At 46.9% G+C, this 62,492-nt stretch overlaps 5 protein-coding genes and 1 non-coding gene across 10 annotated transcripts; 5 read left to right on the top strand and 1 right to left on the bottom strand.

The window, feature by feature from the left end:
• Nucleotides 1–25,718: 25,718 nt before the first annotated feature.
• LOC119300935 (bifunctional epoxide hydrolase 2-like) lies at nt 25,719–28,327 on the top strand. The gene is made up of 6 exons (XM_037577842.1): nt 25,719–25,955; nt 26,176–26,647; nt 26,751–27,084; nt 27,238–27,336; nt 27,417–27,537; nt 27,748–28,327. Exons 1-6 carry the CDS (start codon nt 25,802–25,804, stop codon nt 27,960–27,962), a joined length of 1,395 nt encoding a protein of 464 aa, XP_037433739.1. The 5' UTR covers nt 25,719–25,801; the 3' UTR covers nt 27,963–28,327.
• A 173-nt stretch (nt 28,328–28,500) lies between these two features.
• Nucleotides 28,501–30,632, bottom strand: LOC119300936 (acetyltransferase NSI-like). The gene is made up of 4 exons (XM_037577843.1): nt 30,053–30,632; nt 29,884–29,942; nt 29,111–29,167; nt 28,501–28,938 (listed from the first exon to the last, which is right to left on the bottom strand). Exons 1-4 carry the CDS (start codon nt 30,518–30,520, stop codon nt 28,857–28,859), a joined length of 666 nt encoding a protein of 221 aa, XP_037433740.1. The 5' UTR covers nt 30,521–30,632; the 3' UTR covers nt 28,501–28,856.
• LOC119300934 lies at nt 28,953–33,791 on the top strand. Of its 3 annotated transcripts, XM_037577841.1 has the most exons (3): nt 30,784–30,937; nt 31,489–33,066; nt 33,519–33,791. In XM_037577841.1, the coding sequence occupies exons 2-3, from the start codon at nt 31,672–31,674 to the stop codon at nt 33,570–33,572; spliced, it is 1,449 nt and encodes a 482-aa protein (XP_037433738.1). In that variant the 5' UTR covers nt 30,784–30,937; nt 31,489–31,671; the 3' UTR covers nt 33,573–33,791. The 3 variants fall into 3 exon arrangements, with proteins under 3 accessions (XP_037433737.1, XP_037433738.1, XP_037433736.1); XM_037577840.1 differs by lacking the exons at nt 30,784–30,937; nt 33,519–33,791 and adding an exon at nt 28,953–29,095 and having other exon boundaries at nt 31,489–33,402; XM_037577839.1 differs by lacking the exon at nt 33,519–33,791 and having other exon boundaries at nt 30,785–30,937; nt 31,489–33,402.
• LOC119300932 (cytochrome P450 714C3-like) lies at nt 33,471–42,672 on the top strand. 3 transcript variants are annotated; one of them, XM_037577837.1, is made up of 7 exons: nt 33,471–33,589; nt 36,747–36,941; nt 37,386–37,604; nt 40,882–41,108; nt 41,187–41,434; nt 41,590–41,965; nt 42,055–42,672. In XM_037577837.1, exons 2-7 carry the CDS (start codon nt 36,779–36,781, stop codon nt 42,478–42,480), a joined length of 1,659 nt encoding a protein of 552 aa, XP_037433734.1. In that variant the 5' UTR covers nt 33,471–33,589; nt 36,747–36,778; the 3' UTR covers nt 42,481–42,672. The 3 variants fall into 3 exon arrangements, with proteins under 3 accessions (XP_037433734.1, XP_037433735.1, XP_037433733.1); XM_037577838.1 differs by lacking the exon at nt 33,471–33,589 and having other exon boundaries at nt 33,974–36,941; nt 40,906–41,108; XM_037577836.1 differs by lacking the exon at nt 33,471–33,589 and having other exon boundaries at nt 33,975–36,941.
• A 13,563-nt stretch (nt 42,673–56,235) lies between these two features.
• Nucleotides 56,236–60,141, top strand: LOC119300931 (cytochrome P450 714C2-like). The gene is made up of 7 exons (XM_037577835.1): nt 56,236–56,503; nt 56,849–56,994; nt 57,133–57,506; nt 58,063–58,289; nt 58,454–58,701; nt 59,016–59,379; nt 59,575–60,141. Exons 3-7 carry the CDS (start codon nt 57,200–57,202, stop codon nt 59,998–60,000), a joined length of 1,572 nt encoding a protein of 523 aa, XP_037433732.1. The 5' UTR covers nt 56,236–56,503; nt 56,849–56,994; nt 57,133–57,199; the 3' UTR covers nt 60,001–60,141.
• A 110-nt stretch (nt 60,142–60,251) lies between these two features.
• Nucleotides 60,252–60,335, top strand: TRNAL-CAA. Its single transcript has one exon. It is a non-coding gene; the product is annotated as a tRNA-Leu (tRNA).
• Nucleotides 60,336–62,492: the final 2,157 nt, after the last annotated feature.

Genomic DNA, 62,492 nt, shown 5'->3' with positions numbered 1-62,492 from the left:
AAATCTCTATGTCTCCCACCTGGACTAGATCCCGGATGGAATTGAAGCGTCTCTTGATGTGCTTGGTTCTCTTGTGAAATCTGGATTCCTTTGCCAAGGCAATTGCACCAGTATTGTCACAAAAGATTTTCATTGGACCCGATGCACTAGGTATGACACCTAGATCGGATATGAACTCCTTCATCCAGACTCCTTCGTTTGCTGCTTCCGAGGTGCGTAGTGCCGTAGTTCATGGTTACCCTCCTAGCTCATAGTACTTCACCAAATCTTTGCTAGAATAGCAAGACCAAAAAAAATAAGAACCACAATTATGCATTTTAGAAGATATTCAACTTTCATAACTGCTCCCACTAGTTGGACCAATATCTTCTCCATGCGTTTGTTGTTGATCTGTGGATTCTTGATTTTGCATTCTTCATTCTTCTTCTTTGGTTCTAAAGAAGTAGACGTTGCTTCCCCTCTACTTTCTTCTCTAATTGCACATACAGCCGCATCATTAGCTTCAATTCTACTAAGGAGTGTACGAACATCTATTAAGTTTCTTTCCATCATGTCAATCATATCATTCTCCTAATGATGTGATCTCGTTAATCAAATAACAACACATGTCTATGGTTAGGAAACATAACCATCTTTGATTAACCAGCTAGTCAAGTAGAGGCATACTAGTGACTTTTAGTTTGTCTATGTATTCACACAAGTATTATGTTTCCGGATAATACAATTCTAGCATGAATAATAAACATTTATCATGATATAAGGAAATAAAATAATAACATTATTATTGCCTCTAGGGCATATTTCCTTCAGTCTCCCACTTGCACTAGAGTTAATAATCTAGATTACACAGTAATGATTCTAACACCCATGGAGCTTTGGTGTTGATCATGTTTCCCACCTGGACTAGATCCCGAATGGAATTGAAGCGTCTCTTGATGTGCTTGGTTCTCTTGTGAAATCTGGATTCCTTTGCCAAGGCAATTGCACCAGTATTGTCACAAAAGATTTTCATTGGACCCGATGCACTAGGTATGACACCTAGATCGGATATGAACTCCTTCATCCAGACTCCTTCATTTGCTGCTTCCGAAGCAACTATGTACTCTGCTTCACATGTAGATCCCGCCACAACGCTTTGTTTAGAACTGCACCAACTAACAGCTCCACCGTTTAATGTAAACACGTATCCGGTTTGCGATTTAGAATCGTCCGGATCAGTGTCAAAGCTTGCATCAACATAACCATTTATGATGAGCTCTTTGTCACCTCCATATATGAGAAACATATCCTTAGTCCTTTTCAGGTATTTCAGGATGTTCTTGACTGTTGTCCAGTGATCCACTCCTGGATTACTTTGGTACCTCCCTGCTAGACTTATAGCAAGACACACATCAGGTCTGGTACACAGCATTGCATACATGATAGAGCCTATGGCTGAAGCATAGGGAACATCTTTCATTTTCTCTCTATTTTTGCATTGGTCGGACTTTGAGTCTTACTCAATTTCACACCTTGTAACACAGGCAAGAATCCTTTCTTTGCTTGATCCATTTTGAACTTTTTCAAAACTTTGTCAAGGTATGTGCTTTGTGAAAGTCCAATTAAGCGTCTCGATCTGTCTCTATAGATCTTGATGCCCAATATGTAGGCAGCTTCACCGAGGTCTTTCATTGAAAAACTTTTATTCAAGTATCCTTTTATGCTATCCAGAAATTCTATATCATTTCCGATTAGTAATATGTCATCTACATATAATATCAGAAATGCTACAGAGCTCCCACTCACTTTCTTGTAAATACAGGCTTCTCCAAAAGTCTGTATAAAACCAAATGCTTTGATCACACTATCAAAGCATTTATTCCAACTCCGAGAGGCTTGCACCAGTCCATAAATGGATCGCTGGAGCTTGCACACTTTGTTAGCTCCCTTTGGATTGACAAAACCTTCCGGCTGCATCATATACAACTCTTCTTGCAGAAATCCATTCAGGAATGCAGTTTTGACATCCATTTGCCAAATTTCATAATCATAAAATGCGGCAATTGCTAACATGATTCGGACAGACTTAAGAATCGCTACGGGTGAGAAGGTCTCATCGTAGTCAATCCCTTGAACTTGCCGAAAACCTTTTGCGACAAGTCGAGCTTTGTAGACAGTAATATTACCGTCAGTGTCAGTCTTCTTCTTGAAGATCCATTTATTCTCAATTGCTTGCCGATCATTGGGCAAGTCAACCAAAGTCCATACTTTGTTCTCATACATGGATCCCATCTCAGATTTCATGGCTTCAAGCCATTTTGCGGAATCTGGGCTCACCATCGCTTCTTCATAGTTCGTAGGTTCATCATGATCTAGTAGCATGACTTCCAGAACAGGATTACCGTACCACTCTGGCGCGGATCTTACTCTGGTTGATCTACGAGGTTCAGTAGTATCTTGTTCTGAAGTTTCATGATCATTATCATTAGCTTCCTCACTAATTGGTGTAGGTGTCACAGAAATAGGTTTCTGTGATGTACTACTTTCCAATAAGGGAGCAGGTACAGTTACCTCGTCAAGTTCTACTTTCCTCCCACTCACTTCTTTCAAGAGAAACTCCTTCTTCAGAAAGTTTCCGAATTTAGCGACAAAAGTCTTGCCTTCGGATCTGTGATAGAAGGTGTATCCAATAGTTTCCTTTGGATATCCTATGAAGACACATTTCTCCGATTTAGGTTCGAGCTTATCAGGTTGAAGCTTTTTCACATAAGCATCGCAGCCCCAAACTTTCAGAAACGACAACTTTGGTTTCTTGCCAAACCACAGTTCATAAGGCGTCGTCTCAACGAATTTTGATGGTGCCCTATTTAACGTGAATGCGGCCGTCTCTAGAGCATATCCCCAAAATGATAGCGGTAAATCAGTAAGAGACATCATAGATCGCACCATATCTAGTAAAGTACGATTACGACGTTCGGACACACCATTACGCTGTGGTGTTCCGGGTGGCGTGAGTTGTGAAACTATTCCACATTGTTTCAAATGTACACCAAACTCGTAACTCAAATATTCTCCTCCACGATCAGATTGTAGGAATTTTATTTTCTTGTTACAATGATTTTCAACTTCACTCTGAAATTCTTTGAACCTTTCAAACGTTTCAGACTTATGTTTCATTAAGTAGATATACCCATATCTGCTTAAGTCATCTGTGAAGGTGAGAAAATAACGATATCCGCCATGAGCCTCAACATTCATCGGACCACATACATCTGTATGTATGATTTCCAACAAATCTGTTGCTCTCTCCATAGTACCGGAGAACGGTGTTTTTGTCATCTTACCCATAAGGCACGGTTCGCAAGTACCAAGTGATTCATAATCAAGTGGTTCCAAAAGCCCATCGGTATGGAGTTTCTTCACGTGCTTTACACTGATATGACCCAAATGGCAGTGCCACAAATAAGTTGTACTATCATTATCAACTCTGCATCTTTTGGCTTCAACACTATGAATATGTGTGTCACTACTATCGAGATTTAATAAGAATAGACCACTCTTTAAGGGTGCATGACCATAAAAGATATTACTCATATAAATAGAACAACCATTACTCTCTAATTTAAATGAATAACCGTCTCGCATCAAACAAGATCCAGATATAATGTTCATGCTTAACGCTGGCACCAAATAACAATTATTTAGGTCTAATACTAATCCCGAAGGTAGATGTAGAGGTAGCATGCCGACTGCGATCACATCGACTTTGGAACCATTTCCCACGCGCATCGTCACCTCGTCCTTAGCCAATCTTCGCTTAATCCGTAGTCCCTGTTTCGAGTTGCAAATATTAGCAACAGAAACAGTATCAAATACCCAGGTGCTACTGCGAGCATTAGTAAGGTACACATCAATAACATGTATATCACATATACCTTTGTTCACCTTGCCATCCTTCTTATCCGCCAAATACTTGGGGCAGTTCCGCTTCTAGTGACCAGTCTGCTTGCAATAGAAGCACTCTGTTTTAGGCTTAGGTCCAGGATTGGGTTTCTTCTCTTGAGTAGCAACTTGCTTGCTGTTCTTTTTGAAGTTCCCCTTCTTCTTCCCTTTGCCCTCTTTCTTGAAACTAGTGGTCTTGTTGACCATCAACACTTGATGCTCCTTCTTGATTTCTACCTCCGCAGCTTTCAGCATTGCGAAGAGCTCGGGAATAGTCTTATTCATCCCTTGCATATTACAGTTCATCACGAAGCTCTTGTAGCTTGGTGGTAGTGATTGGAGAATTCTGTCAATGACGCAATCATCTGGAAGATTAACTCCCAATTGAATCAAGTGATTATTATACCCAGACATTTTGAGTATATGCTCACTGACAGTCCTCCATCTTGCAGCTGTAGAACTTATTGGAGACTTCATATCTCTCAATCCGGGCATTTGCTTGAAATATTAACTTCAACTCCTGGAACATCTCATATGCTCCATGATGTTCAAAACGTCGTTGAAGTCCTGATTCTAAGCCATAAAGCATGGCACATTGAACTATCGAGTAGTCATCAACTTTGCTCTGCCAGACATTCATAACATCTGGTGTTGCTCCAGCAGCAGGCCTGGCACCCAGCGGTGCTTCTAGGACGTAATTCTTCTGTGCAGCAATGAGGACAATCCTCAAGTTACGGACCCAGTCCGTGTAATTGCTACCATCATCTTTCAACTTTGCTTTCTCAAGGAACGCATTAAAATTCAACGGAACAACAGCACGGGCCATCTATCTACAATCAAACATAAACAAGCAAGATACTATCAGGTACTAAGTTCATGATAAATTTAGGTTCAATTAATCATATTACTAAAGAACTCCCACTTAGATAGACATCCCTCTAATCCTCTAAGTGATTACGTGATCCAAATCAACTAAACCATGTCCGATCATCACGTGAGATGGAGCAGTTTCATTGGTGAACATCGCTATGTTGATCATATCTACTATATGATTCACGCTCGACCTTTCGGTCTCTGTGTTCCGAGGCCATATCTGTATATGCTTGGCTCGTCAAGTATAACCTGAGTATTCTGCGTGTGCAACTGTTTTGCACCCGTTGTATTTGAACGTAGAGCCTATCACACCCGATCATCACGTGGTGTCTCAGCACGAAGAACTTTCGTAACGGTGCATACTCAGGGAGAACACTTCTTGATAATTAGTGAGAGATCATCTTAAAATGCTACCGTCAACCAAAGCAAGATAAGATGCATAAAAGATCAACATCACATGCAATCAATATAAGTGATATGATATGGCCATCATCATCTTGTGCTTGTGATCTCCATCTTCGAAGCACCGTCGTGATCACCATCGTCACCGACGCGACACCTTGATCACCATCATAGCATCGTTGTCGTCTCGCCAATTTTATGCTTCCACGACTATCGCTACCGTTTAGTGATAAAATAAAGCATTACAGCGCAATTTCATTGCATACAATAAAGCGACAACCATATGGCTCCTGCCATTTGCCGATAACTTGGTTACAAAACATGATCATCTCATACAATAAAATTCAGCATCATGTCTTGACCATATCACATCACAACATGCCCTGCAAAAACAAGTTAGACGTCCTCTACTTTGTTGTTGCAAGTTTTACGTGGCTGCTATGGGCTTAAGCAAGAACCAATCTTACCTACGCATCAAAACCACAACGATAGTTTGACAAGTTGGTGCTGTTTTAACCTTCGCAAGGACCGGGCGTAGCCACACTCGGTTCAACTAAAGTTGGAGAAACTGTCACCCGCTAGCCACCTTTGTGCAAAGCACGTCGGGAGAACCGGTCTCGCGTAAGCGTACGCGTAATGTCGGTCCGGGCCGCTTCGTCCAACAATACCGCCGAACTAAAATATGACATGCTGGTAAGCAGTATGACTTATATCACCCACAACTCACTTGTGTTCTACTCGTGCATATAACATCAACACATAAAACCTAGGCCCGGATGCCACTGTTGGGGAACGTAGTAATTTCAAAAAAATTCCTACGCACACGCAAGATCATGGTGATGCATAGCAACGAGGGAAGAGTGTGATCTACGTACCCTTGTAGACCGGCAGCGGAAGCATTAGCACAACGCGGTTGATGTAGTCGTATGTCTTCACGGCCCGACCGATCAAGCACCGAAACTACGGCACCTCCGAGTTCTAGCACACGTTCAGCTCGATGACGATCCCCGGACTCTGATCCAGCAAAGTGTCGGGGTAGAGTTCCGTCAGCATGACGGCATGGTGACGATCTTGATGTACTACCGTCGCAGGGCTTCGCCTAAGCACCGCTACAATATTATCGAGGATTATGGTGGAAGGGGGCACCGCACACGGCTAAGAATATGATCACGTGGATCAACTTGTGTGTCTAGGGGTGCCCCCTGCCCCCGTATATAAAGGATCAAGGGGAGGAGCCCGGCCGGCCCCTATGGCGCGCCAAGGAGGAGTCCTCCTCCTAGTAGGAGTAGGACCCCTACTAGGAGGGGGAAAGAAGTGGGGAGGGAGAAGGAAAGGGGGGCGCCGCCCCCTCTCCTAGTCCAATTCGGACCAGGGGGAGGAGGCGTGCGGCCCACCTTTGGCTGCCCCTCTCTCTCTCCACTAAGGCCCATATGGCCCATTACTTCTCCCGGGGGGGTTCCGGTAACCCTCCGGCTCTCCGGTTTTCTCCGAAATCACCCGGAACACTTCCGGTGTCCGAATATAGCCGTCCAATATATCAATCTTTATGTCTCGACCATTTCGAGACTCCTCGTCATGTCCGTGATCACATCCGGGACTCCGAACTAACTTCGGTACATCAAAATTCATAAACTCATAATATAACTGTCATCGAAACCTTAAGCGTGCGGACCCTACGGGTTCGAGAACAATGTAGACATGACCGAGACACGTCTCCGGTCAATAACCAATAGCGGAACCTGGATGCTCATATTGGCTCCTACATATTCTACGAAGATCTTTATCGGTCAGACCGCATAACAACATACGTTGTTCCCTTTGTCATTGGTATGTTACTTGCCCGAGATTCGATCGTCGGTATCTCAATACCTAGTTCAATCTCGTTACCGACAAGTCTCTTTACTCATTTCGTAATACATCATCTTGCAACTAACTCATTAGTTGTAATGCTTGCAAGGCTTATGTGATGTGCATTACCGAGAGGGCCCAGAGATACCTCTCCGACAATCGGAGTGACAAATCCTAATCTCAAAATACGCCAACCCAACATTTACCTTTGGATACACCTGTAGAGCTCCTTTATAATCACCCAGTTACGTTGTGACGTTTGGTAGCACACAAAGTGTTCCTCCGGTAAACGGGAGTTGCATAATCTCATAGTCATAGGAACATGTATAAGTCATGAAGAAAGCAATAACAACATACTAAACGATCGGGTGCTAAGCTAATGGAATGGGTCATGTCAATCACATCATTCTCCTAATGATGTGATCCCATTAATCAAATGACAACACATGTCTATGGTCAGGAAACATAACCATCTTCGATTAACGAGCTAGTCAAGTAGAGGCATACTAGTGACGTTTGGTTTGTCTATGTATTCACACAAGTATTATGTTTCCGGATAATACAATTCTAGCATGAATAATAAACATTTATCATGATATAAGGAAATAAAATAATAACATTATTATTGCCTCTAGGGCATATTTCCTTCAGTCTCCCACTTGCACTAGAGTCAATAATCTAGATTACACAGTAATGATTCTAACACCCATGGAGCTTTGGTGCTGATCATGTTTTGCTCGTGGAAGAGGCTTAGTCAACGGGTCTGCTACATTCAGATCCGTATGTATCTTGTAAATCTCTATGTCTCCCACCTGGACTAGATCCCGGATGGAATTGAAGCGTCTCTTGATGTGCTTGGTTCTCTTGTGAAATCTGGATTCCTTTGCCAAGGCAATTGCACCAGTATTGTCACAAAAGATTTTCATTGGACCCGATGCACTAGGTATGACACCTAGATCGGATATGAACTCCTTCATCCAGACTCCTTCGTTTGCTGCTTCCGAGGTGCGTAGTGCCGTAGTTCATGGTTACCCTCCTAGCTCATAGTACTTCACCAAATCTTTGCTAGAATAGCAAGACCAAAAAAAATAAGAACCACAATTATGCATTTTAGAAGATATTCAACTTTCATAACTGCTCCCACTAGTTGGACCAATATCTTCTCCATGCGTTTGTTGTTGATCTGTGGATTCTTGATTTTGCATTCTTCATTCTTCTTCTTTGGTTCTAAAGAAGTAGACGTTGCTTCCCCTCTACTTTCTTCTCTAATTGCACATACAGCCGCATCATTAGCTTCAATTCTACTAAGGAGTGTACGAACATCTATTAAGTTTCTTTCCATCAATAAATCAATGTATTCTTCTTTCCAAAACCAAAATGAGCATCCATCTTCCTACACATATGACGATGTTCAAAATGAGCTATTGCAATTGAACCGAAGAATACGGTGACAAAATCGAATGAAAACAACACATACCCCGTCGTTTTCGCATTTGAAGAACACCCATCCGGGGTGCTTCGGTGTGCCCGAAGTTAGCCACGGCATTGTCTGCATGCAGTCATTGCACTGTATGAGCGGCATCGGCGAGCCGCAGAGCCGTTGCGCGAGCGCCGAGCCCGGCGGACGGCCGACCGAATCCCTGTCGGCAAACTGTCGGCGGCGGGTACAGGACGAACCCGTACCTGTATGCGGTGATGGGGCTTTGTCGGGGCTGCGCGGGGTGCTCCCCGACCATTCCATCGCTTGGCGCAGCCATCGGTGGCCGGAAAAGGCAAATCCGGCCGCCTCGTTGAACGGTCGCCGATCTGCAACTTTTCGGCCCGCCGACGTAGGAGGGGGTGGCGGAGGGCAAACCTCGGGCTTGTGGCGGCCTTGTGGCGTGATCCGCCGGCTACTTTCGCTGGAATCGTGGGTGGCCGCCTGGCGGCTGGGCGAGGGGAAGAGGGGCGGTGGTAGGTGGGGAAAAGCGCGGGATGAAATGTCCTCCCCACCAACCGCTCCCGCTATATACAGGGCGCCGACGGGCCGGGGGGGGGGGGCGCGTTTTCGCGGGTTGGGACGGGAATTATGCCGCGCCCCGCAAAAACTTTAACGGGTCGGATGCGTTTGCGGGGACTGTTCGTGCATGATTTTCTGCGTTGACCCGTATTTTGGCGGTTATTTTGCGGATCGCGGCTTTTCACAGAGTCTGTTGGAGATGCTCTTAGCAGCCTATTTTAAGTATGCGGGTCCAACATACAGTAAAGGTTCCTCTTTCTCTTGTGGTAGGGCCACTGGCTACACGGTTGAATCATGAATTTGAAATGCAATCTAGGTAGATTAAATTTGTCATGCATTCATGTATGTAACAGGGAAGGAGCATCGTCCATGCATCTTTGGTCCTCCGTTTGTGCATGGGACGCTCTTAAATATAGATACATCACGAGCCGACTATCACAACAGGAATATGCCATTAATTCCTTGAAAATAACTATACATTTGTACATGTAATATACATATAAAGTGAGAACATTGCCGTGCAAATGTTTGTCATATTCTGCTCATCTACTACCTCTACTAGTTAAATGACCATGTGGTTATCCTAAAAAGAATGACCATGTGGTTGCCACCGAATAATAAATATTAATTACCATGGTTTTCTGTCTTATGGACATGTCATTAGAGAGCAATGTGTATGTGATGTCTGACACGTCACAGTAAAAATCTTGATTTTCTTTTGATTTCTTGATGTGGAGGGTCATCAACATGCACATGTTCTTCTTTCTCCTAGCCGCATGTGATGAAGCTATGTACCTAGGATAGGGGTATGGACCTGTCCTAAGTACCCTACCCAAGGACATCCCTAGAAGAAGTCATCTTTCAATCGACTTGGAGGTATCCCACTCAACAGATTCAAGACACTCGACCACGAAGCAATCACTCGACCAAATTCCAACCACTCGACTGCCAGGAGATCTAAAGTCACCCTGCACGCAAACGGTCGGTCATTAAGTAGCTTTTATGATCGTCATATCACTTTATTAGGGGCGTTACCAGTAACCCCAGTCTTAATATACTTTAAACCTTGCATTACTGAGGGCTGGAGGGGCCTGGCGAACTCTATATAAGCCACCCCCTCCTCAGTATCGTGGGTTCGCACCTATGTAACTCATACACACATAATTCAGTCGACCCCCTCCGGGCTCCGAGACGTAGGGCTTTTACTTCTTCCGAGAAGGGCCTGAACTCGTAAACCTTGCGTCCTTACAACCTCTCCATAGCTAAGACCTCGCCTCTCCATACTTACCCCCGTACATCACTGTCAGAGTTAGAACCACGACAGTTGGCGCCCACCGTGGGGCTAGGAGTCTTAGCGCCTAGTTTGAGAAGTTGTGATTTTTTCCCATCTCCTTGATCATGGTTTCGAGCGGAGCTTTGGTGGAGGGCCGCGAGATCCATCTCGGCGCGCTCACGTTCATCGCCGACGACTCCGCTTGGCTTCAACAGGCTCCACTCGATGTCGACGTGCTCCCCGTCCGCGGGGCGATGCACTTTCGCGCATGCGTCCGTGGTGTCCTCCTGCGGCAACCGTCGACCCAGTATCGGTCAGCTCCCGTGGCATCTCCCCGCCCTGTTTCTCGCCGGCGCAAGCGCTCCGGTCGGTCGAGGCTTCAGAGGTGGGTGAGGCATGCGGTGGCCCGCCAGTCGGCCACCCCACAAGTCGCGGCAATCGAGCCCAACGAATCCCTCTATGGCCTGTTCGACCTGTCGACTGGCTCCGCAGAGACCGCATCCGAATGCGACAGCAGTGACCCAGCTGCAGAGGTTCTGGTGATCAATGGGCCACACAGTCCTCCCGGTTTCCCCCGCGCTGACGGAGGTGCGGATGGGGGCGACCCGTCGCGTCCTCACAAGGAGTATCTCCCCGAGCCTCTCACGTCGTTGCAGCGGGAGGAACTTCGCCGCCAGAACATGGATGCACTCCACACTCCTATCGTTGGAGAAACCCCCGAGGCCCGAGCCTTAGAGGACGCGCGCTTGGCTAACTTGGCCGAGCACACTCGACTGGAGAATCTCCAGCGAATACTCAACGGGCGAGCGCGTCAACGGGCTCCAGAATCCAGTCGACGTCAACTCTCTCCGCACCCGCAGGTATATCGTACTCCGATTCAGAATTTGGCGGCAGCGGCCCGTATAGCAGAGTCGATTCAGCCCTCCCAGTCAGAGGCTGGCAGAGGCTTGTTGCAAATCAGAGCGTTGCTCCGGGCAGCGGGAGACCAGAATTCCGCTGTTTCTCAGTCGCGAAACAGGATCCACAGTCGATCCGTTGCAGTGGATACAGTCTAGTCGGCTCACAGCCCAAGATCTCCTCCGAGGCGTGAGGGACGTGGAGACCGGCGTGATCAGTACAGAAGGAATGAGCAGTATGATCACCGATTCGATCGTGATGATCGACGTCGAGTGCCAACCCCTCCCCTGAGGAGTGGATCATATGTGCCTCGACAGCAGGTGGACAGACGCCCTCATAGTGTTGGGCGGAGAATTCCAGTCGACCCCAGGGAACCAGGCTTTGATGCGAGATCCATTCTCGTTCAAGGTTTGGTCGACAGGAATAGAGCTCACCGAGAAGTCCACGACAGAGATGCGCCTACCAGTAGCAGAGTACATGTTTCAGGGCCGGAGTGTTTCAGTCGAGCCATCAGAGCCACTGAAATTCCTCCCAACTTCAGGTTGGCGACTGGAGTTAGTAAGTTCACCGGTGAGTCCAAGCCCGATACTTGGCTCGAAGATTACCGAGTGGCTGTCCAGATTGGCGGTGGGAATGATGAGGTAGCCATGAAGCACCTGCCTCTCATGTTAGAAGGCTCGGCCAGAGCGTGGCTGAATCAGTTAGCACCCAGCAGCATTTACACTTGGGAGGATCTCTCCCGAGTGTTTGTCACCACATTCGAAGGAACATGCAAGCGACCTGCAGGCCTTACGGAATTGCGGTCTTGCGTGCAGAAACCGAATAAAACTCGGAGGGATTACATCCAGAGGTGGATCACATTGCATCACACAGTTGAAAATGTACTAGATCATCAAGCAGTTTGTGCCTTTAAAGAAGGCGTTAAGTACAGAGAATTGAATCTGAAGTTCGGTCGAACCGGAGAGATGTCTCTGAATCGGATGATGGAGATTGCCACCAAATACGCTAATGGTGAAGATGAGGATCGACTCCGGAGTGGCAAGCATAAAGCAGTCGCCCAGGAAACCGGAGGAAATTTCAGTCGGAAACAGAAGCGGAAAGCCGAGCCAGCCGCTCCTGGGGAGGCCCTGGCCGTAACCCAGGGAAAATTTAAAGGAAAACCCAAAGGACCTTGGAACCCCAAGAAAGTTAAAGACCAAGATGGAAATGATGTTTTGGATCTACCATGTCACATCCACACCAAGAAAGATGAAGAGGGTAAACTCATTTACCCAAAGCATACCACTCGACAGTGTCGGCTTCTGATCCAGCAGTTTCAGGGCAAGCAGTCCAAAGATAAGGAAAAGGAGTCGGACAAAGTTGAGGACAAGGAAGATAGTGACGATGGGTACCCCCAGGTCAATTCCACCCTGATGATTTTTGCTGATGTTGAGAGCAAAAGTCGATTGAAGGTTATTAACCGTGAGGTAAATATGGTTGCTCCGGCAACACCCAATTATCTGAAGTGGTCCCAGACTACCATCACATTCGACCAGTCTGATCACCCTACGCACATTGCCACCCCTGGGAGGCAAGCTCTGGTGGTCGACCCAGTTGTCGAAGACACTCGACTGACCAAAGTCCTGATGGATGGAGGCAGCGGTTTGAACATACTGTATGCAGAAACATTGAAAGGGATGGGCATTCCGATGTCCAGGCTCAGCACCAGTAACATGAGTTTCCATGGAGTCATTCCTGGGAAGAAAGCCGAGTCACTCGGCCAAATTGCTCTTGATGTGGTTTTCGGTGATTCCAAGAATTACCGCAAGGAAAAGTTGACATTCGAAGTTGTGGATTTCCAAAGTGCTTATCACGCTATTTTGGGAAGGCCAGCTTATGCACGCTTCATGGCTCGACCATGTTATGTGTATCTCAAATTAAAGATGCCTGGTCCCAAAGGTGTGATCACTGTTATAGGCAATCAGAAGAAAGCAGAAGAGTGTTTTCAGAAAGGCTCAAAGATTGTTGACGCTCAGATGGCGGTGGTCGAGCTGCAAGAGTATCAGAAGACTGCAGATCTGAGTGAGTTGCTACGAGCTAAGAAGCCTGCTTCAGAATCAGCTTTTCAGTCGTCCGGTGAAACGAAGGCAGTTCACATTCACCCGACTGATCCAAACGCTGCTCCGACTCACATCTCAATGACGGTCGACTCCAAATAGGAAGAAGCGCTCATCCAGTTCCTCCGTGAGAACTGGGACATCTTCGCATGGAAGCCTGCTGACATGCCTGGAGTTCCCAGGGGGCTGGCTGAGCACCGTCTACGAGTCGACCCAAAATTTAAACCTGTGAAAGAAGATCTTCGACGGTCCGCCGTCCAGAAGAGGAAGGCCATTGGCGAGGAGGTGGCTCGGCTCTTAGCAGCGGAGTTCATCCGAGAAATTTACCACTCCGAGTGGCTCGCCAATGTTGTCATGATCCCCAAGAAGGACAAGTCACTTCGCATGTGCATTGATTTCAAGCATATCAATCGGGCCTGCCCGAAAGATCATTTTCCTCTCCCCCGCATCGACCAGATAGTCGACTCGACTGCGGGATGTGAGCGTTTGTCTTTCCTAGACGCCTATTCCGGGTACCATCAGATCCGTCTGTACGGGCCCGACGAGATCAAAACAGCTTTCATCACTCCGTTCGGGTGCTTCTGTTATGTCACCATGCCGTTTGGCCTCAAGAATGCCGGAGCCACGTTCATGAGGATGATTCAGAAGTGTTTGCTCACTCAAATCAGTCGGAATGTGGAGGCATACATAGATGATATTGTGGTCAAGTCACGGAAGGGTTCCGACCTGCTGACTGACCTTGCTGAAACCTTTGCCAACCTCAGAAGGTATGATATCAAGCTCAATCCGTCAAAGTGCATGTTCGGAGTTCCAGGTGGGAAGTTACTCGGTTTTCTCATTTCCGAACGGGGAATCGACGCCAATCCTGAAAAAATTGGTACTATACTCCGGATGAAATGTCATGTGCGTGTGCATGACGTCCAGAAGCTTACAGGATGCTTGGCCGCTTTAAGTCGATTCATCTCTCGCCTCGGTGAAAAGGCATTGCCTCTTTACCGACTGATGAAGAAGTCCGACAAGTTCGAGTGGACTCCAGAAGCTGATGCAGCATTTACAGAGCTCAAAGCTCTGCTCTCCACCCAGCTGGTGCTTGCTGCCCCAATCAGCAAGGAGCCTTTGCTGATTTACATTGCAGCCACAGGACAAGTTGTGAGTACAGTACTTACGATCGAGCGGGAAGAAGAAGGAAAGGCCTTCAAAGTTCAGCGCCCAGTATATTATGTTTCTGAAGTTTTGACTCCTTCAAAGCAAAGATATCCTCATTACCAGAAGCTTGTATACGGGATTTATATGACCACGAAGAAGGTTGCACATTACTTCTCTGATCATTCCATTACAGTCGTCAGCGATGCTCCACTATCAGAGATTTTGCACAAAAGAGATGCAACTGGTCGAGTGGCCAAATGGGTGATTGAACTTCTTCCCCTAGATATCAAGTTTGAGGCAAATAAAGCTATCAAGTCCCAAGCAATTGCAGATTTCGTCACCGAGTGGATCGAACAGCAACTTCCGACTCAAATTCACTCGGAGCACTGGACCATGTTCTTCGATGGATCTAAGATGCTGAATGGTTCCGGTGCTGGGGTAGTATTGGTTTCCCCCTGAGGAGATAAGCTCAGATATGTTCTCCAGATTCACTTCGATTCCTCCAATAACGAAGCTGAATATGAAGCACTTTTGTATGGGTTGCGCATGGCCATTTCACTCGGCGTCCGTCGCCTCATGGTCTATGGCGACTCAGATTTGGTGGTTAATCAGGTGATGAAAGAATGGGACGTCAGAAGTCCAGCTATGACTGGTTATTGCAATGCAGTGAGAAAGTTAGAGAAGAAATTCGAGGGGTTAGAGCTTCATCACATCCCCCGACTAAAAAATCAAGCGGCTGATGATTTGGCGAAGATAGGCTCCAAGAGAGAAGCCATCCCCAGCAATGTGTTTTTGGAACACATCCACTCGCCATTAGTCCAAGAAGATCCTTTTACAGATGAAGCCCCGCAGCCAAAGAGTGCCACAGATCCGACTGAAGTTGCAATTCCGGCAGTGGTCGACCTAATCATGGAAGTTTTGGCAATCATCCCTGACTGGACGATACCGTACATCGCGTATATCCTGAGAAAGGAACTCCCGGAGGACGAAGAAGAGGCTCGACAGATCGTCCGTCGATCCAAGGCCTTTACAGTCGTAAAGGGACAGTTGTATAGAGAAAGCGCGACTAGAGTCGCTCAGAAGTGTATAACACCATAAAAAGGTCAGATAATCCTTGATGATATCCACTCGGGGACCTGTGGTTATCATGCGTCCTCTCGGACCATTGTGGCTAAAGCATACCGAGCGGGATTTTACTGGCCAAGAGCGAATGAAATGGCAAAAGAGATAGTCGACAAGTGTGAAGGGTGCCAGTTCTACTCCAACATGTCGCACAAGCCTGCATCAGCCCTGAAGACCATTCCACTCGTCTGGCCCTTCGCTGTTTGGGGACTGGACATGGTTGGCCCATTGAGAACAGGCAGGAGCGGTTTCACACATGTGCTTGTGGCAGTCGACAAGTATACCAAATGGATTCAAGCTAAGCCTATCAAGAATCTTGATGCTTGCACTGCTATCAGTTTTGTCAGAGAGTTAACATTTAGATATGGAGTCCCGCATAGCATCATCACCGACAATGGGTCAAACTTTGATTCAGACAGGTTCAGAGCTTTTTGCGCCTCTCAAGGCACACGAGTCGACTACGCATCGGTCGCCCACCCCTAGTCGAATGGACAAGCAGAAAGGGCAAATGGTCTGATTCTCAAAGGACTAAAGCCTCGGCTGATGCGTGATCTCAAGCGCGCAGCGGGCGCTTGGGTCGATGAGCTTCCGTCGGTTCTGTGGGGATTGAGGACTACCCCGAATCGGTCGACTGGAAGAACTCCGTTCTTTCTGGTTTACGGAGCGGAAGCAGTCCTGCCGAGTGATCTACTTCACAATGCACCCCGAGTCGAGCTTTATACCAAAGATGAAGCAGAACAAGCCCGGCAAGACGCAGTCGACCTCCTGGAAGAAGAAAGAGAAATGGCTATGATCCGATCGATCATTTATCAGCAAGACTTACGTCGATTCCATGCCAGAAATGTGAAGAGTCGAGCCTTCCAAGAAGGAGATTTGGTCCTCCGAGTGGATCAACAGAAACCACACAAGCTCGCTCCTACTTGGGAAGGTCCCTTCATCGTCACCAGAGTCCTCCACAATGGAGTGTATCACCTTTACAATGTCGATCGCCAGATCAATGACCCACGAGCTTGGAATGCAGAACTGCTCCGCCCCTTTCACACTTGAATTCTCACTCGGATGATATGTAATAAGAAAAACTTTTTTAGTCTATTTATCAAAGACAAGAGTGTTACAAATTTTCCTATAATTGTTGTTGCTTTTGTTTGCGTGTGAAATCCCCCAGTGGGTGGCTTAGCTGCGAATCCGTTTCGCCTAAGTTTGTAAAAAAAATCCTACCGAGTGGCGAGCCAGACTCCAACTCGGAGGCTTAGCTGCAGCTCAGTGCTCGCCTAAGTGTTTAAAAATCCTACCGAGTGGCGAGCCAGACTCCCACTCGGAGGCTTAACTGCAGCCCAGTGCTCGCCTAAGTGTTTAAAAATTCTACCGAGTGGTGAGCCAGACTCCCACTCGGAGGCTTAGCTGTAGCCCAGTGCTCGCCTAAGTGTTTAAAAATCCTACCGAGTGGTGAGCCAGACTCCCACTCGGAGGGCTTAGCTGCAGTCCAGTACTCGCCTAAGTTTGAAAAAATCCTACTGAGTGGTGAGCAGACCTCCCACTCGGAGGGCTTAGCTGCAGTCCAGTACTCGCCTAAGTTTGAAAAAATCCTACCGAGTGGAGAGCAGACCTCCCACTTGGAGGGCTTAACTGCAGTCCAGCATTCGCCTAAGTTTGAAAAAATCCTATCGAGTGGAGAGCAGACCTCCCACTCGGGGGCTTAGCTGCAGTCCAGTACTCGCCTAAGTTTTTAAAATCCTACCGAGTGGAGAGCAGACCTTCCACTCGGAGGCTTAGCTGCAGCCCAGTGCTCGCCTAAGTACGGAACACATCCCAATCCGCAAGGACGACGAGGTGCAAATCGACTGCTACCTTCTCCTTCGGAGTTGCACCACAAATACAAAGTTATTTGGAGTGAAGAACAAGTTCCACTCGACAGATAATTCATGAAGATATTCAACGATAAATCAAGTTCAGATAAGATCCAAAGGTTCTAGACCGCAGATCAAAGTACTCGAGCCTCCAGCTCGACAGAGTTTAACGGTTACAAAATCCACTCGGCATTCCGAGGCAAATTTAAAGTGAAGCATAAAAGTTTTTATTCCTCATGCGGAGGACTGGAAGGGGCGACGAACTCGTCCAAGTCGATCCCGTCTGCAATGCGAGTGGCAGCAGCAATGAAAGTCTCCATGAAGTCTTGAAAGTTGTGCTTCCTAGTATTGGCAACTTGGATGGCGGCCAACTTTTCTTCTCGCGCCTCCTTGCAGTGGACGCGGACCAGAGACAGAGCGACGTCAGCGCCACATCTAGCAGAAGATTTCTTCCATTCCGCCACTCGATCTGGGACTTCATTCAGTCAAGTCATCAGGGACTCGAGGTCATTCTGAAGCGTCGTCCTAGGCCAGAGCGACGTGTCGATCCGTGACATCGCAACCTTCAACCGAGCAAGATAGTCAACAACACCGGCAACACGAGATTCCAGTCGGAGCACGTTCATAGCAGCCTCGTCCTTCACTGGAGAATTGGTGGGGTCCAAGTCTGTCTCCACTCGACTGGTCTCCTCTTTGAAGTTCTGGCAGAATTCTGTAAACACAATTCAAGGATAAGTCAGTGGCTCTACACAGATTTGGTAACTGCAAGTCAGTCGGGCCGGAGTAATTACCCTCGAGCATGATGAACAGCTTCTTGGCGAGTCCACCGAGATAAGCCTCCAGATCGTTCCTCTTCCCCGCCAGTTCACTTGCCTTGTCATTCAGAGCTATATTGCCATTCTTCAGACGGCTGGCTTCTCGATTAGCCGCATCGAGAGCAGTTTTTAGCCTGGAGTTTTCCTTTTCAAGAGTATCGACTAAAGCCAGTTTTTCTTCAGCAAGCTTCGTTTTGTTCAGGGCCTCCTTCTGTGCTTCGGCAAGGTCTTGATCCTTCTTCTTCAGAGCCTCCTCCATTTTGTCTGCAAAACAGCAAGTGAGATCAACATCGAGGACAGCCAGAAAGAAAGGACAGTTGACAAAAGCTCACCAGCCATACCTTTTGCTTCGTCCCTCGCCTTCTGCAAGTTCTCCTGAGCAAGCTTCAAGGCAAGGTTCGGCTGGATCTGTTTGTTCTCCAACTCAGTGTAGCGAGCCACAAGTTCGCAGGATTTCTGCAAAAAATCAGTCGACAGACATCCAAGATAAGTTGCTTCCGAGTAACCAAGAGACAATGATGGCGTTTCTAAGACTACAGCCGAATCAAAAACATTCGACAGTAGTCTCGGGGACTACACCCAGTGGGTGCACTCAGCATGCCCCCACTGGTTTGACCAAAAAAAATCGACTGCCCGCAGCCGACTGTGAACAGTTCCATTCGACATGGCCTGACCAGACCGAGTGAAGAAGTTCAGCTAAAACAACACAATATAAAGACTACAGTCGACTGCCAGCAGTCCACCGTAGTCTCGAGGACTACACCCAGTGGGTGCACTTAGCGTGCCCCCACTCGTCAAAAAGATTAATAGACACACCCAGTGGGCGTACAGATATAAAGATCTTCGGAAAAGAGATTCTTCAGATAGCATATCCTAACAGAACAAGCGGTGAATCGACTGACCTGGACGTTGCTCTGAAGAGCTGAACTCGCGTCATAAGCTGCTTGGCTGGCTTCCCGAACCACCTTCACTTGCTCCATCATGATCCCCGCCTGGCGTATAGCCTCTTTAGCGGCACCCACATGGTCCTCAGGGACGTGGTGTGTGGCAAAAAGCGAAGGCGGATTTGCAGTCGACGTCGAAGGTCGGACACTCGTCAGTGGTTCAGCGAAGGTCACAGAAACCCGAGTGGTATCACCACCCTCCCGGACTGCGGCCTCAGGCGCCGGAGTAGTTTGTGGGGTCTTGCCAGCCGGCGCCCTCCTGTTCCTTCGCGCACTCAGCGGCACTTCGTCGTCATCATCAGGGAGGTCAATGACATGAGGAGGAGCTACAAGAAAAATCCAATTGACCGGAATTATAAGAAATCGTCAGTCGACTAAAAGCAGAGCATCAATAATCGTACCGGGGTTGGAGGTAACAGCGTCTTCCATCTCTTGATCATCGTCCTTGGCGGAGATCTCCGAGGTGGCAGCACTGCAAATTTTGAAAGTCAGTCAGCTTATTCAATGAGTCGACCAAGAGTCCGTCACGTTCGACAAAGGGAAACAAATTCTACTATTACCCAGAAATGATGGAGACAGTCATCCTCATCTTGGGCAGAGCCTTGGGCGGCTTGGACGGCGTTGCGCGTGGGTGCTTGGGAGCTTTTTCTGTCGGCGCTGGAGATGAGGTCCGAGGGTGCTTCGACGACTGCCCAACAGGGACAGTCGCCTTACCATGTTCCCGCGTAGGGTCGTGTGTAAGCTTGGATCGCCGTTCCAAGCGGGGAGGTTCGACTTCTTCCTCCTCCTCTTCACTGGAGTCATCGTCGTCATCCCCCTCTCCTTCGCCGTCAGATTCCCACTCTTCTCCCTCATCTCCACTTTCGCCTCCACTCGCCTCTCCTTCCTCGGCCTGCTCCTGTGCTCCATTGGGTGTCGAGTACATCTCAGTAGTGGCCTAGAGGACAACAAACGAGACAAAAGTCAATCGACTGATCCAAAAAGAACAAATAAAGAAAGCAAGATCACAGTCGGAAACGCAAGGTCGGACCTTGTCCACTTCGTATGTTTGGTCGAGTGGAGGAATCCTCCTGGCTCCTCGGGGGTTGTCCTTGTTCCCTATGATACTCGACAGCCACCCTTCCAACATCTTGTCAGTGACCTCCTATGGGTGAATCCTAGTGGTGTCTTCGAGACCCGAGTACAGCCACATCGGGTGGTCACGAGCCTGAAGCGGTTGGATGCGCCTCCGAAGGAAGACTTCCAACAAGTCCATGCCAGTCACACCCTCGCAGACAAGCTGAACCACTCGACCGACCAGCACCTTGACTTGCGCCTTTTCCTCCGGCGTCACTTTCAGAGAGGCAGGTTTTTGTGCTCGATTAAGAGAAAAAGGGGGGAGCCCAGTCGACTGTCCTGGGGTCACCTGGTCTTTACAGTAAAACCAAGTCGACTGCCACCCACAGACTGACTCGGGAAAAGTGATAGACGGAAAGGAACTTTTTCCCCTCATCTGGATCGCCAGACCCCCGCACAGCTGGATCACCTGCGTCCATTCATCACTCGACTTGGCCTTCTTGACCGACTGAGAGCGGCAAGTGAAGATGTGCTTGAAGAGTCCCCAATGGGGGCGGCAACCCAAGAAGTTTTCACACAAGGAAACGAAAGCAGCAAGATACACAATAGAATTGGGAATAAAGTGATGGAGCTACGCTCCGAAGAAGTTCAAGAAGCTCCAGAGAAAAGGATGAGGAGGCAGAGAGAATCCACGATCGATATGGGTGGCGAGGAGGACACACTCACCATCAAGAGGCTGGGGTTCGACTTGTTTCCCCGGGAAGCACGCAGATTCGTGGGGAATGAATCCCCCCTCGACCAGATCATCGAGATCATCCTGCCGAATCACCGACGGCATCCAGTCGCCCTGGATCCAATCCTTGGGCAGAGCAGTCCTCGAGGAAGATCCACCCCGAGCGGACTTCTTCCCCTTCCCCTGCACCGCCGCCTTCTTCGCGCGCTCCAGAGCCGACGTCTTCTCCTTCACCATCGTCGCCGGCGAAGATCGAACAGACCTACGGCACCAAGGTGGGAGCGGAGGTGGTGGAGGATCTTGTGAAGGAAGGGGGAAAAGTGAAGGCGCACTATTCGGGGGTCCCGAGCCGGCAGCTTATAAGAGGTCACTTCCGAGTGGCTGACTGGTAGGCCCAGGCAATCCCGTTAAATCCCGTAACGGGCGCGCGCGGTACGTGGCAAAAAAGGTGGCGCGGGGATCAAGGAGCTTCCGCCCTATCCTATCCGATTACTGCGGCCGCCCCCGTCCCGCGCGCTTCCCGAAATTCAAATCCCGCAAAATCCGCGGGCCGCAGAACAACTCGTCAAACAGAAGATCCCTTTCACACCGTCACTCGGAACTTCACAAGTAAAGAAATTCACTCAACAAGAGGCCAAGAATGGATCAAGGCGACTGAAAGAAGTTGACGACGTCATCCGTGACAATTGATCCAAAACAAGACGTTCATATAACATGAAGAACCAGTCGGAAAGATCCCCAACTCCTTCCCCACTCGAACCTCGATCCGTTCGGGGGCTAATGATGAAGCTATATACCTAGGATAGGGGCATGGACCTGTCCTAAGTACCCTACCCAAGGACATCCCTAGAAGAAGTCACCTTTCAATCGACTTGGAGGTATCCCACTCAACAGATTCAAGACACTCGACCATGAAGCAATCACTCGACCAAATTCCAACCACTCGACTGTCAGGAGATCTAAAGTCACCCTGCACACAAACGGTCGATCATTAAGTAGCTTTTATGGTCGTCATAGCACTTTATTAGGGGCGTTACCAGTAACCCCCAGTCTTAATGTACTTTAAACCTTGCATTACTGAGGGCTGGAGGGGCCTGGCGAACTCTATATAAGCCACCCCCCTCCTCAGTATCGTGGGTTCGCACCTCTGTAACTCATACACACATAATCCAGTCGACCCCCTCCGGGCTCCGAGATGTAGGGCTTTTACTTCTTCCAAGAAGGGCCTGAACTCGTAAACCTTGCGTCCTTACAACCTCTCCATAGCTAAGACCTCGCCTCTCCATACTTACCCCCCTACATCACTGTCAGAGTTAGAACCACGACAGCATGTCTCTTACATCTTCAACTCTCAAGCACAAAAATTTCTCATCCTCCCTTCATCTTCTTCCGCCATGTTCTCCGTCATCATGTGCATCTCTTCTCCTAACTAAATGTACATGTGTTGCCACTAACTAAATGTAATGTGTTGCCATGAGATAATAAATAAAATATTTATTAACATGGTATCCTGTTTTATGGACATGTCATTAGAGAGCAATATGTGTGTGATGTCTGACTTGTGACAATAAAAATCTTGATTTTCTCTTCATTTCTTGGTATAGATGGTGACCAACCTGCATCTTCATGTTCTTTGTTCTAGCCGCATGTCTCCTACACCCCCAACCCCCAAGAACAAAATTTTCTCGCCCTCCTTCCTTCACCTTCTCCCATCATGTTCTCCGTTTTCATGTGCACACCTTCTCCCGTCAATGTACCAGATGAAGCTGAGCTTGGACACTTTTGGCTACAACGATGTTGCCTAAAGTTTGATCTTTCAAGAATATGAGCTATGACATGTGCATTTATGGTCATGGCCACTTTGCATCGGTTGCTGCCTGCATTCATGGCTTCATTTGTCCACTCAAAGGACATGTAATGTCTTTCAGTTTCAACTTCTTGGTACGACAATGTCCTAACTTGTGACATATATGGGTTGTGATCCTTGGCAATGCTCCTTCTCAGTGTCTCCAGTGTATCGCGATGTCTACTTTCACTAGATGACACGTTGCGCCATTGACGCAAAACCCAAATGCAATCGAAAAGTTAGGTGACCTATTTGAATGATGTTTTCCTGAATTATCTGTGAATGACTAAGTTCATATTGTGTTTGGCCCATGTCTTTCTTTGGTGACCCATAGCTCATTTTCTTGAGTAGGTGAATGGACTCTAAGATTCTCCTTTTCATGCTCTAGCCTTTCTTCATTTCGTAATTGTGAAAACGACGTTGAGGTTGACAGGGACTATTACTCCCTAAACATCCATATCCATAATTCCGATCTGTTATACCCTTGGCACAAAAACAAAGATGGACGGAAGGTTAAGCGAAATATTCAAACTATACTTTAGTCTCATTATCGCCCTTGGCACAAAAAAATATGTAGCCAAGAAGTCTAGTCTGAGTTTTTTTTTTTTTTTTTGCAGTTGAGTTGTCTAGCAAGAAGCGCAGTATTTTTAGTTTCTTGCCTACTCGAGTAGCCACAAAATCCGGGTAAAACTATATGCAACAACCCTTCATCATTGAAGGAAACAAAAACATCACCATTTGCAGTGTTGTTCGTCCATGAGTCCACTTCTCCATCCACAGAGTATTATCTAATTCCGTTGTGTCCATGGCGTGAAGAACAAGCACAACTGATAAGTGAGGCGTCATTGGACATTCCTAAAGACACACACATATCATATGTAAACCACAAATATTTATACATGAGTATCGCAAATTATTAGCTTTTTATACATATATATGGCACGATGCACTCTTGACGCAAAACCAAATACAACCTAGAAGTCAGCTTAACTATTTGAAAGATTTCTCTCTCGAACTATCTATAAAATACATTGTGAGTGGTTATAAGGAAGGCATGATAAGGTCATCAAATATGAATAGGGTGAATGGAAAATGGAACACATTGTCGCACGCAACCACACGCATGTGTTATGCATCTGCTCGACCTAAAATCATAGATGCAGGTGATCAGAACTTGGTCACCCTAAACCCATACGAGCAAATTAGAAGGCGTGCATTCCTTGCGACTGTTTGTTTTCTTTGAGAAACTATCTTTTATTGAAAAAGATTTTCGCCCCGCTTTATATATAAAGCAACGATCAAAAGTATAAATCCGGAAACAACATGCAACCACCCACACACCACACATACCCAAGGCAAGATACAAGAGTGCTGATGCACCACAACACTACCCAATCGACCACCAAACACACTACCAAACACTTGGGGCCGACGAGGACCTTCCGAGACCTAGCCACCGAGAAGAAGTGAAGCTGGACAATAGCGAAGCATGGACTCCAAGGCGGTGTCTTCAAGAAGGGCACGACACCGAAAGTTGCCACCGCCCTATCTCGGAGATCAAGATCAAGTTTTCACCCGGAGCAACATGGAAAGAAGAGAACACCACGACGGAGCCTTCATGAAGGAAACGACGCCCGCGGCCGCCGCCACCGTCGGCCGGAGAAGACCGGGCAAGTTATGTACTCCGGTGTTAACCCTCTACCAAACCACCATGCTTCGCCAAACATCACCAACCATGCCACCCATGTGGCCATGGCTGCCCGACCGCACCCAAGACGCGCGCTCCGCCCACGAACACCGCGTCACCCGCCGCCAGGGCCGCCGCCCAGCATCCAAGCAACTCTGTGAACACCCAAAGGCCTTGGCTTTGGCCTGACTGGCAGCCCCCGCCTATGAAGATGCCAGCAACCGCCCTGCCTCGAACATCGCCAGAACCCCAACAAAGAGCACACAGCCAAGGAAAGGGGGAGGAGGAGCGGACGCATCCGAACCGGTGCACCCCTGCACCGGCGACGGGTGGCCATCGGGGCCTCCCGTCCCTCCTGAGAGCTCCCCACCGGACACACCCCCGTGTCGCCTCACCATGGCGCCCGCCGCAGCTCGACGCGAGGCCACCAACGGCAGCCGGCCCAACCATCGACAAGGAGCGCGAAGCCAACCCACACCCGCAGCCAAGAGCACTCGCCGGGAGAGCCCCCGCGCCGCTCGCTGCCATCTAGGGGCCGGAACAGGGGAGCCCTGACTGGAGGTCGGCCAGCACGCGCCACCAGCGCACGCGCCCGCCGCGAGCCCGACCACCGCGCTGCACGCAGCAGCAGAAGCTCCCGCGCCCGCCGGTGAGGCGCCGCACGTCGCCCGCACCCGCCGGACCACCAGATCTGGCCGAGCCCAGATCTGGCCGCCACCGCAGCCACGAGCGCGAGCCGCCCCATGCAGCCCACCGCGCCGCCACCAAGCCCTTGCTACCCCGCTGCCAGGGCCCGCCTCCGCGCCCTGCACCAGCGCGAAGCACCGCCGTCCACCGCCGCCCCGCGCCAACAGCCTCCGAGCGGGATGAAGAAGAGCCCCGCCGCCACCGACGCTGGTGGGCTTTGCCGGGCAGCGTGGTCCGGCGGCGGCAAGGGAAGGAAGGGACAAGGGGAGGCCCGAAGCCGGCGGCTAGGGTCGAGGAGGGGAGGGGAAACTATCTTTTCACGTGTGAAAACTTAGGAACAGCGCACTGGAAACAGCGTTGCGATGCTGTTGAAGATGCTTTTAGGCTATCGGATTTGTGACCATGCTAAGCTGGTCGGCACAAGATCCAAATTTTGAAATAGGGGCAACGTACAATAGCACTGACACATCGCTAGCTCACGGATTACAGCCTCAGGCCGTCGTGCCACTGCCGGCGGCCCCCACGCAATCCACGCTAAGCTTCCGCCGAATCCTTCCAGCCAACGACCATCCGCTCGTCGGCTTCCCGCGCCGGCTGGGGCCTGATCAGATGCTGACGCTCCTCTCCCTCCGACCCCCGCCGCCCGCCGTCGCAAACATTCTCCCCTCCGCCGCCGCCGCGCAGAGCCGTCCTCCACTGCTCCGCGCTCGCCGCACGGCCGGTCCTCCCCCGCCTTCAGCCGCCGCCGCCGAGTTCCCTGCCGGTAACTTTCTTTTCTTGCATTGGGGGTGAAAGATTTTACATTTCGATAGGATAGGAGATGCTTCAAATTGGTGTTCCGAAAAAAGGAGGTTGCGGTGTTCTTCTTCCTGGAGCGAAAAATTGGGATCGTTGCGCTAGAAAGTGGTTCATAATTGCGAATATCTTTTTTCACTTTCCCCAAACACAAGCACGCACTAAACTAAACCCCGAAGCAAACGCAGGATCGGTTCCGGGCAGCGGTACGCAGATGCCGCCGCGCCGCCGCCGGCTCGTGGCCGGCATCGACCAGGACGAGCTCCTCGACCCGGACGCGCTCGCGGATCCTGACAGCAGCTTCTACGAGTTCAACGGCGTCAGGGTCCACCACAAGGTATGCGCCCATGGCGAGGACGAGGATTCGGGCGGCCAGTCCTCGGGCTCCGCCGTCGCCAGGAGTCAGGCCGGGCTGCCCATAGTGCTGCTTCACGGCTTCGGCGCGTCGGTGTTCTCCTGGAGCCGCGTCATGCGGCCACTCGCCCGCATCGCCGGCGCCAAGGTCCTCGCCTTCGACCGGCCGGCGTTTGGCCTGACTTCCCGGACCAGACGGTCCGGCGATGACACCAAGCCTCTCAACCCTTACTCCATGGCCTTCTCGGCCATGGCCACACTGGCATTCATAGACCAATTCGGCCCCGGGAAGGCCGTCCTTGTTGGGTACAGATGCACACCCTGCACTGCATTTCTCTGTGTCACTGCATCGCTAGTTTTTTTTTTATCAAGGACATTGAGATTAATTTTCCGGTTTGGGTCATCCCAGGCACTCTGCCGGCTGCCTCGTTGCAGTGGAGGCGTACTTCGAGGCGCCTGAGCGGGTGGTGGCGCTAGTGCTGGTTGCACCGGCGATTTTCGCGCCGAGGAAGGGTGAGAAAGAGAACAGCGTAGGGGAGCAGGAAGGGGCAGACAAGAAGGATTCTGATGATAACAATGCAGCACCAAATCCATTTGCTAGGATATGGAGAGGGTTTCTTGGCATGTGTATGTGGCTTGCAGGGCTTGTTCTGAAGTTGGTCATGGCAGTGCAGGATACGGTCAGAGCTTTGTCTTCTAAGCTTCTTGTGGCTTTTCTACGCTCTTCATTGGCGGCGAGTCTGGTACGTTGCTCTTTCCTGATTCACTACTGGCTAAAACACAAGCAAAATTTAGGGCCCTAAAAAATCCACAAAATTTAGAACTTACTGATCAAATAGTCAAAATACAGACACTTCTAGTTCCTGCAACTTTTGTGGTTCCATTCCTTTTCATAGGTGAGATTGATCATGGATAAATTCGGCGTAACGGGCGTTCGTAATGCATGGTATGACCCAAGCAAAGTAACTGATCATGTTATTCAAGGCTACACCAAGGTGAGTTCTCTCTAGGAAAATATCACCAAGTGAGAAAGACCTACTCATACTCATATTGTTGTTCATGGAGTTTCTTTCAGCCACTAAGATCCAAGGGATGGGAGACGGCTCTCTTGGAGTACACTATATCCATGATTACAGATTCTTCACCAAAGTCAAGAGTGCCAGTCTCGAAGAGGCTCTCTGAGATCTCATGCCCAGGTTCAACTATATGCTTCTTCTAATGAGCATCTTATCCTTACCTGTGTATAATTCAGTGCTACTACTGGACTGAATATGTGCTGATGTCCCTAGAAATTTCAGATGAAGTTTTGAATGCTCTAATACACGATACATAAAACAATCTTCTCTTTACAGAAGATCGGTAAACAATGTTATTTCTGAATAGTTTTGATTGTCTTATCATTGCAGTGCTAGTGGTGACTGGCGACACAGACCGCCTTGTTCCAGCTTCGAATGCTGAACGCCTAGCACGTGCGATTCCTGGCGCGGCATTTGAGGTGATCAAGAATTGTGGGCACTTGCCCCAGGAGGAACGAGCTGAAGAATTCCTTTCAGTCGTCGAACGGTTCCTACAGAGAGCATTTGGAACTCCAGATGAGCATGTGTTCCAAGCAGCTGTATGATGACACATGCTGGTAAATGCATATGCAGAACAGATGGACCTACACTTGTCTCGACAGGGATAACGAGGAAAATGATATGCAGTTTAACGATTGGAGATCTATCATTTAATAGCCTTGGATGTTTATATACAACGAAGCAAGCATTATTGTGCAAAGTTGGATAAGAGAATCTTACTACACAAAATCCAGAGGCTAAGAAGAATTCATTGGATTGGTTGGTCCAGTCGAATCATCACCCTGAAGTAACCGTTTCCTGTAACTAAAACTTTCGGTTTTGTAAAGTGGTAGATCAAAGTGTGTTTTCAGAATGTCATAGCTATATCAACTACTGTTTAATCTTTTGTATATAGTTGAAATCCTGCACACATCTCCCTTGATTTATTCATGTTGTCGTCAACCCTGCAACATTACTTGATGAAGAAAAAAATCCCAATAAAATTTCAACAGCACTAACTGTCCATAAATCCACAGTTTTTGTGTATTGTATCAAGGTTCTCTTTCTGTGATTCACTCTTTGTTCAAGTGCTGACATACATGAGGACTAAAACAATGTGTACAAACATTTATCTCTGCAAACACAACAAGCCCTTTTACCATCAGTGGTAAATTCACAAATGCTGGTCCGGATTCTGAACATGCTAGATAATGCCATCTTCCACACATGATAATAAGTTGTACTACCATGTCCACAAGTTTCTCTAATTTATTCGGGTGGTTTCCTCGAAGACAGAAAAGGCTGGGGCACCATGGATACTGGATCCAGTTAGAGGGTAAAATCACTGCTGGATCTCAGAACTCTCTTTACAGTCGGCATTCTCAGGTGGCAACAGATAACCAGCAAAAAAGGAGCCGTGGTAATACCATTGTGCAGATTGCCAACCATCCATAGGAATGCTATTTGTACAAGTTTCTAGTGTACATCATCGTTGTGGCACCCATTGCATCATCACCGAATCCACATGCTTGAAAAAATGGCCTGCAAACAGTACCAAAAGATGTGTAAACATCATCATATACTGTCATAAGATTCTATTGCAGGTGATATGTGGAGGTAGAAGTAGATCACCGCTTCCTCCTTTACAGATAACACGAAAGATAGCACGTAAGGACATTCATGAAGTCCACCAAATTAGGTAAGAAAGACATACCTCTCCTTTCCTGTGCATAATGCAGAAATGTCATAAATACCTCTGCTATGGAGTACCCTGGAGAGATTGTTCCAGAAACAAGCAAATTAGATGAAGCTTAAACTTTGGACAGCAAATAAATCAGCACCTTTTAAATATACTCCCTCTTTAAGTTAATATAAGACGTTTTTTGACACTATGATTATCTCTGCTCAAGTACTTTGTATTGTGCATAAGCATGTTGTTCCAATCTCTGAGTTTAGTCGATCCAGAGATACATTCATTGTTCATGTTTCAATATGCAGTCAAAGTAATACAAGAAAACTGTGAAGTCTGTACCCCAAGAAAAACATAACATAAATCACTTTATAGTCTGTCGGTCAAGTAAGCTTTGCTACCGACAAACAGCCGTGGTAATGTTATCTGTCCAAGTAAGTACGATATATGCGTGATGACTGGGATGCTATGTTTAACAGAGAAACACAATACCCTGAAGATAGTTTTATCAAGCAAGAAACATATTTCAAACGCAGGATATTATCTTCTGTTTGCTTATCACTCGGTCGCTTCTTTCCAATGGTGCAGGAGATTTGTATGTTTCGGTGCAAGAGGCCTCTATCTCTATTCCTTGAATCCATGAAAAGAACATCATGTTTTTTTTTTTTTTTGCTTCGTCATTGCTAACTTGCACGGTTTACATAAGAAAACATGAATGTTATTTTTCCTCTATTAGGTCAACTCAGAAGTTAGCCCCTTTCAGACTTCACCAGAAAAACCCAATGTCAGCAACCTACCTTGTAATTTTTTCAAGTATTTTGCGCCCAATTCCTCTCCTCTGCACTGATGGATGAACCTGCAACAAGTCACTGAAGATAGTTCCATAAACACATGCGCTCCAGCGATAACCATTGGTTTCGCGCAGTTCACTACTGACCACTTGTATAATCAAGAGGAGAAGATCACCACGACGTCATGGACGGAGGCGGTGAGCCCCATGTCGGAGACGGCCCGTCCGAACCCGACGAGCCGCTGCTCCCCCCGCCGCCCGAGCCCGAGGTCGAGCTCCAGGCCCATGAAGCGCCGGTCGTCTCCTCCGTCGTCCTCCTCCAGGAACCTGGTCCCGCAGAAGACGGACACGACCAGGAAGCTGTGCGCCACGGCGGTGCGGAGCTTGCGGATGTCGACGGGCTCCGGCCGCGCGGCGGCTTCCGGCGGGGAGAGGCGGATGGCGCAGGAGTGCGCGCAGGCGAGCATGAGCGCCTGGAGGTGGGCCGGGTCGACGAGGGCCGGGTCCATGGAGATGGAGATCGGCGGGGGCCTGAGCCTGGGCCTGGCGACGCGCTTGTTGGGGCCGAAGGGGCTCGGTGTCGGCGAGGAGAAGACCGCAAGCGTGGTGAGACGGGGCGGAAGCCTGTTCACGCCGGCGGCCATGGGGAGGGTGACGAGTGAGTGGTCGTGGTCTCGTGGAAGTGGAGCTCTGCGGGTGGGCGCCAATGGAGGTTGGTGATGGCGACGAATCGAACGGGAAAGACGCTACTGCCCCTGGGACATCGGCGCGCGCGTGTGTGTGGTTCTAAATGGGCCTAGCGCCGAGCTTTAATGGGCCTACTCGAACAAGCCCGCCACGGTTGTTATCTCTTTTCTCCCGCAGAAAAAAATCGAAATAAATCCTGCAACTGTTCAAGAAAAAGAAAAAACTCCAACCTTTCCCTTTCCTCCGCGATCCGCCGATCCCCAACCCCCAATTCCGACGTCGTCCCGCGGCCGAGCCCCAGCATCGCGAGATCGCTGTTCCCGCCGGCGGAGTTCTCTCTCGCCGCATCACGCCCTAGATTTTTCGAGGCGAAGGTGATTTTCTTCGAACCCTTGGACCTTGCCGTCAACTGATCTGATTGTTTGCTGTCGCATCGCAAATGGCTGCGGCTCTTCTCCAAATCCGCGCAAAATATTTTTCCCTCGCGTTTGATTTTAGCGTCCCGTCGTAGTGGAAATTGGGGAGTCGGCTGCTGATTTTGTGATGCGTGTACGATCTCGGTACCTCTCCTGCATAGCTACTGCTGCTTTTCATTATTGTTTAGTTTGTCTGCGTGGATCTCCTGCGGCAGGCTGTTCCGTGATAAAAGAGGGTGGCGATTAAATTGATAAGATCGTATGTTAGAGGAAATTAATGAAGGAAAACACGGGGGGACTCTGCAAATGAGTTGGTTGGTGTGGTTGCTGGTCCTCAGTAGTAAAAGTATCCAGTTTGGTCATGTGAATACTTTGTTTGGTAGCTATTGCATTCTATTTGCAGATATGCTTAATCGCTTATCCAATTTGATCATAGTCATCTGGTTTAATGTACGCTGCATATTTCTTCTCCGTCATAACTGGAGCAATCGCTTGCTTTTCTTTGTCAGGTTGACATCTGGGAAGAACTTTTGTGACGTGCTCAACAATGTATCTGATAAACACCTGACCCAGGACTTAAGCAGGACATACCTCTGTTTCCATTTAGATCATTTGTTATCTGCAATAGCGCCCCTTGTTCTTTTCACCAGCGCATTGCTTACACATCTCAGCGTCAGATTTACTAGTACAAGATGCCCATGTCTGGCAGTCAGACACAATCTAGCGACTATGAGCTTCTTGCCAGCCAACCCGATGCTCAATGCCTAGTTTGCACGAGACCTTTTACTTTGGATACTGAGGTGACCAATAGCTTTGAAGCTTTAGCTATATGCAGGGAATGCAAGGCTACTGTGCTTAATGATAGTCAAAGAGATGTAACAACCAGCACTAGTCAGCAAAGACGACAAAGAAGGCGGAGATCTAGGACTGCAAGTCTTGAATCTAATGAGGATGCATTCTCACAGCAGTTTTCCCAACTGATCAACTTAGCTAGACAGGGCCATGAAGCAGATATTGATTCTCCGACCGTTGTGCGACAGCTGGCATCTTATAATTCTACACCGAACCAGTCCCAAAGGTGGCATGCTTCAGATGATGAGAGTGACGGTCTCAGTTATGCTGATTCTGTGTTTGACGAGCTTGAATCAAACATCAGTTTTGGGGACTATGGCGGGGAGTCAGATGCTTCTCTAGGTCAACATAGCATGATGGGAAGGGAGATTACCATTCAACTTGACAACGAGAGTTACATGAATACCGATACAGATATTGATCCCATGAATGCTGGAATGGACCTGTGGGATTCAGATGACCAAGAGGATGAAGATGTGCAGTTGGAAGAATCTGATTTTGATGAAGCAGTTGATGCCATGCAGCAGCACCAGCAGCAATCACGTGGCATTGGCCCCAGTCAATTGACTGGGTGGGAGTCTGAAGACGGGGTATGGACTTGGAGAAGTCAAAGAGCAAATATGACCAACTTGATGGCAGACATGGAAGGGCCAGATGTCAGGACACCTTTTGTTGGGAATCCTGGTGATTATGCTGATGCAAGACAGTTTGAGATGATTCTTGAACAATTTGCTGAGGACGACAGTTCCAGAAGAGGAGCTCCACCTGCAGCGACCTCTTTCATTGGAAATCTTCCCTCTCTGGTTATCTCCACAAGCCATGAGGCAGATGGCGCTGTGATCTGTCCAGTCTGCAAAGACCCGATGCCTCTCAGAACTAGAGCAAAACAGCTACCATGCATGCATCTATATCATTCGTCATGCATCTTGCCGTGGCTTAGTTCCAGGAATACATGCCCAGTTTGCCGATATGAACTTCCTACAGATGATCCAGAATCCGAGAGGTCCGAGCGAGCTGCAACAAATGAAAGAGATGTCCTTGGGGTGGAGGAACACACCCATCTGCAGGAAATTGGTGAAGAAGGTTCTGATGAACCTGAGGCTGAAGAAACTCAGGACATGTTTAATGATGCAGTGGAAGTGACTAATACAAGTGAACATGGTGTTCATGTTGCTGAGCAGTCAAACAGAGCATGTGCCCACCGTCGATGGCTGTTTATTGCAGTTGCCCCAGCAGTAAGCTTTGTCGGTTTAGCTCTGGTTTTGTGCTTTGCAAATCCTACTAGTAGTGGTAGAAGGCGACTGTGTCGTGGATCCCAGAGTGCCTCTGCAGCACTTGTAGACACAAAAAGAAGTTGGTGGTCCATGTTCTAGATATCCAGTACATGTGTACTGATCCCGAATTTACTGTGTGGTGGAACTCGATTGTTGGCAGTGCTTTCTCTGTAAAAAGTTTGATTTGAAGTTTTGGTCAATGTGATAAGTGAGGAGATCCATTGAGTTGTTCCTGTAACCGAGTTCAAAACTATATATTTTCCACCACTTTGCTCAGTTCAGCAAAGTGTGTATTGATGCCTGCTGTTGTTATTCAACTGCTACTTGTGATTGGATGTCCTCTGCTTCATATTGCTGTAACCGCAATTAATCTCTGCTTCAAAGTTCAATCCATGTCTTAATATAATCTGCAGTCTGAAGACTCAAGATGCCTCCAGACTCCAGTTCACCTTATGTTAGAAATTTAACCAGCGCTGGCTGTGAGGTATTTCTCTATTTGTTGATGCTCATGTATAGGTTTGTCTTGTCCCTTTTGCTTTTCCATAAGTAGCTCTTGCCTAGCTAAACTAGCTGCTTGCAGCATGAGTGCATGACTGCTGCAGAGGTATTCAGGTATAGGCCTCCTTTGGTCCATAGGATAGGAATATCATTGTAAATAGGAAAATCATAGGAAGTGAGATGACATGCACCTCAATTCCTATAGGGAAAGAGATGTCATTTGATGCATAGTATCTCTGTTTTTAAGGCGTCCCGCCTTGGACGCTTAGGCGACGCTTAGGCGATAAGGCGCCCCGCCAGCGCCTTACAAATATGCCCGCCTTAGGCGCTTAGGCGTCCGCCTTAGGCGCTTAGGCGTCGCCTAGGCGATAAGGCGCCCCCCCAGCGCCTTAGATCGCCTTACCGCCTTAAAAACATAGCATAGTATAGGAATTTTTCCATTGAGTCTAGGCCTCATTCAGTTTGGAGGATTTTTATAGAAAAACGCAGGAACAAGGATTTCATAGGAAAATTTCCTATAGATGCATTCGGTTTGTAGGAAACGCGTACGGGAATTTCGTAGGAATACTATTCATTTCCTGTGTTTTTGGAGGAATCTACACATCCACTCAAAGCTCATTTTGTGCGTAGGAATGAGGCAAGACAATTCCTTAGGATGGCAAGTGCCATCCTATCAAATTCCTATACTACTACTCCTAATTCCTACATTTTGGTTTCCTCCAAACCGAATGAATGTGTCTTTTCCTTTGAAATGTGAAGGATTGATTCATATCCTATGTAGGAATAGGAATCCATTCCTACAAACCAAAGGGCTCCAAAGAAAGTTTTCCTTTAAACATCTTATCCTACAGAATTCCTACAAACCAAACGAGGCCATATATTTTGTGGTAGCTTGTATGTTTTCATGAGGTAAAACAGGGCAGGGAATAGTACGCAAGCAGAAGGCAGAAACCAGTTTGCTACCATCCTACTGATGAATAGACACCACCATGCAGTGAAGATCAATGAAGGCTGTCTACTGTTGCCTTGTGATCTGAAAACAATGTTTTAACAGTGAGAAATGAATAAATTAGGAAAATAAGAAGTGACATTCATTTCAGAAGAGTAGGCGTATGAAGGAGCTGAGCACTAATTACCTCCCATCTCAAACTCTTGTTGACTTATATGAACTGTATGGTAAGTCTAGAGAGTAGATGTGTAGTAAGGGAAGGAATAAATGGTCCCAAGCCTATGTAACTCTATGGCAACACCCAGCAGATGAAGAGGATCCACATGAGGCCATTCCAGATACATTCTATTACCTTACCTCATTTCCTTCTCTAGAGGAAGACTCGATGCATGCATTTGCTCTTGTATGTGTATGTATGCCTATACTTAGAGTCTCAGATTCACAAGGCCGCAACACATCTGCAACGCCACCCAACTGGGTCAGTTCATTGACCTTTGGTTGCTTCTCAGAAATATTCAGCTTTCAGATGTGGCCGACAAAATTTCTTGGAAGTGGACTCCTGACTTGAAGTACTCGGCTAGCTCGGCTTATCTGCAGCAGTTCACTGGTTCTTTTGCAGCCACCAATGTCTAGAAGCTATGGAAGGCTAGAGTTGAACCCAAGTGTAGATTCTTCATTTGGCTATGGCTTTGGGAACACATCCTCACCAACGACAACCTTCTGAAGCGGGGCTGGCCGAACAATGGCCCTTGCAACCTCTGCGATCAACAGCCTGAAATCCCTGCACATTTGCTGCTCCATTGCTCCTTCGCACGCGAGGTTTGGCACCTGACTGCGGATTGGCTTCAGCAACCGGCACTCATCCTGCCTATCGACTCCTGCTGCTCCCAGGTGTCTGTCTATGGCTGCTGGAACATTTGGAAGGAGAGAAACAGGCGAGTCTTTCAAAATTCTATCTGCTCGGCTGATCAGGTGCTTAGCATGTCAAATCGAATATGGCCCTTGCTCACTCCTCCATTACTTGAGACACCTTTGGTGAAAACGAGCCAGAGCCCGAGCCGGATTAGTTTTGTATGCTTTCTTTCTTTTCTTTAGGAAAACTACTTTCCCTGTCTTGTAACTGACAAATCTAAGACAAGTAATATGGATCGGAGGGGGTAACTGACATTATGTTGCTTCCCCTCTGAAATGCATCGGCAGTACAACTGCCTGTCCCTTAAAAAAACAATATGATCACCATCACTTGCTGCATTTTGAAATCCTTGAGTTTAGCGGCACATCAAATATTCAAATCTAGATTCTACATCTGCTTCATACAACTTCGGCAAACAAAGTTCCAAGCACATTATTGCTTAAGCGGATAGTCAATAAGCATACCTTTATTTAAATTGAGCATGCCCATACAGGTGAAAGCACAGTTTAATTTTCGGATCCTTCTTGTTTACCATTCATGTTCACTGTTCGGGTAAAAGATCAATTTCCCACATACGTAGTTTGTGAGATGACTACTTCATATTTGTAGCGTATTATTAGATGGTACTCCCTCCGTTCCAAAATACTTGAAGTTTTAGGTTTGTCCTAACATTTTTAAGTTTGACCAAGTTAATAGAAAAATATACCAATATCTACAATATCATATTAGTTTCCTTAGATTCATCATAAAACATATTTTCATACTTTATATAGTTGATGTTGTAGACGTGATATATTTTTCTATCGACTTGGTCAAACATAAAGATGTTTGACTTAGGAAAACCTAGAACTTCAAGTATTTTGGAACGTAGGAAGTAGTACTCAGTGTGGATTAGGTTCCATTTGCAATGTTTTGATCTTGTGTGAGCATGCTTTTTGTGTCCAGAAAATCGTTGGTGAAAATGACTGGAAGTTGACACAAGAGCATGAAAGCAGTGTGAATATTATACCATCATGTTTTTCAGGACCGCAAGCAACTACATACTTACAATATTATGTATCCTTGTTGTCCCTGTCACAATCTTTGTACAGTTTATTTTACTGTTAAAATTGTAAAGCAGTACTTCCATAATTAGTAAAATTTACTAGAGAAAAGACAAAACTTTAGTCAGCCACATATTTTGACTTGAAAATAGAAGTATTGTATGTTCTACTTACTGCAGAAGCACACATGTTGTCTCACATGACTGGATAGTCCTAACCTTATAGGTTTTCTGCATAGGCCTCGTGGCACCATTTTCCAGGGCTTGTTCGATGTTGCACACTTGTACCTCATGGAAGCCTCAAGCGTGGAAGCCAGCGCATATGTCACACGCATTCGGGCATGAGCCAAGGAAAAGCTCACAGCAGCAAACCGAAGCTCTAGCAAGCGTGCCAGCTCACCAAGCTCGCCTTCACTCCATCGCTCATCGCCGAGGTACCGGCACATGCCATCTGTTGTATGTCAAGCCAGAACGTATTTGCCTGATCGATCTAGTTAATAAGCTTGCTATACATGTTAAATCTGGTTGTCAGTTGCTTTGGATCTTGTGATTGCTCCAACTACACTTAGTTGCCACAACTCTTTCCTGGGGCTCGCTAACTGGGGCTGCTGTGGCATGGACCATCTAACAATAAACTAATTGTTAATGAATACTAATTGTTAATGAATGCCAAGATCTGAAAATAGCGTACCATTAAACAATCATACACCAGAAGAGAAGTCAGATTCATATGCTCAGAGACTCGAACAAGTACGAAGGTGGTTCTGGCATTGTCTTGTATCTGAATGTTTGACTGGAACACTTCCCCGCCTCCAGCTCCATGTCTCCTCTCATGGAGAACTTACTTATGCTAATCCTTGTTCTTCTTCTTTGCTTAGCTTTGTTTTGCTTGTGTAACGTCCTATGGCTAAGACCGGAGAAGACAAGGAAGAGGTTGAGAAGGCAAGGAGTGAAGGGTCCCAAGCCTACTTTGCTTGATGGCAACGCCAAAGAGATGAAGCGTATCCGACATGAGCTCAAGCCTATGAAGAAGCAAGACAGCAACAACTACATCTCCACCCTCTTCCCTCACATCCTTGTCTGGAAGGAAATTTATGGTATGTATGCAAGTTTCTTTTGATGCTATGATCTTGCTATGTTTGTATGTGAATATTTCAGGCTGATGCTGTGATCTTGATCTTTATTAGATAGACATTTCTGGTCACTTACAAATTTTGTGAGGCAAAATTTTCCCCACGAATCAGTTCCAGAGATTGCACTGCTTTGGAAAACGATTTAGTTAACAAAAATCTTTTGATTGATTTGTACACTGACATTTTATATGGTATATGGATCTACACAAGTGAGTCAGTAACATCAAGCTCTTTAAACAGCGGTTGTCAGAGAAATGGCTATGTCGCATTTTTCTAGTGAGTTTGTTTGTCCTTTTCAAGGGTAAGTAATACCTAATCCATGTTACACAACTCATTATTAGTACTTAATTGCTATTGATCAGATTTTTTTACATTTGTCATAATCTTAGGCACATTAGTAAATCAATGGGGCAAGTGGGTAGAAGCTGACAAAAGAGCACAAAATATTAAACTTCTGTTGTCAGTTGTCCTGACCCATGTCATGAATATTTTATATTTTTGCATTCAGGGTCACAAGACTAAAGTACCTGCTACTCTCTATCACTGCGATTTTCTTACAGCGTTGACAGTACAGATTACTTCTTTTTTCTCGAACACACACACAAATGCATGTTGTTTTGTATTAGAAGAAAACGCCAAGATGGCACCAGATCCATACAACACAGCCTCAAAGAAAAGCTCAAAACAAGAAAGCAAAGAAGTACTCCCTCCGTTTACAAATAAGATGTTCTAACTTTTTTCTGAATCGGATGTATATATACACGTTTTAGTGTGTTTGTTCACTCATTTCAGTCTGTATGTAGTCCATATTGAAATATCCAAAAGATCTTATATTTGTGAACGGAGGGAGTACATATTTTCCAAAACATCTTATATCTATGTACTACTTCAACTAACATATTTTCCAAAACATCTTATATCTATGTACTACTTCAACTAAAATATTTTCAAAAAGTAGAACTACAGTCTACAACCCTTAAATAGTTGAATCCCGTATCCTTGCATTCACCTTAGGTTAGTACATACTATTAAACTGCCCCGACGTCTTATATGTAGGAATGGAGGTAGTAGATAGTCTTATAAATAATGTAGTACCAAATACTTTTATGGACAATGCATCCACCACCGCTAAGTTGCTTTCAAGTGTGTTTAAACTTGAGAAGTACTCCCTTGACAAGTGAATTTGTTTTTGCAAGAAGTATTAGATTTTCCTTGACAAGTGAATTTGTTTAAAGGATGGAAAAACTTGAACTAACATATTTTCCAAGAAGTATTTAGGAATGGAGGAATGGAGTATTAGATTTTTACAGTTTAAAGGATGAAAAAACTCAACTCTCCCTTGACAAGTGAATTTGTTTTTGCACGATAAGCCATGACTGTGTGCACCCAACTATGCAATCAAAACATTCACTTACACTTCTCTGTCATTTTGTATCAAGATGACTTTCAACTCTGAACAGTCATGTACTCACGTGGATGATGCAATCAATAAGTAACTTGTGATTAATATTTCCATTGACTGAATCTGTACCTTTTCCCTTTTTTTTGTGTTGCAAGGCTATTCATTTGCCAACCACTTAAATATCATGCAAGTTATGCTTTGGTAGAAGGTGCAGGTATTTTAGAATGTAACGATGATCAGCTTTATTCTTAGTTATACGTGCGGCACTATTCTTCAGCTTCTGAGAACCTTTGGTGTGGCACCAGGGTTGCGCACCAGCATCCAGAAGAGGCTGGCATGCCCATGAAAGGTGGCATGCTCGTCATGATCAGATGATCTGCGCGGTGATCTCGGCTGCCCCCATCGATACCATGCTGGCGATTGATATGCCGTGGTGGCTGCGGGAAGCCATTGATAAAAAACAGGGAGCTTCTGTTGGATGGGCTGGCAAGACGCCAGCGGTGGTAGCTGCTCGGTCATGTTGCGTGATATCTGCCACCCTATTGAGTTGGGTGGCCTGGGCATAAAAGACCTGAGAAAGGCGAACTGGTCGTTGAGGGTGTGCTGGCCTTGGTTGCAATAAGCTGACACCTCTCAACCTTGGTCGCAACTTCTGATCAAAGCTAGCCGGCACGTCACCGCACTTCTCCACACGGCCTCCAGGGTTGCAGTTGGCGACAGTCAGCAAACCCTCTTCTGGACTCTCAGATGGACCGGAGGGCAGTCCATCGCTGAATTGGCACCGGTGGTGGTTGGATCTCGGACGCTCAAGGCTAGGACCATCAGCGCGATGCTGCACCAAAATCGGTGGATCCAGGGCATCAGCTGAGCACTAAATGTGCAAGGATTGATGGAATTTCTTCATCTGGTGATGGTATAGACCTCGACTCTGAAGTTATCGACCAGCTTGTTTGGTGTTGGACTGAGTCCAGGCTCTACTCGGCCAAATCAGCCTGTCAAAATCATTTTGCCGGCATGGTCTAGTCGCCGGCCTGGAACTCAACGTTGGGCTGTTGGGTGCCTTTGAAAGCAAAATTTCCGCATGGTTGGTCGCGCAAACCGGTGCTGGATAGCAGATCATCTAGTGAGGCGACAGTTGGATCACCCTAAGGTTTGCCCTTTTTTCAAGCAGGAAGAGACTATATCTCACTTGTTGTCCGAGTATGCTTTAGCCCAGCAGGTCTGGCACTCAGTTCTAGCCCATTATGGTCTTCAGACCATTACCCACCCAAAAGCCATATATCAGTTTCTTGACTGGTTTCTTAGCGTGGCAGAGCGAGTCAGCGTTGGCGAGATGAAGGGAGCTCGGTCACTCATGTAGACGTTGTGGCGGCTCTGTATACTGTAGAACTCATGTGTGTTTGGCTGAGCTGCCTGCATAGCCAGTATCTGGTAGGCACCATCTTGGTCAAAGCAGGGCAATGGCAGCTAGCAGGTGCGAAGTGTGCTGAGAAGGTTCCTTCTGCACACTAGACCTCCAGATGGTTCTTAGGCCGAGGCCTTGCTGTAGTTTTAGTTTATCTCTGTTCTTTTCAGTGTGTTTTCTAGGTTCTCCGGTTGTCTTCGGTTTCCATTTCATACTAGGCCTAGGTAAATGTTTTCTGTTTCGCTTGCTGTACTTTTTGCTTTCTTGACACCTTTCTAATGAAAGTGACACAATTAGTTGTATTCAAGGGAAAAAAAAGAATATTCGATGTCAGTTCAATCTAAGTGCATCTAAGAATTAAATAAGTTTGTTATGCATTCATATATGTCTTTTCTTCGAACATGGAAGTAACTGAAAGTATTAATTTGGGACAGGCTCTGTGTTCCTTTACTCGTCAGGAGGTCGGGAGATATTGCATGTTTCTCAGCCAGACATGGTAAAGGACATAGACCACTGGACACCATCAGAGCTCGGGAAGCCTAATTATCTGAAGAAAACTCGAAAAGCCCTTCTAGGGGGAGGGTTATTTACGGTGAATGGTGACGAATGGGCCTATCAGAGGAAGACCATGGCGCCAGAGTTCTTCATGGACAAGATCAAGGTAGTGACACACAGTTTGCTTACAGTTAACCTGGACTAGTATTCATGGCTTTAGGTATGCAATGCTGTATATATGCAGGGTATGATACAGCTGATTGAAGATGCAACTGCTCCGCTGCTAGAAGCATGGGAGAACATTCTCGACAGTGCAGGAGGTAGCACAGAGATAGTTGTCGATGATTATGTGCGGAACATCTCAGCAGATGTAATCGCCAGGGCTTGCTTCGGGAGTAGCTTCGCAAAAGGAGAAGAGATATTCTGCATGCTCAGGAAGCTTCAAAAGGCGATTTCTCAACAGGATGCATTTGTTGGACTCTCTGCACTGTGGTAAGTAAAAAATATTGTTAATCCATATTCCATGCTTAATCCAGTATTTTTCTATACGTTCGGCCAGGGAAGTAGGAAGGCATTTATTTCAGTGGACTGTACATGAAACAACTAAGGGGTGGCGAATCATGCTTAGTTCTTTCATGCTGTTGCAGGAAGCATCTGCCTACCAAGAGCAACCGAGAGATACGGAATCTGGTTGAGAGAGTCAGGCTACTGATCTTGGAACTGGCAAAGGACAACGGGAACGAGAGTGGAGCTGAGAATGAGGCAACTCATAACGGTCTTCTGCGTGCGATCATCAAAGGCTCCCATGGTGCTGGCCATGGCGGCACTGCCGAGGACTTCATCGTTGGCAACTGCAAGACCATATACTTTGCAGGGCACGAGAGCACGGCGGTCACCGCCATTTGGTGCCTGATGTTACTGGCCAAACACCCGGAGTGGCAGGAGCGCGCCCGTGTCGAGGCGCTGGAGGTTTGCCATGCGAGGAGCACGTTGGACGTCGACGCCCTCCACCGACTGAAAATTGTGAGCAGTTAACATTCTGTCCATCATCATCATATATCTAGACATCGTGTATTTGCTATTCATGCATTGCACCTGGCACCGAAATGCAGCTGACGATGGTGATCCAAGAAACTCTCCGTCTGTACCCACCGGCGTTGCTGATGATGCGTGAAGCCCTGACGGACATAAAGATCGGCGACCTGGATGTGCCCCGCGGAACGATCGTCCAGGTGACCAGATCGATGCTGCACCTGGACAAGGAAGCCTGGGGCCCCGACGCCGACGAGTTCCGCCCGGGCCGGTTTGCCAACGGTGTGGCTGGGGCGTGCAAGCCGGCGCACATGTACACGCCATTTGGGCTCGGCTCCAGGACCTGCATCGGGCAGAACCTGGCGATGACGGAGCTGAAGGTGGTGCTGGCGCGCCTGCTGAGCAGGTTCGCCTTCTCGCCGTCGCCGACGTACCGCCACGCGCCGGTGTTCCGGCTGACCATCGAGCCAGGGTTCGGCATGCCATTGGTGGTGAAGAAGCTGTGATCACCATCGTTGCTCATTGACCTGTAGTCGACCAGACTCTGAACTTGGACAGTCAACACTCACCAGGCGTGCGAGCCACATATATACTTCCTATGTCTCAAAATATAAGACGTTTTTGAGTTTTCAGACAGTCCTCAAAACAGTGTGAATAGTCATTTCTACCCTCAACAGTTTGATTTTCAAATTTGTCTCGATCCTGCTTCTTCCTCGCCGTGCACCAACGCCAGCCCTGCGCTAGCATCGGCGCGTCACCGCACCAAGACCAGAGTGTCCCCGCACCAGCACCAGCGTGCCCGCCCTCGCCCAGGTGGAGGCCACCTCCGAGCCCAGGCTCTTCCTTGCCCTGCTCGCCCCATGTCCGCATACTTCACCCTGCTCACCTCATGTCCTCGCCTTGTTCAAACTGCAATTGTGATACTCCATACTCCATGTTGGTGAATTAGAAACTGGAGTAGAAAGACTTGGTGATACTCCATGCATGATCAAGAGCAGCAGAGCAGTAAATCAAGTTGGAGCAAAGCAGAAGTAAAGCAAGCAGCAGTTGCAATAGAGCAGCAGTAGAGCAAGTAAATCAAGTTGCCTACCAGCAGATCTCTTCTTGTTCTCCCAGCACCAATAGAAGATGAACTTTGACCTGAATTTCTCCCCACCTGGAGAAGATGAGGATCAATCTGTGGCAAAGAAGATCATCAACCTGAAGGAGAAGATGATCAGCCTGGAGGATAAGGAGGTAAATTTAGTGAATTCATCTTTTAAAGTTAACTAAATTACAGTGAATTTAAAATTCAGTTAACTGAATTTAAATTTAGTTAGCTTTACTTAATTTAGTTTACTGAAGTCATTAACTTTCAAATTCAGTTTAACTACATATAAATGCACTTAAGTGTTAAAATGCATTAAAATGTACTTAATTGCATTTAAATTCAGAAAAGCAGTTAACTAAATTTAAATTCAGTAAAGTATGGAGGAGGGAACTCTTTCAAAATTCCACATGTGAACAAGCAAAGATTTGAAAGGGATGGAATGCTACCTCCTAGGATTCATTTTTCTCGTAAAGTCTATGAAAATGCCTTGGAGATTCTAGGACAAGATGTCCATTCAGCCTTGTGTGGAAAGACTTGTGTAGAGAGGCTTGTGATGAAAGACTTGTGTGGAGAGGTTTGTGATGAAAGGTTTGTGTGGAGAGGCTTGTGATGAAAGGCTTGTGTGGATAGGCTTGTGTGGAGAGGTTTGTGATGAAAGGCTTGTGTGGAATTTCTCCATATTGTTTGTAAGAATTTTGTAATCCATATGTTTGTGTGGAGTATGTTAGAGTATTTGTAAGAATTTTGTTATTACCCCATATGTTTGCAAGAATTAACAAGATGCCCATTGAGCATTTGTGTGATCATTTTTACTCCATATGTTCGCAAAGGCTTGTGTGGAGTGGATTTTTTTACTCCATGTTTTTACTCCATTTGTATGATCATTTTTACTCCATAAGTTTGTAAAGGAGTATGACTATTTTCTGTATTTCATGAAAGTTTCTGAATTTTGTAATGGTTTTGTTGAAATTACTCCAAGTTTCTGAATTTTATAAAATTATCTGAATTTTCTTAGGAGACGAGAGTAGATGGGAAATTTCATGAATTTTCTGTCGTTTGTTGGAGAGGAGAAACTTAGGAGTAGGAGATGAGAGGGGAAGAGAGGAAAGGCAAGGAGAGGCCAAAGAAAGGAGTATTCCAAAGCACAATGCTTTGTGCCTAACATGGAGTATTGGAAGTATTCTAACTACGGGAACGTATCCGGTGCACCCACACTTATAGTGCTACTGGTGCACCGAATGCCGTACAATATTTTTAAAAATCTGAAAAAAATTATAGCACATTGACACAACATCAATGTATGTTGTCACAAAATTTCGTATCAAAATTTGAAACCTTCATTGAGATACAAAATTGACATCAGTGTGATAATAGGCCAAATCTAAAGCCTAACTTATGTTACATACTTACTATTCAATGCTGAATTTGTCATTTTTGTTTTAGGAGCTATGTTTTGAATTTCGACTTGTGATTATCTCGTGCACCGGTGCTTGTGGTGCTACCGGTGCACCGAACTCACGTTACACATTTTAAATGTTCAAAAAATTCTGAAAGAAATTTAGCACATTCACACAACATTAATATATATTGTCACAAAATTTCAAGTCAAAATTCAAAACATAGCTCCTAAAACAGAAAATGACCAATTCAACACTGAATAGTACGTAACATACGTTGGGCTTTAGATTTGGCCCAGATGTCAATTTTGTATCTCAATGAAGGTTTCAAATTTTGATACGAAATTTTGTGATGACATACATTGATGTTGTGTCAATGTGCTAGAATTTTGTTCAGATTTTTAAAAATGTTGTACGGCATTCGGTGCACCGGTAGCACCATAAGTGTGGGTGCACCTGATACGTTGTACTCTACAGCACCACGCATACTACAACAAATTTAATCCTAGAACTAGAAGAAAAGAAATCCTAAAATCTAGAGCAAGTCCACCACTACTCCTATCACTGGAGTAAACAGCAGTTGTGTGTTCAACATCTTTACCAACAGTAAATTGGCAATACTCCATTATCTACTCCTGCAACTTCAACTACAACAACATCCTACAACTACTACAACAACATAAAACTACTATGCATCATCTTCCTAGCTACAACTACTCGTCTTCAGCAGCACATGTTACACGAAGCAAGCAAACAGCAAGCAGCAAGCAGCAAGCAGCAGATTACTTGTTTAATACAACATGACACTTGTTAAACTTGTTACTGGAGTAATTCAGTTAAATTCATGTCCTGTACTGTTAAACTTGTTACTGAATTCGTGTCAATTTCAGTTAAATTCAAGATACACAAGAATAGTCTGCTGGAATACTGCAGGACTACTGTAAAAAGCTTGTTACCTAAATTCATATTAAATTCATGTTTAGTCAAATTCATGTTAACTTGTTACTATATCTGAATTCATGTTATCTGATGCGGAGCATCCTACGGACATCACCATGTCAAGAGTCCGTTTGGCAAGTGACACGTGCGACCTCTACTTCACATACACAAAGGTGAATCATATCCTTTACACGTGCTCACTTGACCCCTTCGAGGATGATATACTACTTGACACTTCTCTCGTGTGCATGCATAGGTATTGTCGGAACGCTGCGGACGACGTGGAGGAGTGCAAGCGCCAAGGAACACCTACACCATCCGAGGGAAGCGTGGAAACGAAGACGCAAGAAGAAGAGCTGTCAAAGAAGCTCCAGCCACCGGACGACCGGTCGGGTCCGGACGTCCGGTGCCTGAAGATCCACCGGACGACCGGTCTAGACCGGACGACCGGTGTCCCTGCACCCGAGCCAAACAAGCGGACGTCTAACGCCTTCGGACGATCGGCGACCGGACGACCGGTCCAGACCGGAAATCCGCTACACCAGCATCCGAGCCAGAACGAGCGGACGACCGGCCCCTACCGGACGTCCGGCCGCCCACGAGCCACCGGATGACCGGTCCCCAGCGGACGTCCGGTACCTGGCTGTGTCCAGTTGATAGGTCATGTGAGGCCACTTTTAACACTAACGACTTGACCTCTACCTTTATTGTGTCTTCTCATTTGGTGCTAGGTCCCTTATATGATGATGCGCCGCTTCTCGACGACTTCGCCCTACCTTTGGACAAGACGATGGTCATGGTGGAATATGATGCACCCCCACATGGTTCCATCACAATGATGATCTTGACCACCATTTGGTCTTTCCACCTCACCTACACCACTTGAGTGGAATGAACAAGGTAACATAGGTGAAGGTGATGCTCTAGTCCCACTAGTGGACATTCATGACATTAATTGCTTGCATGATGTTGATCCCCCTATTGACATGCTTCATGCTAGTATGACTTCCCCATGCGATGATTTACCCATTTATGATGAGTATGATGATTGCCATGTGGAGTCTATTAGTTGTGATGCCATGTTACATAGGATTTCTTGTGCTAATTCTCTCGGTCACATCATGTTTGCCAATTCGCTTGACTTGTCATATGCTATGCATGAGATCGACCACATGTCATATTTGCAATCTCTTCATAGTGACTATGCATATGCCATTAAGATTAACCCAATTTGCACTTATGGCATAGATGACAAGCCTATGGTTATTGGCATTTGTTTCTCTTGTGATGATATTGATATGCTCCCTTTGCATTATTTATCTCATATGCCATGCCATGACCACCTAGCTTCGGATATGCATTATTTTGGATGTTGCCCATTTTCTCCGTATGATATTTCAAATATTGCACATGAGGAGACCCCCATAGTTTCCTCATACATGGTTGGAGATTTTGATCACTCCCATCCATTGCATGATCCCAATACTTATGTGCACAATATGCTTCCCACGAATAAACATGCTATTGATGTGCCATATACTTGTATGCTCAATTTGCATCCCCATCATGTTATATACAATAACTATTCTTTCATAATGGATGACATGTTCTTATACCATGCATCAAATTTCTTTGAGCAACGCTTATCTTGTGCTAACTTTCACATGCACATACACATCATGATGGATGATGTGTACATTTACCACACACACAATTTCTTTCATTTGTGTCTCTTTTGTGTAGGTACCCATGAATTCTTGTCAACCTCGCAATCCCATGAGTTAACAAAACGAGCTCTAGAGAGCAACGATGACTTGAGATCCCATGGATTGTCTTTCCCACCGTTCCTTTCGTGCAAAGACTTCGCGCATTTCTTCTACATGACCCTCACTTGGCTATGGGTTATTGTCCACTACATATTCTATGCCCATCTTGCCATGATCACTTTGCATGATATGCTCATTATTATCCTTTTGCCATGCATTCGTGACCCATGCTTTGCATTACACATGATGATTGATTCTCATGCTTGTATGCGTATTTGCAAGCTTGGTGGAGACATTGCTTGTTATTGCCATGTTTACTTTGTGTCCCATGCCTATGATGATACTATGATCTTGCTTTGTGTTCGTGCTTGCGATATGTCATGTACATTGCCTATGACTATTATTTGCTCAGATGACATGATTGCCATGCTTTCCTCTAGTATGTTGCATCTTTGCACTACTAGCTTGCACGACTTGATTCCTATGATTGCTTGCCTTGTTGCATCACCAATGATTCATACTTACTCACTTCATGCGGTTGATGACAACCATTTACATGCTCGTCCCCATGATATCTTTGCTTGTGCTCAATTTATGCGCTTATATGCCATGTCACAATCCTTTGTCACACCATATGCTTTGCATGATGACGACACTTGTTTGGTGAATCGCCTCTTGAATGCTTGGTTTTGCACTAACGCTAACCAAATTCATTTTTCCAAGTGTTTGTTGTCCTTGCTCATTTTGAAGGAATCCCAAGATGGTGCGACATTGGAGAGTGCCCACTTCAAGCTTGAAGATGACGACTACTTGGTGAACGTCCACTCCTACACGGCGAAGCCATCTCTTTCCCATGGTGATTTGGTTTTCGATCCGAGGTCGGATCTTTCCCAAGGGAGGGGAGATGATGCGAAGCATCCTACGGACATCATCATGTCAAGAGTCCGTTTGGCAAGTGACACATGCGACCTCTACTTCACATACACAAAGGTGAATCATATCCTTTACACGTGCTCACTTGACCCCTTCGAGGATGGTATACTACTTGACACTTCTCCCGTGTGCATGCATAGGTATTGTCGGAACGCTGCGGACGACGTGGAGGAGTGCAAGCGCCAAGGAACACCTACACCATCCGCGAGGGAAGCGTGGAAACGAAGACGCAAGAAGAAGAGCCGTCGAAGAAGCTCCAGCCACTAGACGACAGGTCGGGTCCGGACGTCCGGCGCCTGAAGATCCACCGGACGACCGGTCCAGACCGGACACCGGTGTCCCTGCACCCGAGCCAAACGTGCGGACGTCTGACGCCTCCGGACGACCGACGACCGGACGACCAGTCCAGACCGGAAATCCGCTACACCAGCATCTGAGCCAGAACGAGCGGACGACCGGCCCCTACCGGACGTCCGGCCGCCCACGAGCCACCGGATGACCGGTCCCCAGCGGACGTCCGGTACCTGGCTGTGTCCAGTTGCAGGCTGAGGCCCATGTACCCCTTCACTTACCCCTTCACTATATATACTCCTCCACCTCCACCATTTGAGGGTAGCATTGTGATAGCTCATTTGAGAGATAGAGCTACGCTCATCCATATCGGGTCTACTCCTTGAGAGAGACCGCGGCCCCTCTTCGGAGAAGATCCACCTTGGATTCAAGACCCCTTTACGGGAAGATCCCCTTGTGGATTCAAGACCTCCTCACGGAGAAGAACCGGCTACCCTTTGTATCGTCCCTAGTTGATCGTGGATCATGTATCTTACTTTATGTATTCAAGGATCTAGCACATGTGTGATCTATTCATGTTGGTTTGAGTGTTTTCTCTCGTTTTCCCTTTTGTGTTCTTCGTGTTCTTCGCGGGATTCCGCTCCTTTCGTGAAAGATCGGGCGATAGGGTTCCTACCCTACATCATTATCTGTTGGAGTACTATTGATACATGTAACTGAATTTTAATGGAGTAGCTCTACTGTAAAAACTTGCTACTTGTTCTACTGCTATAGCTACTGGAGTACTCCTACTGATATAGTACATCTTATTCTTCAGAGTACAAACAATTTACAGTAAACAATCTACTCCAGCACTACAACAGTAGAACAACAGGAACAAGCAGCACTCCAGCATGAACTAGGAGTACAAGAAGTAGAACAACATCAACAAATAGTACTTCAGCAGACACTTGCATAACAATAGGAAGAAATACTACTTGAATACTCCTTTAAAAATTCAGAAACTTTTTATCATAACGTGTCAGAAAACGTTCTAGGATCCTGTGTATCTTGCTGAAACCGTACGGTACGTCCATTTGTTGTAACAACAGACAGTGGGAGACACGTATTGTATGTAACCCGCTTTGCTTTCGAAGGATGAATGGCATGACTCGTCCTCCTACTTGGGATCAACGATCCGACCTGTCCATTTTTTTATTAGCGTCGGCGCAGACACGAGATGGACGCGCGCGCTCGCCTTCTTCTCCCTTCGGGCCCGCTGATCGATGGCACATTGCCCTTCATCCAACAGCAACCCTCGCCCGCCTCCTTCGTCGCCGACGCAGTCGCCCATTTTTTCCGGCGACTCTACCAGCTGCCGGCGCCGCAACATCCGCTCAGCAACGCCGCCACCTCCCACGTCGCCCGCCACCGCCGTCTTGCCGCCGGGGAGCCGGCTGCTTCCCACCCCCTGACACAGCCGCGACCGCGACCAAGAAGCCGCCTCGCCGCCCCGGCCAGATCCTCACCGGCATGCTCGTCGGACGTCGGCCCGCTCGTCGGACGCCGGCCCGTTCGTCGGACGCCGGCAGGGCAGCTAGCTGGTCCATGCGCGCCGCGACTCCCTTCGTCGTCCGTCTCCTTCATCGACGCCCGCAAACTGTTCGACAGTTTGACAAGGTACAAAATGGATTCTGCCGACAAGTTCTTTTTTCACAATTTCCTTTGCGACTCCGACGATTCGTCGTTCGGTGACCAGGAGGAGATATTGGATGCCGTGTTGGTCCATCACCACCTCAACAGCCAGCGGCCGTTGTTTCATGGCTCCATTCCGGGCCACCTTCCAGCGTTGAATCGCAGCCAAGAGAGCGGACATTTCCTTCTTTAGAAAGACTACTTTGATACAACAAATCTGTTGTTCAAACATCAAAAATTCTACCGTCGTTTCCGTATGAATAGTCATCTTTTCAACCGTATTAGAGAGGGGGTGGTCGGCTACGATGACTATTTCGAGTGCAAAGAGGATGCCTTTGGCAAGATTGGTTTCTCCTCTTATCAGAAATGCACTGCCGCCATCCGAATGCCTGCATACGGAGTGCCCGGTGATCTCATTGACGAGTACGTCCGTATGAGTGAGTCTACATACCTAGAGTCTCTGTATAAGTTCTGCAAGGCTGTTATTGCTGTGTTTGGCCCTGAGTACTTGAGAGAGCCAACTCCTGAAGATACAACCCATTTATTGGTGATGAATGCTAGCAGGGGCTTCCCAGGGATGCTTGGCAACATAGACTATATGCACTGGGAGTGGAAGAATTGCCCTTCTGCTTGGCAAGGGCAGTATAAGGGCCATGTCAGGGCTTGTACTATCATACTAAAGGCCGTGGCGTCTCAAGATCTCTGGATCTGTCACTCTTTCTTTGGCATGGCCGGATCACACAATGATATCAACGTGCTTCAGCGCTCGCCGGTGTTTGCTAGGCTTGCCGAAGGCAACAGCCCACCGATAAACTTTACTATCAACGGCCACAACTACGACAAAGGATACTACTTGGGTGACGGTACCTATCGTCAGTGGACCGCTATTGTCAAGACAATTCCCAACCCTGTCGGAGGGAAAAGGAAAAGATTTTCCCAAGAGCAAGAGAGTGCTAGGAAGGATGTCGAGCGTGTCTTTGGTGTTTTGCAATCTCGATGGGGCATCGTTCGGTATCCTGCTAATACTTGAAGCACGTAGAAACTGTGGGAGGTGATGACTGCTTGTGTGATCATGCACAATATGATCGTAGAAGATGAGCGTCCGGAACGTCTGTACGATCAAGGGTTTCAGTTTTAGGATGAGAATGTTGTGTCTGAGCATGGCGGAGCGGCAACGTTTGAACAGTTCATCCAATTTCATCATGACATGTGTGATTGGAAAACTCGCGTGCGACTGCAAAATGATTTGGTTGAGTATATGTGGGCTCATGTTGGCAACCAATAGATGTATCTTCTTTATTCGGCTTGCAAAACTATGGGAGACATTTTTATTTTTATTCGGCTTGTAAAACTATGCTATTTTATTCGGTTCAAACTATGTTATTTGACTATATGTTTAAATGCAAAATCAATGCAAAAATGAGCTATTTGTTGAAATAGGGTGGCCAATCGGCCACGCTGGCACATATGGGTCGGCGCGTTGGGCGTGCTGTCGACCCATATCTAAAACAGGGCGGACGCCAGGCGTGCGGCGAAACCAGACGGACAAAAGCGGACAAAATCACCGTCCGTTTGGGTCGGCCCGTTGGAGTTGCTCTTAGGGCCCTGAGCCAATCCATTTGGTCCGCTTGTGTTCGTTTGGGTCCATGGGCCAATCACACCCACCAAACCGCAAATAGTATGTGTGTTTGCTCAGGTACATTTTTGCCTTAAATTTGGGTTCGATTTGCGTCCATAAACACGAGACGGAGGCACCGCTCATTAGCTCGGTGCGCCTCGGGTCCATGTGTGGGCAGTCCAACTACTGCCCATCGTCCTATTAAATAGCACGCGTGCGGCTGGGCCTGCACATCAGCCAGACAATATAGTCCACACCCGTCCTTTTTAATGCCGATGTAGGGGGGCGGCCAGTCCAATCCACTTCTTCTCCCTAGTCTCCGTCTTCTCTTTTCGCCCATCCTCCCGAGAAACCAGTCCTAGCTGTCGCCATGGGGGTTCAGCAAGCTCTGCGGCAAAGCACAACCACGAGGCTAGCTCGTCGTCTGGGCGCCGGACGGCTAACTTCACCATTGCGCCGCGGCTGGCATGCCAGCGGCTCTACCTCCCTGTCCACCAATTCAGATATTTTTGGCAGCATCACATCTCGGCATCGTGGTTGGACGTAAATCTGCCACACGGTTGGCACCTCAACCGCGACATGTGCTAGTGTCGGCGGTGTCGCAATCGGTCTCTTGCCCAAGCTCCGCCGCCACCCAGACTACACAGTGGACTTGGCCAACTAGGACGCTTGGTTTGCCACTGAGCCCGCCGCCCGCCGCCAACAGAGCTTGGGTGTGACGGTTGCACGCGCTCCACCGCTGGTGGTGGTGAAGGAGGAAGACCGGGAGGAGGAGGTCTATCTCGTGGCGCTCGAAGAGGCCAACAGGTGGGACTACGAGGAGTTGGATCTTCAGGTGGCCAGGACTTGCGCATGCACTGGCAGATTCGACGGCCGCCGTGAAGGCCAACATGCCCCCACCGCCACCAGCATCTGGCGCGAGTTTCCATTTCTTCATTTGAAATCTGGGCTCTTCTATATACGACTTATTATTTTTAGCTTTATTCTATAGTATTCCATTTCAATTTTTTTCCCGAAACTTTCCAAAAAAATCCTAGATATTTTGAATTGTTTGTTGACACAGATAAAGTAAGGAAAAACCTATGAAAGAAGTTCCATGTTGACCTTGGACATATAAGAGTTCCGAATCAAATCTCTTTAGAAAGAGAATCTTTTGTCTCATGGTAACGTGCTCTGGTCTCCTTCAGAAACTTTTGTTATTGGCTTAGTCATACACTTCACATGTTTCTAGCTATTCACATGGCATCATCAAATGATACAAGTCTTGGATAGCGTGCAGTGTTGGTCGTGGACAAGCATTGTGCTAGTCTACGTGTTGTGCACACCCGTTTGGCTGGGCACGACCGACGAGTAGGCAGAGCAGCATGTCCTAGAAGCCGAGCGATAGACGGCGGCGCTGACAGCCTACTAGCAGGCCTTCTTGTGGATGGAGGTGCCGACGTTCGTAGATCTGACCAATGAGGACGACAACGACAATTTCTAAGGCTATGGGTCTGCTTTTTTTTTTCAAAGTTTTTTTTCCATGTGTTTAAGTTTAAATTGTAAGTGGACTTTCCTTGACGGTTTAGATATTAAGTTTATACTATTTTTTATGTTTTTTGGATTTTTTAACACCCAAGTCTGAAATGCGGGGCGCACCTACGTACCACAGCTAAAAACAGGTGTCGACGTTCAATGTTTACCTGACCGATCCAAACGGATAAAGAAACGAACCAAATCCATGTTTGTATGCTTTGGTGAGTTGGAGTTGGCGTGACTGAATGCTACTGAACCAAACACTGTCTGGTGTCATCGACATCTCTTCAGATAACAGGGGGACAAGATCCACTGAAGACGAACGCTATGGATGCATAGTTTAAAAAACTGAACCGAAAAGGTTGTCGGTTTAGGTTTTTATCGGTCGGACCGCCGGTTTATCGATTTGATTGTCGGTTTTTAAGCAATAAAATAATATATGTTGAGTAATATATGTGTTAATATAGTGTGAACAAATGGTCAAATAAAATTATTTATATATAGTGGACCATCAAGTAGCACAACCGAGTTGGTTATTGGGCCTTGGGCAGGCCTCGCGTACTGCTGAAACATCCTGGGGTCGAATTCCACTTCTCCCAATTTCTATAAAAAAAATCTTGGTTTTATCCGGTTCAATGACCCAGTTTTTTCATCGGTTTCCAAAAAACCGGCTGGTTCAACCTGTTTTCTTCATCTGATTGCATAGTAGTCTTATTAGCTTAAAAAACCAACTGAGGTCGCCGGTTTCGGTTTTTTCGATTCGGTCCGGTTTTTTAAACTATGCACGGATGGCTAGGATTAAAGCTAGTTGTTGTCTTTTTACTTCTCAGTTAGAGCAATTTCAATGGGGTGACCCATTTCGTCCGCCCGCATCTATTCGGATCGGCGTGGACAAAAGCGGCGGCCTAACATGCTGACCCAAACTCAAATCATGTCCGTCCGGCGTTCGCGCCGACCCATTTTCGGCCCAAAATTGCGCCTGCAATGCGTTGGCGCGGACGCGCCGCGCGTCTCCTCGCCGTCCGCCGCGTCCCCACCTGGCGGCCGTCCAACCACCACGGTTAACATAATTTATGACGACCGCCCACCTTGGGCCCACGCGCCAGCTACGGCAGTCGTCCTTTTTTAAGTCGGACGTGCGGCGGGGCCGTCCTCATCCACTGCCACTCGCCCCCGTCCCCATCTGGCCACCCCTGCCCCCACGCCGGCGACAACCCTAGCCACCGCCAGCATGGGCTTCTTCTCCGGCATCGACAGCAGCCGCAAGGGCAAGGCCCCCGCCTGCCATTCCCCCTCCCTCCCCGCCCTCCCCGCACCGCCGCGCGCTCCCCGGCAGAGGCGGCGCATCAATGTGCCGTTGCACCAGGTCGAGTGGCACTGACACCACCGCGTGCCTCTGCCGTACCCCGATGTGACGTTGCCACATGACTGGCATTTGGATCCGGAGAGGATCCCTGTGTCGGCGGCGCCGCGGACGGCGAGGGCCCATGTGAAGGAGGTGCTGCGCCGACGGGCGTTGCTGGCGCCGGAGCAGCGCGCCGAACCGCACTACGCCGTCGACTCGCCCAATTGGGCTCGATGGTTCGCCGTCGAGCACAAGGAGGCGAGGCGACGCAGTGTTCGCGGCGTCGACCGCAGCCTGCCACCGCCCGCGCTCGTTATCTTCGACGAGGACCAGGAGGCCGAGGCCGCCTACCAGACGACCATTAAGGAGAGGAGGAGGAGGAGCGGTAGAGGGAGGCGGCTTTCCAGGCTGCCATGGCGGAGGCCATGGCCCTCTCCGCGTCGGGCGACTGCGTCGTGCCGCCGGCGACCCTGCCGTCCCCGCCCAAAGCCGAGCCGGAGGAGCCGGCCTACCTCGAGCGCTACTCCTGGACCGAAGTAGTGCGCGAGTGGGTCAGCGCTCCGCCGATCTGGCTCGGGACGACGAAGAAGCAGGAGGCGACCTACCTCGACCACTGGCGCCGCGTTCGGCTGGCTGAGGAGCGCCGGGAGGGCGAACGCCTGCAGATGCTCGAGCGTGAGGCCGAAGATGAGGCGCGCCAGGCCCAGGTAGCGGCGGCACAGCCCGACATCGCCGCCCTCTGGAACACGACGTTCCCCTGGGCCGGCCCTGCGCCGACGCTAATCAACCTCACCGGCCCCGACGCAGACGCCGCCGCGAGGACGCCTAGTTTTTAGTCTTTTATGTTAATTAATGTAATATGAACTTTCGCGGGCCTTTGTGGCCGGCTTTTAGAGCATCTCCAATAGCTTGTCTATATGGATGTCTATACTCGTTTTCCACGACGTGACCCAAAAACAGGCGTCCAACAGCTTGTCTATATGATCGTCCAAATATACACATCCTCTATATCGACCTCGACAATGTCCACGCCTGGACAATGTGAAGGCGTTGTCTAAAATCAGCTGCAGTTATGATTTCTTCCTCTCTCCAGCGACGGCCCACCTGTCATGGTCCCTGTATATAGACATTCTGATGTAAAACTGGACGTGTATATGAAAGAATCTTTTTAGACCATTGTCTATATAAATATATAGACATCCAAATATACACATGCTATTGGAGATGCTCTTATGTTTAATTAAATGCATATATTTATTTTTAAACAGTTTTGCTAAAGCACATCTAGATGTGTCCTAAGTATTGCACATGTAAGTCCCATGTCCTTGATTTTACATGAAGATCTGTGCAAACATTTTCTTTCTTTTTTTTTCTTTTCCCTTTCCCTCCTAGTTTGATTGAGCCATTTAGATGTGCAATAACTAGGGCACATCTAGATGTGCCCTAGACAAACCCATTTTTAAAATGCTTACAAGACTTTTTTTTGACACGCCGACAAAATGGGTTGGGTCAGTGTTGGGCGCTCGCGTCGATCCAAATACAACGCCGGACGTTTGTGTCCGCTGGGCCGATCCAAACGGATAAAAAGCTAACAAAAGCGCCGTTGGAGTTGCTCTTACTACTGTTTTATAAACTGCACTGAGTTCTGTCTACCACTGCAAATTGAACTGGCCCTTAAAGCCATGGTGCTGGAATGAGAAAAGTAAAGAAAGGGAAACCTATTTGCATTAGAGGAATTTAGCTAGGGTTCTTCTCTCTCAAACCACGAACAGTCCAAATTCATCTACTCCCAGTGAGCCTAGATTAGCTGCGGAATATTCCTTCCTTTTCCCAGTGAGCCTAGATTCGCGGGTTGCGGCAAAGAGTAACGCTCTTTTTGCCGGCGGCGGCGGACCAACGTCAAGCACCACGCTCGTCCTTCCTCAATCCTTCGGAATCGTTCCTGTTTCTTAGTCCTACAGGTTAATCTCTTAAAAAAACATACTTGCTTGTTTGATTTGGGGAATGGATCTAAATTTTTTGATCTGCTCTATCTCCAGTTTCAATCACGAGTCTTTTTTTTTTCTTTTTGTTGAATTCGGGCCAGCGCTCCTTAGCCATAGCCTTTCATCATTTGGCTGTTAGCGTAATCATGGTCGATTAGTTTTATATAGTACTAATAATCATGCTCATGTATGAACGGTAACATGTGCAGGACTGATACTCTGCCGCCTGCAATAATAAAATACAGTGCATGAAAGTATCAGTCTACATCTTCTTGCAGCCTAGTACTATGATTACCTATTTATCTGAGACCTTGCAAGCAGGTTGAGCGTGTTAAGATTGTTCCACCAACCAGGGCTTCGCATCTCCTCACCCGCCGAAGAGTATTGTATTTAGAACCGAAATTGTTTTTGTGATGGGGGTGCTCTCTGCTCTGGTCATAGCAATCAGACAAAGCTTCTCTCTCAGGGTATGGCAAATCAAAATAACTATGGTCTTTGTTTTGCATTCTTTATTTATTTCTTCTAGAAAACTGGCACTGTCTTATCTGCCAGCTGCTTTCAGAGTGAGTGACTAATTTGTAGTTTTGCACTTTTCCTGTTCCCAGCTGCGCACCATGGACCACCCAGCAAATATGTATCTTCACATACTATGATCCTCTCTCTCTCCCCCTCATGATGATGATCCTCTCACCGCGGCAATGGCTACTGCTGCTACCTCCGGTCTTCCTCTCCACTCTTCTCTTCTCCTACCTGTACACCACCCTATGGCTAAGGCCGGAGAGGCTCAGGCAGAAGCTGAGAAGCCAAGGAGTGAAGGGTCCCAAGCCTTCTTTCCTCTTCGGAAACATACCGGAGATGAGGAGAATCCAGAAACTTGCCATGTCTGATCAAGAAGTGGGAGCAGGGTCTACAGATCGCTTCTCCTCAAATTATGTGGCCACTCTGTTCCCTTACTTCCTCCACTGGACCAGAGTTTATGGTATGTTGACAAACCTGTAGATAGTTTCAGTAAGGAATTTAGCTTCAATTTGTTTGGTTGCTGAATTCTAGTCTATTCTATGTTTAATAAATATATTTGTAACTTTTGTTATTAGAAGTGTTCATGTAGAAAGAGATATATATTTTTCTTGCACAGCAGAATCTGTGGGGGGTTCATGGGGAATGCACAATTATAATCACAAAAAAATTGAGGCCTTTTGTAGTTTCAAGATGAGTAGATGGTGCTAGATGCTAAAGCCAGTTATGTTCTTTGACGAGGACCTGATATCTCCTAAAATTTCGTAGTCGTTTCGATGATGCACTATATAGTGTGTCTCACCATATGTTGACTAATCTTCACTTTGAGCCATTAACTTGACATAAACTTTGCTTTTAAGAATATTTGTATTTAAGTTCTGCTTAAGTAGACATGTGTATTATTTTACTGTTATAAATCTTTGATTATACAGCGGGATTTGGCCCGATAACATGGATAAATGGCCTCTGAGCTGCATATTTAAACCTTGCAAGTTGCCGTAAATTTGATGTTGTGCCAGGTTCCATCTACTTGTATGCTACTGGAAGCATACAAACTCTACATGTCATAGATCCTGACATGGTGAAGGAGCTGGCCAGTTGCAAGTCTTTGGATCTTGGAAAGCCTAGCTACTTGCAGAAAGAGCATGGACCTCTTCTTGGTATGGGAATTTTGACGGCGAATGGTGACCTATGGGTACACCAACGAAAGGTCATTGCACCTGAATTCTTCATGGACAAGGTTAAGGTAATTGTGCCTTCACCGTGAGTATTTTTCTTCAGACACGCCTTTTTTTAGGCAAAAATGCTTCAGACAGTGTTTTTTCATGGTGTTGTTCAACAATGATGCTTGCTTAAAAATGCTTACTACATGCACCATTAGACTAAACTTAATTGTGGAAATATCCACAGGGAATGGTTAATTTGATGATGGATGCTGCACTATCAATGTTGAATTCATGGGAAGAAAAGGTTGAGTCTGAAGGAGGCAGGGCAGAGATTGTAGTTGATGAGTTCTTGCGGAACTTCTCAGCTGATGTTATATCAAGAGCTTCTTTTGGAAGCAGTTTTGTCGAAGGCAAGGGGATATTTTACAAAATTCGCCAACTTCAGAAATTGATGGGGAAGCGAAGTATGCTTATTGGTGTTCCTGGAAGTAGGTATGTTCAATGTATTCATATCATCTTTATCTTTATATATGATGTATTTGACATCAACCCCAGAGGCTATTTCACATACTATGATGGCAGTGTTTGTTAGACAGATAGAAAACCTACATGATGGATATTTTGAACTAGTAACGGTATACTAACTGTAGTGTGTCGAAGTTGAGCGTCAGACTGTTGTTTTCTAGCCACTACTCCAATATGATTTGACACATGTTTTGCTTTTTAAAAAAGCAGTAGCATGATTTTCATGTGTTGTCATCTAATAGAGAAGTACTTTTTTGTGATAATATGCTTGAAATAAACAGATATTTACCGACAAAGAGTAACAGAGAGATTTGGAACCTTGGGAGTTGCATCCGTAGCCTCATCTTGAACATAGCCGAGAAGCACGGGCATGATTCAGCAACCACACCAAATAAGTTTTTTCTGCACTCCATCATTGAGGGTTCTAAAGCCGCTTCCTTCTCTTCGTGCACACCCGAGGATTTCATCGTCGACAACTGCAAGAACATCTACTTCGCGGGACATGAGACAACCTCGAGCACTGCCGCGTGGTGCCTGATGCTTCTTGCAGCGCACCCTGAATGGCAGGACCGAGCTCGGGTGGAAGTCCTTGACGTTTGTCATGGAGAAGCATTAGACTTCGACAAGCTACGGAAGTTGAAAACGGTACGTATGATCAAGCCTCGCTCTTGTAAATGAGAGATTTTTTTTTATTAACAAGATAAATACTAGCATGTTTGGTCTGAATGAACATACATATTGCTGAGTAAACAAACCTCTGATAACTACTTGAATGCATATTTTTGCTTGCCTTTTGACTGACTTGTGCAAAGTGCTAATACAAGCATAATGGTATTACAGCTAACGATGGTGATCCAGGAGACCCTCCGCCTGTACCCGCCAGCCTCCTTTGTCACGCGGGAAGCTCTGAAGGACCTGAACCTCGGCGGCATCGACATCCCGAAAGGCACCAACATCAGGGTCTCGATCATGCTGGCTCACCGGGACCCTTCGGCATGGGGCGCCGACTGCGACAAGTTTGATCCGGGAAGGTTTGCCGGAGGCATAGCACGCGCCTACAAGCCCCACCACATGTACATGCCGTTCGGCGTGGGTCCCCGGACGTGTGCCGGCCAGAACCTCGCCATGGTTGAGGTCAAGGTCGTGCTGTCGCTGCTGCTGTCCAGGTTTGAGTTTGCACTCTCGCCGAGCTACGATCATCGACCCGTGTTCAGGCTGACCGTGGAGCCCGGGAGCGGCGTGCCGCTGATTCTTAGGAAGCTATGAAATGATGGTCTGTTCATCGTTTCTGAGCTGTTGCTTGTTGTTTACTGTCGATTTCTGACAGGGAGGAACGGCTGGATGTTGACTGTAAACACTTTCTCAGTATGTTATTGCTGTGCATGAGAGTACCAATTCTTGTCACTTTGGACATGGTGCAAAATTTCGTCGTATCAAATATGGTACGTTCAAGGAGTTATTTTTGAAATCCTGCGATTCAGGTATATATATTATTTATACGCTTCCACGGCAAACAAGTCAGGATGGCCGAGTGGTCTAAGGCGCCAGACTCAAGTTCTGGTCCTCTTACGAGGGCGTGGGTTCAAACCCCACTTCTGACAAAATAATATTTTGCATTTTCTTCTTCTTTGACGTTTAGTTTTGCATTTCTTTTCCTTCCTTCGACTTCGATGTTTTATATTGCATATATTTCTTCTTTGCCAAACCCCACTTCTGACAAAATAATATTTTGCATTTTCTCCTTCTTTGACGTTTAGTTTTGCATTTCTTTTCCTTCCTTCGACTTCGATGTTTTATATTGCATATATTTCTTCCTTGCCAAACCCCACTTATGACAAACTAATATTTTTACATGTTTTTTCCTCTTTCTTGAACATTTTATATTGCCTATTCTCTTGTTTCCATTCATGCATGGACATATACTTTCACTAATGGTTTGCATTTTTCTTCTTTGATGTTTAGTTTTCCATTTCTTTTCCTTCCTTGGATGTCTTATATTCCATATATTTCTTCCTTGCCAAACTCCACTTATGACAAACTGATTTTTTTACATGTTTTTTCTCTTTCTTGAACATTTTATATTGCATATTCTCTTCCTTGTTTTCATTCACGCATGGCGTATACTTTCACTAACTAGTAAATGCGCACGTTTGTTGATATTTAGGCAATATATTAATTGCACGTGGATATTAGGTATGCTATTATTTGTATGATAATTCTGTGATTAGTGCAATATTTGGTATGATATTAATTACACGTTAAACATGTTGAACGCTCGCCATTGGAGTAGTGTAGATCGTTGGATTGACTTAGTTTGATGGTTGAGATCAGTTGGATCTGCCCATTTGAATCTTTTTATATTGGTATAGATATAGATATAGATGTTTTCCCTTTTATATTGCAAATATTATTTTTATATACATCACTAGTACAAAGACTTATAGGCAGAAGTTATTTGTGGCGAGCCTCCAAAGAACCGGTATCTCAAAAAAATATCAGTGGTGTAGGAGAACATGGCATAAGAAAACAAGAAGGGGGCAATTATTCATGGTCAACAAGTCACAAGAAGAAGGGGGGATAAGAGAACAAGTAAGATGCGGGGAAAAAAGGATTGTCCTTCACTTGGCAGAGTATCTTTGCTGATCTTCAAACATTCAGAAGGGGGCATATTTGGAGAGTTGGCTCAGGGGAGAAAATCAATATTTGGGAGGACCATTGGGTACCATCTAGTCCAATGAGAATGGTGCAAACTAGGAGAGGAAATATTTTACTGAGAAACTAATATTTCACTAATGACAAACTAATATTTTAACAAGTCACGAGAAGAAGGGGGGATAAGAGAACAAGTAAGATGCGGGAAAAAAAGGATTGTCCTTCACTTGGCAGAGTATCTTTGCTGGTCTTCAAACATTCAGAAGGGGGCATATTTGGAGAGTTGGCTCAGGGGAGAAAATCAATATTTGGGAGGACCATTGGGTACCATCTAGTCCAATGAGAATGGTGCAAACTAGGAGAGGAAATATTTTACTGAGAAACTAATATTTCACTAATGACAAACTAATATTTTAACATGTTTTTCCTCTTTCTTGAACGTTTTATATTGCCTATTCTCTTCCTTGTTTCCATTCATGCATGGCGTAAATTTTCACTAATGTTTTGCATTCTTCTTCTTCTTTGACGTTTAGTTTTGCATTTCTTTTTCTTCCTTGGATGTTTTATATTGCATATATTTCTTCCTTGCCAAACTCCACTTATGACAAACTAATACTTTTTGATGTAGGGTGGAACCCTAATCGGCCGATCTTTCACGAAAGGAGCGGATCCCGTGAAGAACACGAGGGGATAACGAGGGAAACACAAGGGGAAACACAAGAGAAACACTAAACCGACAAGAACAAGTTACACATGCGCTAGATCCTCGGATACATGGAACGATACACGGTACACGATCAACTAGGGACGATACAATGGTAACGGTCTTCTCCGTGAGGAGGTCTTGAGTTCTTCCCTAAAAGGGGTCTTGAATCCGCTTGGGGGATCTTCTCCGGTGGAGGCTCGAATCTCCGTGGAGAAGGTAACCAAGTGGATGAGCAAAGCTCTCTCACAAATCTGAGCTAAACATTTGCTAACCCTAGAAAGTTGTACGAGATGGAGTATATATAGTCTAGGGGGTAGAAGGGGTACACGGGCCTCGGCCCTTTACTGTGCGCAGATAGGGAGGCCGGACGTCCGGGCGTTCATGGAGGGCCGGATGTCCG

The sequence above is a fragment of the Triticum dicoccoides genome, chromosome 5A (assembly GCF_002162155.2).
Source record: "Triticum dicoccoides isolate Atlit2015 ecotype Zavitan chromosome 5A, WEW_v2.0, whole genome shotgun sequence".
Classification (NCBI taxonomy): domain Eukaryota; kingdom Viridiplantae; phylum Streptophyta; class Magnoliopsida; order Poales; family Poaceae; genus Triticum; species Triticum dicoccoides.
The sequence above is the reverse complement of the archived record's forward strand: the minus strand, read 5'-3'. Positions and strand labels throughout refer to the sequence as shown.

Excerpts from the sequence above, each read along its gene's own strand:
- LOC119300935 (XM_037577842.1), top strand. The coding sequence starts at position 25,802 with ATGCTGACGCTCCTCTCCCTCCGACCCCCGCCGCCCGCCGTCGCAAAC. Across the intron at positions 26,648-26,750 it reads GGGAAGGCCGTCCTTGTTGG|GCACTCTGCCGGCTGCCTCG; the intron begins GTACAGATGCAC and ends GGGTCATCCCAG. Across the intron at positions 27,085-27,237 it reads CTTCATTGGCGGCGAGTCTG|GTGAGATTGATCATGGATAA; the intron begins GTACGTTGCTCT and ends TCCTTTTCATAG.
- LOC119300931 (XM_037577835.1), top strand. The coding sequence starts at position 57,200 with ATGATGATGATCCTCTCACCGCGGCAATGGCTACTGCTGCTACCTCCG. Across the intron at positions 58,290-58,453 it reads TCTTCATGGACAAGGTTAAG|GGAATGGTTAATTTGATGAT; the intron begins GTAATTGTGCCT and ends AAATATCCACAG. Across the intron at positions 58,702-59,015 it reads ATTGGTGTTCCTGGAAGTAG|ATATTTACCGACAAAGAGTA; the intron begins GTATGTTCAATG and ends TGAAATAAACAG.
- LOC119300936 (XM_037577843.1), bottom strand. The coding sequence starts at position 30,520 with ATGGCCGCCGGCGTGAACAGGCTTCCGCCCCGTCTCACCACGCTTGCG. Across the intron at positions 29,943-30,052 it reads CCTCCGTCCATGACGTCGTG|GTTCATCCATCAGTGCAGAG; the intron begins GTGATCTTCTCC and ends GACTTGTTGCAG. Across the intron at positions 29,168-29,883 it reads ATACTTGAAAAAATTACAAG|GGTACTCCATAGCAGAGGTA; the intron begins GTAGGTTGCTGA and ends CAATCTCTCCAG.
- LOC119300934 (XM_037577840.1), top strand. The coding sequence starts at position 31,672 with ATGCCCATGTCTGGCAGTCAGACACAATCTAGCGACTATGAGCTTCTT.
- LOC119300932 (XM_037577837.1), top strand. The coding sequence starts at position 36,779 with ATGTTGCACACTTGTACCTCATGGAAGCCTCAAGCGTGGAAGCCAGCG. Across the intron at positions 41,435-41,589 it reads GTTGGACTCTCTGCACTGTG|GAAGCATCTGCCTACCAAGA; the intron begins GTAAGTAAAAAA and ends ATGCTGTTGCAG. Across the intron at positions 41,966-42,054 it reads CCCTCCACCGACTGAAAATT|CTGACGATGGTGATCCAAGA; the intron begins GTGAGCAGTTAA and ends ACCGAAATGCAG.